General features: G+C 30.6%; 5 protein-coding genes across 15 annotated transcripts; 4 read left to right on the forward strand and 1 right to left on the reverse strand.

Annotated features, from left to right (window-relative positions):
• Positions 1 to 3,006: 3,006 nt before the first annotated feature.
• LOC114405819 (MADS-box protein SOC1-like) lies at positions 3,007 to 27,029 on the forward strand. 9 transcript variants are annotated; one of them, XM_028368316.1, is made up of 11 exons: positions 3,082 to 3,171; positions 3,334 to 3,495; positions 3,810 to 3,917; positions 4,204 to 4,412; positions 13,913 to 13,997; positions 18,139 to 18,200; positions 18,316 to 18,415; positions 18,735 to 18,776; positions 19,409 to 19,468; positions 19,991 to 20,131; positions 26,294 to 27,029. In XM_028368316.1, the coding sequence occupies exons 4-11, from the start codon at positions 4,231 to 4,233 to the stop codon at positions 26,393 to 26,395; spliced, it is 774 nt and encodes a 257-aa protein (XP_028224117.1). In that variant the 5' UTR covers positions 3,082 to 3,171; positions 3,334 to 3,495; positions 3,810 to 3,917; positions 4,204 to 4,230; the 3' UTR covers positions 26,396 to 27,029. The 9 variants fall into 9 exon arrangements, with proteins under 9 accessions (XP_028224120.1, XP_028224117.1, XP_028224119.1 ...); XM_028368318.1 differs by having other exon boundaries at positions 3,129 to 3,247; XM_028368317.1 differs by having other exon boundaries at positions 3,136 to 3,251.
• Positions 27,030 to 29,462: 2,433 nt separating this feature from the next.
• LOC114405821 (MADS-box transcription factor 6-like) lies at positions 29,463 to 36,808 on the reverse strand. Its single transcript, XM_028368323.1, has 8 exons — positions 36,377 to 36,808; positions 33,081 to 33,156; positions 32,545 to 32,606; positions 32,238 to 32,337; positions 30,678 to 30,719; positions 30,461 to 30,502; positions 30,179 to 30,324; positions 29,463 to 29,766 (listed from the first exon to the last, which is right to left on the reverse strand). The coding sequence occupies exons 1-8, from the start codon at positions 36,556 to 36,558 to the stop codon at positions 29,679 to 29,681; spliced, it is 738 nt and encodes a 245-aa protein (XP_028224124.1). The 5' UTR covers positions 36,559 to 36,808; the 3' UTR covers positions 29,463 to 29,678.
• A 15,321-nt stretch (positions 36,809 to 52,129) lies between these two features.
• On the forward strand, positions 52,130 to 58,382 carry LOC114405822. 2 transcript variants are annotated; one of them, XM_028368326.1, is made up of 7 exons: positions 52,130 to 53,178; positions 56,182 to 56,237; positions 56,328 to 56,558; positions 56,819 to 57,110; positions 57,429 to 57,625; positions 57,720 to 57,857; positions 58,099 to 58,382. In XM_028368326.1, coding segments are annotated over exons 1-7 (1,875 nt in total). In that variant the 5' UTR covers positions 52,130 to 52,218; the 3' UTR covers positions 58,100 to 58,382. The 2 variants fall into 2 exon arrangements, with proteins under 2 accessions (XP_028224127.1, XP_028224126.1); XM_028368325.1 differs by having other exon boundaries at positions 57,720 to 58,366.
• A 1,381-nt stretch (positions 58,383 to 59,763) lies between these two features.
• Positions 59,764 to 61,785, forward strand: LOC114405823 (histone deacetylase complex subunit SAP18). The gene is made up of 5 exons (XM_028368327.1): positions 59,764 to 59,938; positions 60,082 to 60,225; positions 60,330 to 60,425; positions 61,394 to 61,465; positions 61,551 to 61,785. The coding sequence occupies exons 1-5, from the start codon at positions 59,828 to 59,830 to the stop codon at positions 61,581 to 61,583; spliced, it is 456 nt and encodes a 151-aa protein (XP_028224128.1). The 5' UTR covers positions 59,764 to 59,827; the 3' UTR covers positions 61,584 to 61,785.
• A 1,171-nt stretch (positions 61,786 to 62,956) lies between these two features.
• Positions 62,957 to 70,514, forward strand: LOC114405824 (polygalacturonate 4-alpha-galacturonosyltransferase-like). Of its 2 annotated transcripts, none has more exons than XM_028368328.1 (11): positions 62,957 to 63,224; positions 63,321 to 63,467; positions 67,135 to 67,169; positions 67,273 to 67,332; positions 67,429 to 67,548; positions 67,676 to 67,739; positions 67,818 to 67,864; positions 68,184 to 68,518; positions 68,619 to 68,976; positions 69,166 to 69,753; positions 69,861 to 70,514. In XM_028368328.1, the coding sequence occupies exons 2-11, from the start codon at positions 63,350 to 63,352 to the stop codon at positions 70,134 to 70,136; spliced, it is 2,001 nt and encodes a 666-aa protein (XP_028224129.1). In that variant the 5' UTR covers positions 62,957 to 63,224; positions 63,321 to 63,349; the 3' UTR covers positions 70,137 to 70,514. The 2 variants fall into 2 exon arrangements, with proteins under 2 accessions (XP_028224129.1, XP_028224130.1); XM_028368329.1 differs by having other exon boundaries at positions 63,325 to 63,467.
• The last annotated feature ends 1,575 nt before the right edge of the window (positions 70,515 to 72,089 follow it).

The following is a 72,089-nucleotide window of genomic DNA, read 5'->3' on the forward strand; positions in this document are numbered from 1 at the left end:
ACAGTCAGTGTGCCCTCCAAGAAAAACAAATTACAGTTCTGTTATTCTTATACACATCAATATATATATAAACAAGGTTGCAATGAAGTGGTTTCTTTGGCCTTTCTTTTCTTTTTTCATTAAATTTATATACATAAATTTATTAAACATGAATTTATCAACCATCATATAGTCTAACTTATTGCATCTCATACAATTAAGATCACATATATTTAACTATGCTCTCCACTAACAAATAGCACATCAATTCAAAACATCTATATATTTTTTAAATTATTAACACAAATATCATATGAAAATTAAATTTAGGGGGAAAACCATGCCAAAAAAGCTATTGACTTGAAATCGACAAAGTTAGAGTAACCTATCAAACAACAACTAGAACCCTTAGGGTACCAAAGCACTACTACATTCAATGTCTCCGACTAAATATTTCATTATATGTTTCACAGTAGTAAAATGAAATTTCGTAAGACATGATTAGTATCCAACGCACATACAAAAATACTGAACATAATGTCAAACATACTAGATGCAATTGGAATATGGTAATCTCTATAGTATGTTACCTTAATAGGTTTCCTTGTATCTCATGCATGCAATCCTGGTATTAAATGTGCTTATATAGATGTAGGTGTTTCCTTAGCTCTGTCCATGCCAAATATTTTCCGAAGCTTTTCATAATATTTAGATTGATTGATGAAGATGTCATTTTTGATCTTGTTTAATTTGCAATCCAAAAAAAAAAACGCACTTAATCCCCCTCTAAATACCTTCCCCATCCTTTCTTCACTATGAGACTTACAAATGTTCAGTTCTAGTTATGTTGTAGGTTTATGAAATTGTGGCTTGAAATTATATCTATGAAAAACTTGAAAATTTATACTTTTTTATCATTGAAGCGGGAATCTTTATAAAAAAATTTTATATACACTTAGGAAGTAAATCTTGATCCACAAGTTAAAAGACTTAATTATGTCATAATAATTTGCTGATATCTGAAAAAAAATTAGGGACCACAAGCATAATTAATCCTTTAAAATAATTAATCTATGATAGATTTTAAATTTATTTGAAAATTCATTGTTGTGAAAATAAATATATTTTTAAAAATATTTATAATAATAATCCATTTATTTATTTTTTGTTTTAAATGTATTTAAACATTTTTTTATAAGGTGTGAATGCAACATAATGGTTATAATGACATTTGATGAGAAGTTGCTTAGTTTTCGAGGCCTTATTGGTGAGTCTATGTACGATGTTGTACGGACGAAGTTGACGTGTTTCTAACATTGTACCGTTCCCTCTATTTTTACTGTGCTGCTGTGCCCCACAGTTTCTGCTCCAGCTCCCCACTATCTTTTTATCGCTTTTTCATTCTCATTTCCTATAAATCTATATAAATATCACAAAAGAGATATCCTATTTTATGTTGGTAGCATGAAAATAGGGTGGGAAGAGTTTTTATTATTCTTTTCTTTTATTTTTTTAATTTCTTTTTAACCAAATATTTTTTAATTTTTACTTTATTTTTCTTATTTTCATAATAATACATAATTATGTTAAATACTTAAAAGAAAAATTTTATAATCCATAATAATCTTTAAATATGACTATTTTTAATAAAAAATACATGATTGAAGAAATCTTTTTTATTTTCATCTATTATATTTTTGTCCCCTCTATCGAACATACTCTCAGGGTCTGCTTTTTGTTGAGCACTTTTATCTCTTGCTTTTATCAAGCAATTTTTTTTTGTTTCACATTTAGTTTTCTATTTAACTTCTCTTTTCTTATAAAATTAACTGGACTATTAATTTTTATTTACTTTCCATCCCTTCTTTCTCTTTTATTTTATTTATATATAAATTTGAAAAGAGATCGACTTCGTGTTTCCGTTTCTCCCAACAACAACCATAAATTAGAGTTTAATTCACTTATTAGTATGAAAAATGTGAAAAATATACTTCTTTTAATACATTTTTTTATTATTAACTAAAAATTATTGAAAATCATAAAATTAAGATAGCTCTCACTCCTATTTAATGATCTTTCACTTATGATTTTATATTTTTTTAATAAATTTTATCTTATCATAGATAATATTAAAAATTAATAATGTATTAGAGAGTGTATTTCTAATATTTATTGTGAAAAATTTACACTATCAACTAATTAGAAATTATTTAAGTATAATTTTTAAGTTAATTATTATAAAATTTATCAAATTTACCATGTATGTTATATTAATATGTGATTAGATCAAAATGTAAAGAATTTTTATACTCTTTGTGTTAATTAAATTGTAATTATTGTTCTTTAACATTTATAGTGACAGTTTATGCTTAGGTGTAATATCAGCATGTTTACGTAAAAAATAGTTTAATTTTCATGCATTTTTAATGTAAAATTTGTAGATGTGTTTACATAATTAAATAAGAGTTTAAACCGTCTAAAGTATAACCTAAAATTATAAAAGTCACCAACTTATCATCATAATTAACAATTTATAATTTAATATCAGTGTAAAGTATATTCTATTTTTTATGCGATAGGAATGTAAATGCATTCCAATACTATTACCAAAACCATTTGTTCAATAACTTTTATTAAATGAAAAATTCTTCTTAAACTTAATCATAATAATTTTTGAAAAACTTGTGAAAAAGCATAAATCACTCTTTTAAAGATCGAATAATTTTTTTCGAACGCTTTTTTCATTTTTATTATGCATATACAGTACGTACAAATCAGATGACCAACCAAACAATTTGAACCCTCCACTTGCGAGAGGTGATTTGGCGAAGATAATATATTGTTAATTATTATTTTTTTATGAAAGGTTCCATATGGACTTCACTGTCGTCCTTTATATGCATGCATATTTTTTTCGCAGTGCTTTTATAGAAAAATCGCAGCATCATTTTCATATATATATATATATTCCATTACGTGCTTTAATGTGGAAAAATTTCTTTTTTTGGGGCCAGTTGGCGTCTACTTTTACCAAAACAAGCAAGGGATGAGGTTTCAATTTTTCCATAACCATATATAAAAATATATTTTTGTTTCTTAAAATGGTGTTGGAAACACAAAGGTGGATGAATAAGGAAAGCTGGTGTGTCTTCTGTGCTTTGCTTTCTTTTCTCTCTTAGCTAAAACAGATAGGTCATATCTCAATTATGTAACATTAGCATACCCTTTTTTCTTTCTTTCTTTCTTCAATTTCTCTGCAGTGTGCAGTGTGTGTATGCTCTTTCTCTTTTGAGGTTCTTCTTGCTTTCTTTGGATTCTTGGTTCTTATTTTTTCTGTTTCCTTTTCTTTTATAGGCTCGAGCCTTTATTATTCCTAGCTCCCTTCCTTGGCTCTAAAGATAAATTTTCCCTTGATTTTGCCAATTTGGTGGATATCTGCTTCGTTTTGTCAACTAAACTTTTTTCCTTTGCTTACTGAGAGAACACTGCTTGTAATTGAAGTTGCTTTTCTGGCTGGTAAGTATCTACCAATCTAGGAATAAAACAAAAAACTTTTCCTTTTTGGGTCATTTGTTGGGAAGAAACTTGAATTTACCACACTTTAATTGAACAATTGGTTGTCTTTCTTTTGATTGAAATCTGTACTTAGGTAAGGATTCAGGATTTTGTTTTAGTTTTAGTTTTTGTTTTCTTCTGCTTTTTCATTGACTTCCCATTTCTTTGTAACCTTCTTCCCTCATATATATTTCACATTTTTTTGGGGGGTTTTTAAAGAGTCTTGTGATTAATAATAGTGATTCTAATCTGTTGCATTTTCCTATCTGTTATAGCTTTCTGTGTCTTCAAGTCTTACTTGGAAGACTCAGATTTGCTGCAAATCTCTCAATTTCCTCATCATCACAAGGTTTAATTTCTTGGTTTTGCTCTATAGCTACTTGGTGAGTACTCTCTTCTTGACCCTATACATGTGTGTGTATATAAGTAATTTTTCTCTTCTTTACCCTACTTATATTTATGTGTGTGGTTTTTTATCGACAAATGTTAATTGTTAATTTGTTAGTTTTTGTTGATAGGAGAGATCAAATCTGCGACCTTTGCGACCTTTCCTTCCTTCTCTTTTTTAACCACCCAAACCGTGTTTATGTATGTGTGTGAAATATAGAAGTAATTTTGTAGTTTGATATCTATTTTGGGGTACTGATGGTTTTTGATTTGAGTCAGCAGTAGAAAGAACTCAAAGAAGAGATCATCATGGTGAGGGGAAAGACTCAGATAAAGCGTATAGAGAACGCCACAAGCAGGCAAGTAACTTTCTCAAAGCGGCGAAATGGGTTGCTGAAGAAGGCCTTTGAGCTATCAGTTCTGTGTGATGCTGAGGTTGCTCTTATCATCTTCTCTTCAAGTGGGAAGCTCTATGAATTTGCTAGCTCCAGGTACTCGCTCATCACCATTCTCTCTTCCTTATATTATTAATTCAACTTTCCCTTTTCTTGTTCATAAATTTAATTGTGTTGTGTGATTGCTTCTGGTGATTTTAGCATCCGCTCTTCATACCTGGTGTTCCTATAACCTGTGTGCTAGTAAATTTCATGCACACCTATATACATGTGCATGTATGTACTTTTACATTGTACATATATATATATATATATATATATATATATATACTGTCATGTAGTTGTCATAAACATGAAAACACAGTGGGGGATACTGGGTAGGATCTAGTCTTATTTGTTGTTCGTACTTTTTTTTTTTTTAATTATTATTTTGTGGTGCACTATTGGAGCTAGCTAGCTAAGCAAAGGGATTTTGTGGTACTTGAAATGATGCATGAACTCACATGTTAATAGAAACCCAGAGAAAGAAGATGGAGAACTATATATAAATATGATATGTGCCAAAGAGAAAGAGATAGAGAAAAAATGATGAGTGTTAATGTGGTGTTTGTATAATTGGGATATCCAAATATAACTATTATGATATTAAATAGCATAGTTGATTGTAATGAACAATGTTTTACATCTACAATTAATGAACCAAATCAATCCTATACAATTGTTTAGAGTTTAACAAATTCTTAAGAAGTACCCCACACCTCCCCAACAAATTTAAAACATTACGGTGAAAGGTTGGAATAAATAAAGGAACCTTGTTCCCTCAGTAACGGGCAAAGAAGGAGGTTGTACATGTAGGTTAGTGATGTATCATATGTACTAAACACTGACATATAAAATGTTCATGGGATGGAGAGAGAGAGATAAAGAGAGCAAGTATTTCTTATAGCTGCATCACATAACGATGATTTGATTCCTCCAGTCATATCTCCTGATCATTAAATATTTTTATTTAGGACTAAGTAGGGTCGGACTCTCTATACTTCTTTCTATAATCGAATAAATTGAGGGAAACCTTAAAAAGAGTAATTAATATGTGCTCCAAATATTAAAAAAAAAGGAAAATGTAACTCTATCTGCGAGGAGCTTGTGATGCTCCATGAAATAATGTGCAGGGAGTGTGATCACCACAGTTTTTAGTATAGCAAGGATTCACACACTAACCTCATTCCAAGGTTTATTATTATTATTATTATCAGGGTTATGCCGTTGTCTTGACATTATTGGTTGAGGAATTCATATATAGAAAGCTCTTTTTTTAAAAAAAGAAACCATGATGGAGGTGCATTTATAACATTAAATTTAAATACTACACTTTCCTTTTATGTATGAATTACTTAATGTTATAGTAGTAACATATATATTTCCATTAATCCTACTTACTGGATGAAGAAGTTATTAAATGTTCTCAAAATACTATATGTGTTAGTACTTTTTCATTTTTTTTACATGAAGTCTTGGTGACTTGTTGGTCATGGGTTCGAATCCGGAAACAGCCTCTTTGCATATGCAAGGGTAAGGCTGCGTACAACATCCCTCCCCCATACCTTCGCATAGCGAAGAGCCTCTGGACAATAGGGTACGAAGTTTATTAAGAAGATTAGTAGAAGAAAAATTATAATAAGAAGAAATAATATTTATATATATGTAGTTGAAATAGGAAAATGTTCAACTTAAGATCTAATCAATTTAGCAATCAAGTCCTAGACAGCAACTGAGAGTCATATGTGAGCTTGGTGTAGCTTTCATTATGTATAAAAACTTTGAAGTGACAGTGTTTTTAGCATATCAACTTAAGTGATATGGAATTTTTAGTTTTTTCCCTTAGCATTGATATACAAGTGGATTTTCTAGCTGGAGTTTGAACTTGGAGTTTCTTCTTGTAGGAGCACTTGAAATTTGTGCCGTCTGTTGTCTTGAAATTTGTAGCATTGATATACTTTTGTGTACGGTTTGAACATTTCTTAAAAAACTAAGTTAAGTGAATGTTTAAACAGCATAATGAAATGCTGCATAAAGTAATTGAACTGTTAGCAAACTGACCTTTGAGAAAGAGTTAACAAAGAAAAGGGAAATAACTTAAATATAAATGTAACACTTTGTTATGCTCGATCATATATATTCATGTGTTTTTGTGAAATTTACATATTTTTTTAATACTCTTTAGTTTTTTGTTTTTGTTTTTTGTGTGTGTGTGTGTGGGGGTCGTCTCTCTTAACCATTCAAACTAAGGAAAAAAAAATAAAAAACTGACTGAAATACAAAATGATATGAGAAGACATGTGCATGCATATGTTTTAGCATAAGTGAATTTATATCAATAGTTCTTATGGTCCTTCATACAAGAATAATGAATCAACAGAAAATGGCACTTCTTATGCCTTGGAAATATATATATATATATATATATATATATATATATATATATATATATATATATATTTATTAGTGTTATTTGATCACTATTTTTTTTCTCTTGTAATTGTAAGTTGAATCCTAGTGGGATAAGTTATTATTATTATTATTATAGTTGCAAGTCATCAATCACGAGCTTTTTAAAATTATCATGGTGTTAGTATCTACTCTAAACAAAAGCTTCTAAATAATATCACCTGCAGTGCATTTTTTTTGTTTAAATGAAAGCAAAGAATTTATAGGATGAGTCTCCTGATCATGTAACAACTTGATGAGATTTTATCTTCACAAATTTGGCGAACTTTAGTTTTTGTTAGAAAATTGTTAATCTTGGCCCCCTTTTTCATAATCCTAAATCGTAATCTTTTTACAGTTACAATTATCACTAATTCTCTTTCAATATTGATGAGCATAACTTGAACATTTTAGGTGACATGCAGCTAAACTTATTTTGTTCTAGTTGATGGAATTTATCGCCGAGGTAAAACTTCTTACCACATTCATTTGGGACTAATAAAGAATATCTTATCATGGGTTGATATCATGAAAATAATTTTGGAGATGAGCTAGTCAAATACTAATTAAGACAGTCAAGAATCGTGTGTTTGTAGGGAGATCTCAGCCATTTGATTGGACGCATCATGTATGATGTTATTTTGCTTTTAATTGTGTTTTCACATTTCAGTAACCATTTGCTAACTTAAAGCTTACATTCTCTTTTATGTTGCTATGTTCCTTTAAAATTTTGACAAAAAGAAAACGTTTTACATGTATATTACTCTTAAGACTCCAAACCCTCTTTTTTTTCTTCTTGGTTTTAAAATGTTAACGTTTTGAATGTGAGTTTTATTATCTGCTTCTGTCTTCTTTTTGCAGCATTTACAAAACAAGTTAAAAGGTTTCAAATTTTGGGTACTAAAATGTGGCAAAAAATATATATAGGCATAGATGTTGTTGTTGTTTTTCTTTTTCTTTTTCCTGCAGTTTGCCCTTGTTTACTCAGTACTGGTAAATCAACTTCCTTTTGTACTCGATCAACAAGTTGATAGGAGAAAAAAATATTAATATGAAGAAAATTAAAAAGATATAAGGTCCTCTCTCTAACAAAGACTAGTGTTTCTTTAACTTGTATAACAAAATAGTGGGTTCAATAGATTTTCTTTTTCATTTTATTTTTGATGGATGGGTTTAATAAATATTTAACTAATAGAATAATATTATTTGTCTCTCAAGAAAATGATAGTGTTTTTAATGTGCACTAAGAGTCTAACACTATACAGTCACATTCAAAATGTTTTTCATTTTTATTCCTTGATAAAAGTAATTATAAAAAATTTATTTTTACTTTGTTCCTTATTAATAAAAATTTGTAAAGGAAATTATAAAATAAAAATTTGTTCAAATTTCTTGTATAAATGTAAACAGAATATAAAGTGAAAAAAATTCTAAATGAAAATAAAAACCTGCTCTCAAATCGACCCTTATTTTCTTTCCTTTTCATGACGTCTCCTCTCCAAAGAAGTGTTTAATTAAATGAAAAAGTTCAGCTTTAGCACCTAATCCTTCCAACACAACACTGTCCTTAACTTCATTACTCTTAATTAGTCCCTCTTTTAGGCAACATAGTTTCAGTAGGAATATTGTCCTTCACCCTCACCAAAGTGAAGATCTTATCCTTTTCCTAGTTTAGAGGAAAGATAGTAGAAAACCAAAAGCTTCCATCACGTGATGAAAAGTGAAAACCAACACCTTATCCAGTTATCCTGGTATATAAGGTAGAAAGGAAGGTTTACTCTTAAATGCTTGTGGTTGAAAGCAAAAAAGTCGGGTTCAGATACCCTTTCTTCAATAGGTTTTATATATAGTCTTATAGCATTTTTGGGGCTCATTAATTTGACTAAGGTAGGAGGAGTACTAAACCTGAAACTTTTATTTATGTATCTAATGAAGGTTGATTTTAGTAGTTATAGTTTATAGTTTATTTTTATAGGGAAGCTAAGTTGGGTCTATTACATCTATATGTTGGTGGGTTTGAGTGCCCTTTGTGCTCAATTTAGTGAATGCATTTTCTTGTTTTGCTAACAGAAAAAGGTAGACAATGCTTTTCTAGAGAGAGAGAGAGGTGACGGGGGAATTAGGGCTATGATACATATTGTTTGCTCTTAGTCACTTTTGGCTTGACGAATGGTCCTTCTACTTTAATTTCAACTACCACCCTCGAATCTTGACCAAACTATGGTTGATTTCTTTCAAAATTATCTGTCTATATAGCACTACCGTGTATATATGTTGTTCTCACGTGTCATGCATGTGGTGCATGTATTGCTGAAAAATCATACTAATTCTATGTTTTGTACACACATACACAAACGCTGTATAATGTCTGAAATAATTAATATGAGGTTTGGACTTGTATACACATACACAAACACTGCAGTTCACTCCGCCCATAGTTGATTTAGTTCATTAAGTCTAATTTAAACCTAAAAAACATAGCCTAATTAATATATTTCATCACCATATATATATGGCTATATATGCTAGTGAATTACATTGGAACAAACAATAAAGAACAAAGTTAGTAATTCTAATGCTGAAATAACTTATAGAAGCATATTTCTTGGCTGTTTGTGTTAGAAATTGTTGTACATTCCAAGAAACTATAAGAATAATAAAGGCAAGGATGCGAGAAGCTTCAACTAAATAAACTACAGCATAACAATATATAGCCTTATCCCACAAACTAAATGGAGTACAAAACTTTAGAGATATTCTTTTTAAAGTTTCGTAATTTGATCAGAAACCTTCAAGTAGATATGTGCTGTAACATATGCTTGTAAGTAGACAAATTCTGTAACTTGTTTTATCAGCAAAATTAATTTTATAGAAGATGCCTATAAGTAGACATGTCTTGTAACTCATTCTTAGCAGTAAAATTAATTTATTTTACAGGACATGCCTCTATGATTAGGCATGCTTGTAACTCAAAATATACCTTCAACTTACCAACCTATGTTTCATAATAAATAAAATTAGAACATTGTTTTAATTATGTCATTTTTTTAAATAAAATTCTATCCCTCTACTTACCTCTTCTCCTAAAAATCCTACTGCAGCTTGCAATAAGTGTCTTGTGCTGTAATCCACATGACATGCATAGATGATCGAACTATGATTTAAGGGGATTTAGATTTAAATATTCAGTCTTGGCTTGGTTTTTGGTTTTGATGATGCTAGAATAACTTCTATGAAGTGCTTCAACCATCCTTGACCAGTCTAGGGTTTTTGCCTATCATGAAGAAAGGTAACATAGCTGTCACAAAACACTCAAGAAAGAATTCCTTTAGTAGAATGCATAGAGATTATTATGTGTTTTCAAGCATCTTCTATGTCAGTCCCTTGGGGATTTAATCGAGCAAAGTCAAGCATGACATGCATAGATGAATTTAGAATAATCAAGTTTTCAACTATCAAGTCTGAGAAAGTTGTTAAACTCTAATAGAAAAAATAATACTAAAAAACCTTTTAATGACATATCACTTACAAAATACTCTTATCATAACAATAATTTAATATTTGATTTGTATAATAAATCAGAATAGTAAAGTGTAACAATACATTAGTACTAAATGCTAAATAATATCAAAATAAGTAAATGACCAAATTATATATAAGTTGATAAATACACAAGTTATTAAAGTAAAAATATTTTAAAAAGAAATTAATTTCTTCAAATTATTTGAGTCATGGTAAAACATTGTCATTGTGGGATTTATTGGATTAGAATTATAGTTGATTTCAAATTTGTTGACTTATTATTTGACTTGAGAGTTTATCGAGTTTATTTAAAAAAAAATTACTAAAGAGTTAACTCGTTTTATATAACTCGTAAAATTACAAGAATTTAAGAGTTAACTTGAGAGATTAATAAGTTTTTATTTATGTTTCATAACAAAAATAGGGGTGGTCATGCTTTATTCTGGCATACTAAAATATGCATTGGTTGCTCTAGATTTGTCATTGCTAACATGCACAGAATAGGGAGTTTCCTTTTGCTTTAGAGGTGTGTGCGTGCTCCCCACTGATTTTGGTGTGCTAATGACAATATGCAACTTAGAATGCGTCCTTCCTCCACTATGCTCACATTTGAATTGGTGTGTTAAAGTTCACATAAACTCTTCCAGATTCACACCAACAACCTCCTCATTACCCCTGCAATGACTATTATTAGAGAAATAAATGACAAACAGAAAAGAAGAAAAATCATCACAATTCAATCTAGAATTTACACAATCACACCAAATCACAAAATCACAATGGAACATAAAAATCTCTTAAATTCCTATAAATTATACTTGTATACAGCAATGGACACACTAACTTTTTCTTCTCAAAGTGAGACACGTTTATAGATGTGTATGACGCTTTGTTGGGATAACACACATAATAAGGATCGAAATATGAAGATATTTATAGAGAAATAACAAAAATACAAATTTAACATTGCTGAACACCTATTATTTATGTTTACGAAAATGTCTCAATATCTTCACTATCTCAAGTAATTAAGGATCACTAAATACTAACCAAACAAGTTTATGAGAATAATATACCTAAGTATAATATTTTTTAAAATGTGATTCTTCAAAATACAGAATTATACCGTGAAACAAAGACCATTACGTCTAAGAAAGTGGAAGGATAAAGGAAAGAGGGTGAGTTAGAGTCAGGGATTAAAATAAAACGTATATTTAGAGAGACTGAAACAAAAATTGAGTAAAGTTACATGTCTTGACATGTTGAGGTGATTTTCTTAGTCATTGCATTTAATAAGTACTAACACAACAAAAATTGAATTACAAAAGACTATGTCAAAGAAATAATTTTAAAAGACTAAAAAAAAAAAAACTAGGTATGTTATAAACACTAAAAATATATTTAACCCTAATAATATTATTAGTTTGAAATTAAATAATGTATAATCGAGTATTTAAAACAATGTATTTGTATTTGGTTTTAAAACTACTTTAGTCCTAATTAATACAGTAACTCTCAAATTTAGCTGAACTGAACTTTATTGACTCAAGGCCTTCCATATCGACAACTTGATTATAATGCCACACCACTTCTACCGGTAGCAGACTAGCTCCACCTGCCCTAATCTGTTTATTAGGCATTATAATCAACAGTAACCAAATTGCATTTGTTTTCAGTAAAAATAATAATAATAATAACATTTGTTAATTTTTTATCCGCAAAAGTAAATTCTCAATCAATAGTACTTTACCTTTTAAAGTACACTCTACACTCAAATTCTAATTTACGAACATTTTTTTATATAATCAAATGATGAATATTAAAATAGTACATGGGTACTCTAACTCTTATACATAGATGTCAGCTAGAGAGAAGAAATAGTCCAATTGGATTGATACACCAATCCAGATCTAATTTATAAACATTGATAAATGATAGAATAAAATTAGTAAAAGTTTATAAAAAAAAAAAAACAAAACAAAACTCTGTGTGTAGTATATGGTACACACAGGAGTTGTATGATAGGAACATCCAATATATCAAAGTGCTGATGCAAAAAAGTTTGGTTTACTAAATAGTGGCAAAAGAACAATGAAAAGAAAAACTCAGAATAGATTATTAAATGTTTCAAGGACAATTATGCATAGAAGCAACTGTACGGAGGGTATTTGAAAGTGAATTTTAATTATTATTTTTAGGAAGTGTAACTGGTAAGTGGTAAAGGAGATAAGCAACTGTACGGAGGATATTTGAAAGTGATTTTTAATTACTGTTTTTTAGGAAGTGTACCTGGTAAGGGAGATGGAAAGACAAGCTAGGTAGATCAGTGCTAATTGAGCTACAAGCTCCTCGGTAAGAAGTGCATATATAGGTTTAGTTTTGGTAAATTTTTAAAAAATACTTAAAAAAAATAGAAAGGCAAAATGAATAACTTCTATATAAATTGGAATCATCACTTATTCACCTCATAGTTTTAGAAGTTATTTTATATAACTTCTTCAAAAGTAGTGGTGTTAATCTAATTTCTTCAAAAGTAGAAGTACTTATCTAAAATCTTTGAAAGTAAAGGTGAATAAGTTGATTGTTTCTTATTAAAAAAATTCGGTTTTCATTTTATTTTCCCTTTTGAGTACTTTTTGACAAGTATCTAAATTGGTCTTTTAGTGTGTGTTTTTCTCTCAAAACATTAATTGTTTGTCCCATACTTTAAGCTTTCTATAACTTTAATGTTTGAACACCTTGTAGCATGTAATAACATCAAACCAAACACTTAGTTGAAACAAACATATGAGAACAAGACAAGGCTCATTCAATTCAACCAAGCTATTAATATATTTCCTTTGAGAATCTGAAACTAATTGAGTCAAATTAAGGTAAATTAATTCTGAGTTTAGATTGAACACTGAAAGGAATATTGATTAAATTTCTCACAACAAAGTTATATCACTTTTAACATGTAACATACATTTTCATTATAATAAATCAGTTTGTCACTTCTGAATTTGCCAAAGAGATGCTTGACAATTCTTGAATGAATTACTAAATTAACTTCTAACAGTATTTTTGCATTCCTTGTGGAATTGCATTGCTAATTAGTAATTGTATGGTAGATAATATCATTTATATGCTAATTGCGAGTGCTTCCCCTCATAGAGCTTGCTGGGAAGGGTTATAGGAAAAAAGCTGTTGAGGGAGACATGAAGATTAGAGGTATTGTTTGGGAAGGACATGAAAGGAATGAAAAAGAGATCTTTACTTTGAACTCACCATTATAATCCCTCCAGAAATAAATAAATAAAATTTGGGCATTCATTTCAACTATTTCTAAATAACACTATTCTTTCAAGTAGCATGTCAATGAAAGTCAATTGATTTGTGACTTTTCTGTTTGCTCTACATTTATTTTCTCTTATTTCTATTAATATTACATTAAATTAAAACAAAGAGAATATTTGATTTCCCCTTTTCATTTTTTCATTTTCTTAGCTTGTTGTCAAACATAACCCTTGGAAGACATTGATCATGTTCTTGTCTATATTCTCATTTTCTAGGTGCTTATTTACTTAATATTGGCTTTAATGATACAGCATACAGTGTTCAATTGAACGATACCGCAGGCATACCAAGCATGATAATCCAACTACATTCAGATCAGTTGAACAAAATATGCAGGTTAGTTTTAGTTATATCTCTTGTGGTTTTCATTTGTCAACTTTCTAAATCCCCTATTCATTATGACTATTTACATATTTTATGATATAATTACAAGAATTATAAGATTAGTTAAGTGGTAAAAGTAGAAGGGAGAGAGAGAAAAGTTACGGATTCGATTCTTCCGCTAACAAAAAATTAATCATTAATAACTAACATTTGCTTATAAAAAAAAAACTTTATGATATGATTACACTCACTCATGCTGGTGAAAAGTGAAAATGCGTATGCTTTTAGTTTTAGCTTTTCTCAATGTTTTTTCTTTCGGGTTGCTTGTTTTGGTGTAGGACTATAGTGTATAAGCCTCTATTGTTCAAGACCAAAGTAAATAATTATTCTTCCTTTACATAGGCTTCAGCAATAACTTAACCTAACAAGCCTAACATTAAGTTCTACTAAAAATACAATATTAATCTAAACACGAGACCAAATTTTTTGGCAAAATCTCTCCTAATTAAAATTTGAGTAAAACAAACTTCTAAATATAACCCATTCAAAAACATGTATCTAAATAAGAGCAATACTAGTGAGATTCTCTTTGACATTCTTTTTCTAACACTTTCTCTACGATTGTTTAAAATTTATTAAAAATCATTAATTTTGGTTGGTCCCTTCTAAATTAGAAAAAAAATCATCAAATGAGAAATGAGATCCACTAAAATTGATGACTTCCAACAAATTTCAATCAACCGCAAATAGTATTGTTAGAAAACAAGTGTCAAAGAGAGCATCACTAGCATTCTGCTCTAAATTATCAGAATCATCATGCAAAATTCACTTCTTGATTACATAGATCAATGATAAACACCAAAAAGATGATAGCTATACTAAAAAAAGAAAAAAAAATAGTATATCCAGGTTCTAATACTGAATACGTATCAACAAAGGAAAACATGGTTTATCTTGGAATCCTCTCTTAGTTGATGAAGCACCATAATTTCAATGCATGGGAAAAATGAAGAAAAAATATATCCATCTTAAAATTTATTCTTTGAACTTGAGACTTTTAAATTGAACTTAAAAAAAATGAAGTATGAAGTTTTTAATGGTTCTTGGAAAAACTTATTTCATTAGTTGTTAGTTTTAAAAATAAATGAAGTATAGAAAAAAAACAATAAACAGAAAAAATGAAAAAAAAAACTTTCATAAACTAAAAATAACTTATGCAAAAGTCAAAATCTTTTTGAATAAGCTAAATAAATTTAGTTTATTCAAAAAAAATTTAACTTATACATAAGTTATTTTTAGTTTATAGAAGAAGCTTATTTTGTGTTTCTTTCTAATTACTTTTTTCTTTTATAAGTGTTTAGGAAGAAACTTATTCAAATAAGTCTTAATCCAAATTTTAATAGTGAAGACATATATTTTGGATTAAGTCCATTAATTTTTCCCTTTTACTTTGAGTGGGGGGTTTTCACATTTAAAATACTCAGTTTCATTCTTCTACTTTTACTTCCTTTATTCCTCTTACTGTCCATTTTAATTACAGGAAAAATTGTTTTGGTATTTCCTAACAATTTATATCCCCTATACTCTTCTTCTCATTGACAATGAAACCCTCCCTACCAAAAAGAAATACAACTCGAAAGTTTGCAAATCTCAAGAACCTGCTACTTAGCAACCTATGAATTTGGAGGAAAGAATAATATGACTTATCATAGACATTCAATGAGGACATAATAAATAAAATAAACAGGAGGGAGAAACAATTGACTGCACGAAGAACATTTTCAGAAACTAGCATAACATAAGGATAAGTTAATTGAAAAAACTAAACTCACAGTCACAACAATTCATATCATAAAATGAAAATCTTCCATTTTTCAAATCTTGTTCATAATTCGCAAAAATGATCTGCAACTGTGATTTAATTAATGGGCTATACGTGAAAAACTATGCAAGTCCAAGCATGAAAGTATTCTCAACTCATCAAAACATATTAGGTTTATTCACCCTAAAGGAAATCTTAAACCAGGGGCAATGCCTCCCGCAGTGTCCATTCATGTACTTATAGCATGTTTTGAAAACCAATTAAGAAGTATGGAATCATGTTTGGAATGAAGAAGCTATAACTATTAGCTTCTTAAAATCACATTCGAAATGTGTAGCCAAACACACTAATAGAATCTTTTACTCAGTACTTGGCAAGAAAGCCAAAAGATCTGTTCATCCAATAGTGTAAATAGATAAGCTCTATTTACATAAGCTGTTAAATCAATCGCTAATGGCAAACATTATTCTAACATATAGAACCATCATGAACCTTAAAACATAACCTTTAGATGGAAAAAACAACCATCAAGTTGAATCCATCGATCTCAAAATATTTCTTAAGTCTTAATCATGTTGTTCAAAAACACAATCCAACTATCAACAGTTCTAATAGAAATCAACCGAGAAATTGTATAACTCATACCAATACGTGGTAAAATTATTCAGCACATTGAAAATAGATAAAAGCTATAAAACTCCAAATTCGATAGAAAATATAAACAAGTGATAGTAGCATAATTATCCATATTAATATTAAGTTATCCTTTCTAAATTAATATCTTTTGGAGTAATAGAGATTCATATTTTTTTAAAAAGTTCGTTCTTCCTGTAAAAGAAATAATTAAATAAAAAGTTCACTAATTAAATTATTCACTACTATGGAGAACCAATTTCACTGCTTTTTGTAGGAGAAGCAACTGCGATGCCTACAAGTGACTGTAAACAGTAAAAAGAAGAAATGATTGAATTAAATAAAATCTCCAAATTATAAAGGTTAGAATCTGTAAGGAACCAGTGAGAAAAACAAAGAAATTCACTCTTCTCATTATCATTTACTAACACCCACTACTAAAAATCTCATTTTTTTTGCACCCAAAACACTTACCAACCAATCATTTTGGAGGTAGAAAAGCTTGAGAGATTATGGGATTTGAATAAAGGAAGCATGAATCAAAGAATAAGAACTTACCTTAAACTTGATTACCAATAGTTGCCACGAGGAAGTTGAAGAAAAATAAGGAACAAGAAGAAAGTACAAAAAACAAGGAAGGGGGAATTTGCAACAGAGGGAGGAGAGAATGAGAGGGGGTGGCAGAGTTTCCTTAAAAAAACAAACTTAGTATTTTTTCTCTCTAATTTTTTAACATTTTGTTTTAATATAATTACAAAACCACCCCACTCTTTCTCTCTTTCTGTACAGTCAGAGAGAGAAAGTAAAAAAATCTCTAGCCTTAATTTTTTTGTACATTAAAAATTTAATAATAAAATATAAGCTCAAAAATATCAGAACCATTAGATGTTGAATGCAGGACCCTACACAGTCATATAGCCACTGATAATAATAAAAAAACCAGTCGTATAGCCACCTGCAGGGAATTCTGTTTTGGTTAGATACAGAATAATGTTTTTTTTTACATAAATATAATTTCTAGTTACAAATGTCAAATGTTTTAGCAAGTATAAAAATGCAAAAGAATAGTGTCAGTTGAAGCCGAGTAACCTCATTTTCAAGGGTGTTTCTTACTTTTTTTGCCCTTACAAATGATACAGAAGTCTGTGTTGTGTTTATTGTTTGTATTTGATGGATTCTTTTGCCAGATGCACAGGTAGGTGAGTCACTATGAAGCACATATCATGATAACCATTAGCAGATTAATTAGCTAGTTAATAAAAAGGTTTTTGCCAACATATTTATCCTTAGAAATCATAATATTGATAATATAATACCTGAAATCCCCTTTCTCTCACACACATGAAACATCACCATTGCTTCTTTGTTAGAATACGGTAAACAGTGAATTTTGGGAAAACTTTTTGACCTATGTTGTAAATTACATAAATTCTAGCCCTTCATGCCTGCATTTCTAAATTAATTTTGCATAGATTCATGATGCAAGTAGTAACAGACTTTAAGCTGATCTTTAAATGTCATATTGTGGCCATGCAGTTTTCATCTTTATCAATCCCTGTAAATATGCACATTTTAAAAGTTAGTGTTAGGGGAATTGGCTAATTGGAGTTTGTTAATCTCTACTTTTGCTTACTGTATTTGGATATCATAGACACTTTTGAGTCCTGAAGTTTGAATAAATTGTTTATTATGTTACAGCATTTGAAGCAAGAGGCAGCAAACATGATGAAGAAGATTGGCCTTCTTGAAGCTGCAAAACGGTTAAATTTTTTTAATTTCTATTCATGTTGACTAATTAATTTTGTACATTCAATGTTTAATTCCACTCACTCACAATGGAAGAACATGGTTGCATTTGTAATTTCATTCCCTCAGGAAGTTCTTGGGGGAAGGGTTGGGGGCTTGCTCCATTGAGGAACTGCAACGGATAGAACAACAGTTGGAGAGGAGTTTAAGTAATGTTAGAACAAGAAAGGTTAGAATGACTAATTAACATGCATTTATCATTTTAGGATTTGACTCTTCAAAGTGAAGGGAGTGTACTTCAGAGGATAAAATACAATAATAATGTTAATTCGAAATTCAAAAATCAATGGTTGATATTATAATTAATTTTAGATTTTATTATATGTATATTTTATTGTATCACAAATCTCACATTTTTTAATTAATGGTTATTATTGTTTTTTTTTTTCTGAAGTGTACCTTCACACTTTAGAGGAGCCAAATCCATCATTTTATTATTAAAATTTTGAAGTTAATATATATTTGTATCTCAACTTTCATTTCTTCAGATCCAGGTTTTCAAGGAACAAATCGAGCAACTAAAAGAAAAGGTAAGTTGTTTACATTTCATCAAAATGGTTATAACCTGTTTTGAGTCAGTGAGGAGGGTAGAGATCACTATATTTGTCATTGCAGCTTAGTGAAAGGAAAAACCGATTAAGTTATGGATGTTAGTTATGGTTTGCGAAGTTATGGCCTATTCTACTGGAAATGAGTGGAGTCATATTCAAGTTGGAGAAGTTTGATGTGCTTAGAATGTTAAACATGATTCAAATTTGACATTGGTCTTAGGTTTCTTCAAAAACAACTTTTTCCTAGTGCTTAAGGCACTAACAGATTTAAGACCTTTAGTCTCTATATATAGTTACATCTGAAAAAAAGTTTCTTTAGTTACAAAATCTTTTACTTAAAGACATTTCCTTTTACTTCTTAAACTTGATTAAAATTTGACACTTGACAACAGAATGAGAAATTATGGACAGTAAAGTTCAAATATCTAAAAATAAGAGGGAGAAAATATAAAAATTCTAAATATATACTTCTGTATAATTCTGAGTTTATGATGCCATGAAAAAAATGCTTCAAGGTTCAATTCCTTTTCTATCAGTTCTGAAAGTTGAAAAGTTTCCTATAAGGATTATATATAAAAGATTCTGACTATTGTGTTTGTAATTTAATTCAGGAAAAAGTCCTACTTGATGAAAATGTCAAGCTCACTGAAAATGGCAGGCTCTCTGAGAAGGTGAAGTTACTGCTATTTGGAATTAATTCTGTGTGGCCTATAGTTCATTTGGATAATATTTTAAAGCTACATTAATTTGAGAAAATGTTTTTATTTTTTCTATTTTTAAATTAATTACAAAATACTACATTGTTTTTTACTAAAAAATTATATAAGAAAATGTTAGAAACAAATCTTTGAAAACTAAAATTAAAATAGAATAAGATGACATTTTTTGTTATTATCAATGAAAAGAAAATATTTTATCAAATCAAATATTCTCACTCACTTCGGTGGGGCGATTGAGGGTAAAATGTACTAATATGCAAAAGGTCATTTGTATGTTCAAATTTCAGTGTGATTGTTGTATACCAAAATATATATATATATATATATGCTCTCCTTCCTGATGGAAATACTAAACTTAAACTTTTGGTATCAAAAACATGAAACGTGCCCCCCTTAGTTGGCATATCTTTCTTGGTTAATTGCTTTACAAATCTTTACGTTAGAATGAAAACTTAAAAAGGAAATTCTCTGCAGCATGGAATCAATCTACAAACAGAAACAAAGAATCAGAATGTGAATCAACCCCAATACAATGCAGGTAGTCCAAGTTCAGATGTGGAGACCGAATTGATCATTGGACTTCCGGATACAAGAACAAGGCGCATCGTTCATCAGGTCTAGTAGAAGATTATTTATTCCCTGGCTATGGAAAATAAAATAAGGGTAAAAATAATGATAGAATAATTCCAAATCCTCTTACAATATCTTCCTGATAATCCTTCTAATTATTAATAAAATGAAGAAGGTATTAATTTTTTTCTCTGTTTCCAAAGTGTTAAAATGTTTTTACAATTTTCCTTTAATACTTTCTTTATGAAGTATTAAGAAGAGTATTGGGAGGATGCATGTTATAGGAGGATATATTATTATAAATGGCAGTGGTAATTATGGGAATGATTTGTTTTGCTTGATAATATCCTCAAAACCTATGGTCTAATGACCCGTTGTATTGATACTTATACTTTAGACTCAGCAGTTGTATAGTTGCCCTCCTGGGGTTTGATAAATGGATGACTTTCCTTGAGTCTTGAACTTTCTTAGTTATGGTATGTGACTAGTAAAATTAATAAGAGTAGACATATTAGGACAAATATAATTTAATATTAAGTTTCTTTTTCTTTTGATAATTATTACAATTAGGATTTTTGACTTTTTTATGAAACCTAAAATATCATCACAAGCTTTGATCATCTGGATCAATTACAAGATTAATTCTTGGTTTAGGATTTACTCACTTAAAATTTCTTGATCCTCCTCTCAAAAATTATGTTTTGTGAAAATGGAGCATGAGTTTCCTTTCACAAGGTCAATAGGTGTTGCCAACTAAGCTATATTTATTGAGAAATTGAATATTAAGTTGATTGTTGATTAATTTCACTTTTTTTCCCCAAATTCTAAATACAACAGTGTATAACCTCTTGGACAATGAGTTATATGAACCTCAATACTACACTCATGAATTACCAATACAATTTCAATGTACTCACATTAAACTTTCATGTCTTACATTTTTTTGTTACTATGTTATTGGTATATAATATTTATCAATTTTACTGATTATTATTTTTTGTTACAGAATTTGACTGATTATCTTTAATAGGAATTCAAACCTAAAATCTTGTTTAAGGGAATCGAGTCTAGTATCCTCATACCATGATTTATTGATACTAATAACTTTATATTCTTATTATTTCTAAAACATTAATTTTGAATTTCTTCTTGAGTTCAAACTCAAGGTTTCACTCATATTAAGAAATCTTCAAATTTTAAAAACTTGGTAAATATGTGCAACTTGTCTGAGTCTGAAAATAAAAAATCAAAGGAATCCTCTACTAGTACTCCCCACATTTGGTTGGTAAATATGTGCAACACTATATCCAACCCTAACTGAAAATGAAAGTAATAACTTCTAGTTTATAATTATCACAGTGTGCAGCCTCCCAAGATTCCACCCACAAAGGAATCCTCTACTAGTACTCCAGTTGTACTATCTGCTTCCACCTCCATTGGAACCCTAGTTTAATTTTAAATTTCTTAGGAAGTTCTACTATGTAAAGGATTTGCCAAAACCAACACATTTTGGATAGGCAAGGAGGGAAATTAAAGAAAACAACCTGTTAGCCCCCCATAGTCCATTCTATATATATATATATCAAAGAAAATATTATACTACCATATTCGCTTACCAATATTTTATCAGTGGGACACCATGAAGTTAGAAGAGAAAAGTAACACTGTAGGTTTTTATTCATGCAGGAAACCTTTCACTAGTATTTACAGCCCTCATTCACAAAAAAAATAAAAAAATTATTCACACCCCTCTGCCCCCATTTTTTTCCAATTTATTGGGATTTCAGTTGTGAAGTTTCTTTATCACCAGATTTTTCCATGTAAGGATCATCAGGGTTTAGCAGCTTAATTTGTCATTTGAGACTGTAGGACTTAAATCCTAAGCATTTTTTTGTCTCTAACTGGAATTCTAGGTAGTTAAGTAATGCCCTTTTAAAATGATCACACTGGTAAAGTTATGAGATTAACGTTGAGGTTGGGGGTAGTTAAGTAAAGCCCTTTTTATTATCCAAAATTTTTTTGCTGGATTGGATCTCAAAGGCTCACTGAACCATAAAATATTTCATGACTAAGAGCATTTAGAATAGTAGTGACAAATTACCTATTAATAAACTCAGCAATATAATTCAACTAATATTCTTATGGAATACGTGTCTATTCTTAACAATTGACCAACATTCATATGCAATTAGTAAAGCACTTTTCAGGATGAAATATGTGAGATTCGAATTCATAACATTACAGGTTCTTCTATTGGCTGTGAAGAAATTGTGATAGAATACATTGTCTGTGAAAAAATTGAATCCCAAACAAAAATATTTCGATGGAGATAACTCTCATATTCTAAATTAGCTTTTGGATTGAGTTAGATCAAAACCAAAATCTTATAATAATTCAAAATTTATCCTAGAGATTATTATTAAGCTGCAATAATCACCTATTATAGTACCACTTGCATATGTCAGTCCTGCAAATATCAACTAGGAAAATGATCAAAATGGAATAAGTATTAAGTGGGGGATACTCCTCGCCTCCTTAAGTTAGTGTTCTATCATTTTGGTCTGACTAGCCAAATTAAAAAGAGGGAATCCTATGACCAGTGAAGAGTAACATTAAATATCAAAAAACACAAAATACAACAGAATTCGCTATCCTAGAGTCATATACTCCAATATAGAAGAGTTCTTTGTACAAATCACCAGATAACAATACACATGTATCCCTTATTTCACAAATTTAATATGTAAATGTCCTAACTTTCTGACCTAAATTGTCAACATGATAGTTAGTTTTCAACGTATCCTAGTAATACATAATTACTAATGTCCGTTATCATACACCTATTTTAATTCTATGTACTATTATGTAACTGCTTATACTTACTGCCAATAACTGTCATAATTGCTCCGGACTCTCAGTTATAGAACACCAATTGATATGATAAAAAAAAAACACCAATTGATATTTCAAAGAAGAGTTTTTTTTCTTCTTAGCCGCCAAAAAATATATGTATTAAAGAAGGTACCTCTTGTAACCAAACCCTTTTTCAAGTCACTTTTTATCTAATGATCAAAAAGTCACTTTTTATCTATAAAGAAACAAACCTAATCTGCAGAACAGGAACATATTTCAGAGAAGAGTGATATCAGATCACACAAAATACAATAGAATTTGCGACCCCAGAGTCATAAACTCCTACATAGAAGAGTTCCCTGTCCAAATTACTCCCCTATTACACACATATCCAATAATAGGTTACTGTTGTTAACTTTTTATCTTAAATTATCACCTATTTTAATTTATAATTATAAGTTCCTACTTTCTCAATTCCCATTAAAATTTTGTGCAAGCTCCAATGTATTAATTGTCGTGAAATTTGGATTGGACTGGTCCGAAAATCAGCAGGTAAGATAATAGGGTGGCCATATAACCAAATCAGCCTGACCCAATTCGCACCAATTCTTCTAAACCAAGTTAAATTGTGTTAATGTAATTGGTATTGGTTTCATAACATGAATCGATTTAGAAAAGTTATTTAATATTAATTCCATCAGTGAGATTCGACCTTGTGTCCTAATGTCAACAACTAGTTTACACACGCTTAGTTCAACTAGCCAATTCAACCAGTACTGATACTCTATTTAAATTAATAATCTGATAAATTGAATAACATCTTCGAATCTAATTGCAAGGTTGTGGGACTTGAATTCCACATTGGAAGTATAAGATTCTAGTGTGGGTTGGGGATTATAAACCCTTGGACTCTCCAATTACACCAACTGAATTTTGCAGTGTGGTCCTCTCAAAATGCTCATTGTAGCATTGCTCTAATAGGTACAACTTGCAAGGATATGATGAAATGAATTAAGGTCACCACTTTAGACATATTCATTAAATTTTTGTTCCTTCATTTTTTTAATGGCTTAAATATGTTTATTTTTTCTATAAGTTAGCTTTTTTTTGTTATTTTTGTTCTCTATAAATTCATTGTTTTAGTTTTAGTTTTTGTAAGTTGGTATTTTTTTTCAATTTTAATTCCTATAAGTTGTGCTTTTCAATTTTAGTTCCTTTAAAATTTCAATTATTTTATTTATAGTCTCTATAAGTTTATTTTTACAAAAATCAAAATTAAAAAAAATAAACTTATAAGGACTAAAAGTGAAAAAATATTTTACCAGAACCAAAATTAAAAAATACAAATTTATAAAAACCAAAAACATATTTTAAATACTTTTTATCCTCTTTAAAAGGTGCAACACAATGTCTTTCCGTAAAACCTCTCATCCTAATATTACTCTCACTCAAACATATAATTCTAATAAATGATATAAAAATGAACCTCTTATTTTTTATGCACTACATTAAAATCCTTTCAAAAAAAATTCACTACATTAAAATGAAGCCAAAATAATGAAATCCAAAGTGGGAAAAATAACAAAAAAAAAGTAAGAACCGCTATTCATGTCATCATTCTGTTTGTAATTCAATTGATATCGCGTTCTAAGAGCTTGTTTTGGAAAAACAATGGACGACTTCAAAATCACGTTGTGAAAAGAAAATGTGATTGTTGGAAAGATATTTGATTGTTTCAAAGCAAAACAGTAAACGGGAGAAAAGTGATGAAGTATTTATATTTTTTTATTTATTATAAACTTTAAGATAATTTTTTTAAATATAAATCACTTCATTTCAAAATTACTTTTAATAAAAAATGAAAAGTTATCAATCGTGTTTGGAAACACTCATCCAAATTCACAAACTATTTTGAGGTATAGGTATGATGATGATAATTTCATAGTTGGATTTTCCACCATGTTTCGTGTCTTACCCTACTTTGGACCTGCATTTGCAATGCAAAAAGAAAATTCTCAACTTCTTTACTGATTAATTGAAAGAAAAAAAAATTAAAAAGGGTGTGCAAAGGTGAAAGATAGGGGCAGACATCCCAACAACAATGCCACCCCTATCCCTACCTAAACTCTGACGCACCACAAGATTATATAAATCAGCAAAAAGGAAAAGAGATAATATGCACGAGGGATAACAACCAAAACCCATGAAAAATTAAAACGGTAATAAAAATATAAAACTTACTAAATTAAATTAGTCATTCATATAGATTTTTAGCAATTTAGTCTGGAATGGAATTCCTATAGATTGTTGCATTTTCTTTAGTTTAGAAACTAATATGGTTATGTATAATTCATATACATTTTTTGCAGTGTTAAAAATTAAAATGAGAAGTTGCATGCAAAACATGAGAAATGGACTAAGACATTAGAGATGTAGGAATGACAATTGAACTTAGGCCTAATGAAGTGCCCATAAAAATTACACATATCGGGTTAGACGAGTTTGGATCCACATAAAGGTATTACCTTTATAAGTTGTCAGAAATCCATGATTCTTCTCACTGAAAATTGACTTATACCTTCCCAATTCCAAGAATATTGTCAAAAGTCTCAGGACAACCAAGAGGAAGAATAAAGTTAATTAACAAAGAAAAGAGATGTTTTACCAAAAACAACATGGGATCTTGAAGGGAGAAACCCCCCTCGGTTCAGATTGTTTGCTAGAAAGTAAAAATTGACAGACACAGGAAACAGTTCATGAAGAGCTATACCAGACTGAGAATTGTAACTGTGGAACTCAACAAGCAAATACTTGAACACATTTTTTGAAAAATGACAGCTTGATTTTGGAAAAAAAAAGATTAAAATATATTTCAAGTCTTTGATAAATATCTGATTTTTGTTTTAGATCCTTAATAAAAAAAATTATTGTATTAAATTTCTGATAAATCAAAATTTTTATTTTGAATCACATGACATGTCTTATGAATAGATCTTTTCAATATACTTAACACTTCAGATAATGTTATATCATTTCTTAATTGATGACAGAGATTAAAAAAAAATTATATCATGATCTAATATAATGAAAAAAATTATTAAGAACGTAAAGAAAAATTGATCATTTATAGGGACCTAAAATATATTTGAGTTTGTGTAAAAAAAAAAAAACTTGAAGTGAAGAATAGTGGTGACCTTAGAAACAGAGGAGAACCAGTCATAACTAAAGATCCATACCAAATACAGAACAAAACCTCATTGGTTTCATTTTCCTTTTGTAAGTTACCTCATTCTGTTCAATGTAAGTTTGCTTAGGAATCAAAACTCAAGATATTCATGGTTGACACTGACACAGCTACCACAGCACCAAAATGGGCTTGAACCAAATCAAAGAAAAGAGCAACAAGGCGTTCCAAAAGAGGAACTTTGCAACCAGCAGCATGAAGAGTCACACTAAAATGAGCAGCACCATGTAGATTTTGCAGAAGGCCACAATGTCGGAAACTCAAATCCTTGAAACTTTAGCTTAATTTCTCAGTCTGTAGGAGCTACAGTATACAATACATTGCTACCATCATATATCAGTGACAAATATGAGTAACTTCACAAAACACACTTTTTGGAAGTTCATTTTTTGCCTCAACATTATTATGCTGGAAAATGGCAAGTTAATGTACAAGCTGTGGCACAGTAACAAGAGGGAGAAATGTTAGGTGGGTTTGTTAGATGGAATAATGAAGGGTTGTGATATGATGTTTTATTGGAGTGAATTGTTGGTGATGAGATGAATTTCAAAGGGAAGAAAATGAAACCAATTGTACAAACCGACTATTAAATGGAGCACCGTATCTGAGTTGAAGCAGAGTTCTGCTTCTGCCTTGTGAGTTGTGACAGAGAGGTTTGAGAAGCAAAGAAGAAAACCAAGTACGCTAAAGTTTTCATGTGTCAGAAGTGCATGGATATTTGGGGTTTGTTTTTTTTCCTTCTTTTAAGATACTTTGAGTTGTGTTTGTTTTTTTCGGAGGGAAATAAATTTGTGCAGACAGAAGATGCGTTTGTTTAGATTAAGGAGAGAGTTAATTTTGAAATTAGTTAAATCCACTATACTATTTTTACTTATTTTGACCCTTCTCTTATTTTCTTATCTCTTTTTATTTTTCTTTAATAAAACAATTTTTTTTCACTTCATTTTATACTTATTTTTTACTCTCTCTTTTGATTTTTATCTATCATATTTTTTCTCTTAGTAACAATGAATGCTATATTTGTTCTTGATATTTTATGAATTTACTTATGTTATCTATCAAATAGTAACATATTAGGAATGAATTCTATATCTTGATATTTTATCAATTTACTCATGTTGTGTTTGGTAACGAATTAAAGTATAATACACGAAGTGTGAAACTCATATGAGACTCACATTATTTTTTATTCCCTCCTTTTTATTTTTCTTACCAAACAAAACATTAATGAGAAATGTTGATCTCACTTTTTTTGAGAGTATTTTTCTAATATTTTCTTTATAATGGGTTGAAATAAATTGAAAATTATCATTTTTTGAGTTTTATTTCTCACCAAAATTAATAATTTTCAATAAATTTCAACAATCAGAAAGTTAAAAAAAATATTAAAAAAAGTGTCACTAGCATATAATTGAAAATTTGTTTAAAATTAAAAAAATTGAATTTTTATTTTTTTAAGAAATGAATAAGATTTGATCATTAAGAAAAACATAAAATTATTTATTTTAAATAAAAATAATTTAAACAAATATATTTAAAAACTATAAAATTACTAATTTTATTTAGAAAAACACTTATTTTAAAAAATAAACTTAAACAAATCAGACCGATACTTTTAGATTTTATACTTAGTAATTTATTTAAAGGTGTAAACTTATTATTCTCTATATAAATTTAAAGTCAGTTTTTTTGGGGGGAAATTTAAAGTCAGTTAACTTATTTAGATGTATGTTTGGTGGCGTATAATTTTATTTAATGGGTCTTACTCGAAATAAGAGTACTTTTAAATAAGCTTTCAAATAAGCTTTAAAAAAATTATTATAAATGCTTTTTGCGTATAACTTTATTTAATGTGTATAACTTTCAGTTGCGTATAAATGATTTTTGCAAATCCAAAAAAAAGCTTTCAAATTATCTCGAACATTTAAAAATGTTAAGCTGGACTTTAAGTTTTTTAAAATCACAATCAATTGTACTATAAAAAAAAATCAGAATCGATTTTTAGTTTTAGTTTTTCTTGTTTTTATAGTTTTAAAAAGTTATTTTCAGTGTCAAAAATTTTCTTTTAAAAGTTGTTGACACCAACAATTATTTCACAAATCATATACTTTTTTTTATTTTTATCAACCAAAAAATTATGCCATCAATAATAATATATTTTGGTATAATAATGATTTGATTTTTGGTGGTCGTCATGATAGATAATTTTTGTACCTAAAATGTTGTATAATGGTCTATATGATGAAGATATGTAGCTAGGAGTGATTGTTTATAAGATTTTTTTCTCTGTAGGATTGTTTTAAAAGATATATATAGATATATAGAGAGAGGCGTTGGGGTAATTAATTAGTGTGGATGGAGGAACTATTGCTGGAGATGTATCATCAGCTAGCGGAGGAATCACAAAAGAGTGAAGAGTTGCGTTGCATGTAGTAACGGATTCAAGACTCTAAGTCAATAAATATAAATTATAAAAAAATAAAATCAATGGATTTAATTATATAAATATAAACAAAATAAAATATAAAAATATAAGATTTTATTTATAAATTTGATGAATTTTAAGAAATAAGGGGATGCAAGTGTACACCCTCACTCACATGTAGGTCCGTCACTCATTGTATGTGGTGACAAAAATAAAAGGGAAAAACAAGGGAAGGAATATTTGATTTTGGCAAGAGGGGTGCAAGCTAAGTGAGAGAGAGTGTTGAGAAACATAAAACATTTTTTTTTAAAACGAGTTAAAATAATTTGAAAATTGACTTAAGTACCAATTTAATCATGTTTATTATGTTTTCAAAATGAAGTTAAGAAAAATTGAAAACTTAAAATCACCCAGAAATCATTAATTAGTTAGATTATATATAACAGTCTCCCGCTTCTGTTATATAGCGAAACATTTGGATATAGAGTAGCTAAAACTAAAAGACATGAAAATAAAAAAGGGAAAGAAAGGTTTTAAGTAAAATTTTCTTGTTCTTAAAGTTACTAGTAATTTAATAAAACAGGGTGCATGAAGAAAAGGAGTCATCGTCATACATAATCCTCAAAATCCTACTTTTTTATTTATTAAATATATGTTTTTTTCTTCAAATTTTGAGAATGCTAAAAGATATCAAACATCCTATTAACAAAGAATTTATGAAACTCTATTAGCAAGCAACTCATTCTCTTGCTTTGCCTCTCCTTTTTTCTTTTTTTATTTTCCACTTTTTTTTCCCATATATAGAGAATGCTTTTCATGGCGAGGTAAGGAAGAGATACACACATATGCGGATATAGGTTCAAAGCATCAAAGTTAAAAACAATAGCATTGCTTTAACATATAGTAAAACCATTGTCTGTACTTGTATCCAATTACAGAAAGAGCTAAACAAGTTTGCAACTTTTCTGGTGACAAAGGTACATTTAACAACAGCCAAAACACAAAAAATCTAAAAAGGATATAGACAATAAGGTAAATCATCATATACTTAATTCAATTAATAAGATTGATCAAAGGATCCATCCCTGCATGAAGTTAGTCTCACAAGCCATGCTCTTTGGAACATTAGATGCCTCAGATTGAACATATTGATGGTACCTATTCAAAGTAAGAGGTTAATTAAATTAAAATTTCTGACCATTGAAAGTCTATCATTTGTATTTCTGTTTTCGGATACCAACATATCACATACAACAAATTGAAATTTGACATATGGCATAAAGTTGACCCAAAACTTATCATGAAATAAAGGTATCTTATACATTTCTAAACTTGTTTACATCTTCATATTTCATTTAATCAAGGTTTTAATTGCAAGAGTTTGTTTAAGGGTTTGAAGTGTGATCAAGTTAGTTGTTGGACAAATAACCACGCCTGTTCTTGAAATTTTAATTTTATTTCACATTACCTTTGCTAAAAATTTATTAACACTAGCTAGTATGTTTGTCTATTTAACTTTTGGTGTAATTAACTATCGATCATATGCTTAAAAGAAATTTTCATTAATTACCCTATTTGCAAAAAGGGTTCTGGCTGCTGGTAATCAATAGGATTGGTTTGAGGAGGCTGCTGAAAGTGAAAGCCACTGTTTCCAGCAGCTGAAGTAAAGCTCAACAAGCTTTCCGTAGCTTTAAGATTAAATCCCTCTGCTTCAAGCTGAAAATTAAGATTCAATTTATAAAGAAATTAGAATATACGTGTTAATTAATTGAGAAAAAATATGGCAAGACATTATCCTGCACTAAAATGGTGCACATCTACACCTAAATTGTTAGGTGCTACATTGTAAAACCTTGAGTCTAAGTTGCTTATTCATGTCTCCAAGATGGCGCTCCTGCAAGATGGTTGAAAAATATCAAAATTGAGTAAATTAATGAATACTGATCCATAATGTATATTAAGATTTCAATTGTAAAGCATACTTGGACAGTAATTGACTTTAAAAATTAATTTGACTATAGATAGGAAAATTATAAGGCCAAAATAGGTGTGCAAGTAGCATGGCTCACCCTTCTGCGAAGCTCTTCCATTTGTTCAATCATGATTTGTGTCTGCAATTGAAATAAAATTTAAGTAATGTCATCCAAAATTCTTTCTTTCTAGCGTCTCAACTGGCAATACAACTTATGGTGTGTAAAACAGATTGAAACTAGCTCTTCGTATGAAATACACAAAAAACCTGTTGAGATTTTTCATTTAAAGCTTCAAACAAATTAAAGCTTGTTTAGAAACTTGGTCATTACCAAGATTGCTTCCCATTTAGTTAATGCTATCTGTCTCTAGAGTCTCAATTGGCTGTTTAATTTGGACATCTAAATCAAAGTATATTTTACTGAATATTTTTAGGCATTAATTTATTTATTTTATTCTGGGAAGTGCCTAAAGGCCATATTAGGCATTAATTAATAGCAAGATTTCCTCTTCTTTTTTTTTTTTAAGGCAAAATGATATATATTATGTAAAAAAGAGAGGATTTACACATGTTTATAACTTGTATCAAGATTTCCTCTATATATCTTGAAGTTGGGATTTTAGTAAAAAGTGAGACGACTGAAATTTATAATGAAATGAATCTATAAGAATCCTTAATTAGGAGAAAAATACTTTGAAGGATATACATGCTTTGTTTTATTTTCATAAATTTAATTTTCTTCCCTTGAATGTTTTGACATTAACTCTTTATAGAAGTACAAATTAGGGCTTTGATAAGAAAATAAAAAAAAAACTAGTTAACTTTACATATGTATTGGAAAGTAAACTCCTCCATCTCTCTCTTTTTTTTCCTTACCTCCCTCTTATATATATCATATGGTAATGTTTATTATATGTACACACATGGTTATCAAATTATCGAGTTAACTCGTTAACTCTTACGAGTTTACGAGTCTACTTATCTTTTGTGAGTTGACCTCTATGCAAATTCTTTTTTTAGTAGACTCTATAAACTCTAAGTAAACTCGATAATCTCTCGAATTTATCACCGAGTCGACGAGTCAATAAGTTAAAAAAATTAAACCGAAATATAAGTCATTTTGAGTTATTTTCTGTCTATTTAGTGATCAACATATATTCATTTAGTGTGTTGTTCTCAAATAAAAAAAATTCTACCTTTAATAAAATAAAACTCTTGTTCTCTAATAACATCAAATCATCAATGGGAATGATTTACCACTAACATATGCAAGTTATTATTTAGTAGTGATACATTACTAGATTTGATTATTTAAGTATTATGAAATTTATGATTTACTATTTTACTTTATTATATTGTTGAAATATTTAATTGATATATCATTTATAAATATTTTATTATTAATTTTATATGAAGTAGACTCTTATGAGTCTATAAGTTGAGTTCACGAGTCGAATCTATGAAATTCTCACAAGTTTACGTAGACTCTCAAACTTGATAATCTTGTGTACATATATACATCACAAAGAGTATGATGTATAGTACTTCTAGTGAAACTACTGGAAAGATTGTTGCATGCTTTACAACCTAATTAAGGTAAAGTACCAACAAGAAATCCATAGAGCAATAAAGAGAAACTCTAGATATGTGTTCGCACCTTCCTTTGTCTTGCTTGTGCTAAAGCCCCTTCAAGCTGTTTCTCAATATTCTGCAGCTCCTTTATGTTCAATGGTCCAAGATCTTCCCCAAGCAAATGCCTAAAACAACAATAGATTGGAAAGTTAATTTTTATATGGGTGGTTATGATTTTCTAACCTTTGTTACTATATTAATTAACTCCTTTTGTTTGTGATTAACATACATTTAATTTGCATGTGACTGTTGAAAACATGACAATATATTAATCAGAAGGTATATGTTAAAATAAATTAAACTCTATACTTTAGAAGGGGCATAGTGATTACCTCTGGGTCCTTTGAAGAGACTCATACTTTGCCTTTAGCTTTGAAACTTCTTGGTACCAGCTCTAATTGCCAAAACAAAAAATTCATAATTGATTCACTAACAAGATATAATTATGTGCTGTTATATATAGAGATGTATCATATCATTAAGACTTTAGATTAATATATACTATAGACGGGGCTATCTTTTTGCATTCTTTCAAAAGGAAAATATTTCACAACTAATGGATGGAAGGAAGTGTGCTTAATTTCACAATTAACATGCAACATTGCAACACCAACAACAAAGCCTTATCTTATATACTAGGTTAATTATTTTCCCAAGCATGCTGAAAAAAAAAGTTTTGTACCAATTAATATAGACTATTGTCCTTTGTCACCCTTGTTATTTTTGTTTAAAAAAGGACAAGAGATCAAATTAACACGTAGCAGTAAAAAGAATCTCATGTAGAAAATTTAAAATTTAGAAACCATAGAAGACAAATAATTTAAAAAATAATGTTTAATTGAGCTTGGGTTAATGAACACATGCATACCTGAGTTTCACATTCAACGTGTTCGTCTTGAGGAGTAAAAGAGCTACGTTGGTATCGCTCAATAGTATTGGTAGTCCTGCGAATCAAAGGTAACTGATTGGTCAATATTAGTACAAAGCAAATTAAATTACGTATAGTTGTGTAAACGTTGGCAGTTGATGTTTTATATAGGAGATTAAAATGAGGAAAAATTTTAAAAATTCTGCATCATTGAAAATTATACTATTTAAACAAAACTACACGTGTTTTGAAACTCCAATTAATATTTTGATCTTAATACCTATGTATGCAATTCCAAGTAGTTTCGCCTCAGTTTTGTGATATATATATATATATATATATATATATATATATATATATATATATCATATCTCGAAGTTAAGGACTTCAATTATTTTTTATATGTTTAGATTTAAATTTGAAGGATTCCAATAGGTGAACTAGTTAGTAATTAAAGATATACGTGGATTATAAAGTTCAAATTCTAAATATAAAGTTTAACAGGGACAACATATTATGACTCAAAAAATAATTTTGAGGCTAATTAAATTGATGTTTCGAAAAAAAATTAAAGTTTTTTGAAAGTTATTATGTAAATTAGTTTTTAATATAATTTACCAACTAGTTATTTTTCCTCATTAAAAAATGTATATGTACACAAAACACAACTATATTGTTTTTTGGTTATTTCACACAACTAATTAAACAACTTATTATTATATATTCGATCACTTTTATGTAAGATATAAACAAAAACGAAAATAAAAAGTGATTAAACGACCTTACTATTAATTCACAGAAGTGTTTAATTATGCATGGTACTCAAAACTGATAGCAGACAAATTACCCAAATATGCTCATAGCCTGCAGACATGTTCTATATCAAACCAAATATCCATACAAAGACAGTGTCCAAGAATAAAATAATTTTTCTGAATTATTTTACGAAATTTAGCTAAGTTGCTTTTTCAAAATCCTTTTTCATCCATTTGGTTATTAACAACGTATAATGTATAGGTTTATAAATGCAACGAATATAGAAGACAAAATTCTTGTATTTTGAAAAGAAAAAAATGGAGAAATTATAGCAATTAGTGTTTCAAATGAAGTATGAGTATGCCTTCCCACAATGCATGAACAATTCGATATATACCCGGAAGGAATAAATCTATTTCCATGACAAATCAAAGTTAACATTACGAAATGGTCTACAAAATTTGAAATTAATGACTCCCCTAGTAGATTCAAAAAGAGTTTCTCTTTGCAAACAAAAATTAAATAAAATAATAATAAATATATATATCATTACGTTATTTTCTACTCGATCAAGACAAAGGTAGAGAGGTAAATAACCAAATTAAGCTGACCGAAAAAGAAAAATCTGAACGTGAGCATCATTTCTGAGGGATTTTCTTACACGGACATATGTAAGAACACCTAAATAATTGTTGAGAAAATTAAATGCTGGAATAAGAGAGAAGGTAACTCACGATCCAAAAAACAGTAAAAAAGAAAAAAGGACATTTCTCTTTTTGAATCCCTAACTATCACCATATAAACTTAAACATTTCACCCGCACATGCGAAATTTTTGCCACAGATGTCCTCGTATTCACAAAATTATGTTAAAATGTCAGAAATTTTAATTTTAGGTTAAATCTAAAAACAAGACATACAGAAACATATTTAGTCTTTTTCTTATATTTTTTCCTTTTTCATATTTTCAGCCATTCATACCTTGACCAGACTCAAATAATACCTATTAGGGCTAGCAAGCAAAGGAAGAAAAAGAAACTATTCAAGTTTTATTTAAAAAAATTTGACCAATTGATAAAACATAACCATTTATTATCATCATACAAGATCAAAATACAAAACTTAATTAAACTAGCTGCAGTGCAGGATAAGCCATTACTCCTCCATAAACACGAAAAAAAATGCACACAACATTGCAGGTTAACTAATTAAGGAGATTCCCTGGAAGAGAGAGAAAGAAAAAGAGAGAGAATCAATTGATCATCTAAAAAGACCTAAGAGTAAAAGACAAAAAAGAGAAGCAGAACCTATCTGTGATTGCAAAGTCCAAACTCAGCAAAAGCACCCCATATGATGGTCAATCCCCTCAAGAAATAGAGACACAGCAATTGTTTTCGGGACACACATAAGATAGAACAATCTCTGAGAAGATACAATGATAGAACCGAAAGATCAAAGAACAAAGGTTAAGAACCAGATTCTTGATGGTTAAAAAGTTCAAGGCTTTCAAGCTATAACAAAAAAATATTATATTATATTGTTCCCATATACAGAAATATGTTGTGAAAGCCCTAGATCTTGCACAACGGTACAAGAGAGTTATCAACACGTCCATTTTAATTACACTATGTTACAAAACTGGGTATATATAATTGCTTTGTTCCTTTTCAGTTTTTTCTTGTTTCTTCTTTTTCCTTCTGAGAAAGAAGGAAAATAGATATGTACTGTTCCATCAGTAGCTAGATCAGTGCGCAAAGCTGAAACCTTTAACTGACAATAGGGAGGTATCAGGTGGAAGGACGATGAAACGGGTCGACCTGTGATTGGAATGATGCAAAACTCATGATTTTTTTTTCCTCTCTAATAACCCTTGCCATAAGAAGAAGAAGAAGAAGAAGAAGAAGAAGAAGAAGAAGAAGAAGAAGAAGAAGAAGAAGAAGAAGAAGGAAAAAAAAACGAAAAATATATATCATCGAGGGCACAAGATCCAGTGATCCAGAAAAGGAGAACCTATGAGAGAGAGAGAGAGAGAGAGAGGCTAGGAAGGTATCAGGTGCATGTGTTGATTAGAGAAAGAAGCAAAAACAAAGAACGGTGACTGATAGAAAGAAGAAGAACACAAGGGAAAAAAGAAAATTGATTAAAAAATATATAAATAAAAAAAATAAAGGGTGGAAAGTGAGTGATGAAAGAGGGTGTGTTGGTTGAATCTTAAAAACATCAAATTCAGTCGTGGCAAAATAAAGGAAGCCTGAAGCAGAAACCAGTGACCATTTTGGTGAAAGAAGCTGATGTGCAAGAAGAAAGTGTGTTTGCTCAGAGAAGAGAAGAAGGTATCTATCTATCTATCTATCTCAGCACCACCACACACACACAGAGAAAAAAAAAACTCAAAATCTAAAATTTTAATACCTATTGGGATTTGCACCTCACAAAAATGGACTCAAAACTTTCAAAAAAAAAAATAAGTGCACAAATTAAATAACTGCAAATAAGGGTAGGGTTAGATTTTTGCAGTTCAGAGAGAGAGAGAAATAATACCCAACACTTCCAAATTCATAGAGCTTTCCACGGCTTGAGAAAATGATGAGGGCAACCTCAGCATCACAGAGAACTGAGAGTTCATAAGCTTTCTTGAGCAAACCGTTCCTTCTTTTTGAGAAAGTTACTTGGCGGTTGATTTTGTTCTCTATCCTCTTCAACTCAACTCTCCCTCTACCCATTCTCTCTCTCTCTCTTTTTCTGTGTGTCTCGAAACAATAACTCAAACTATATCAATTATTATTAGAAATATATTGAGGTTATGTGATCAACCCTTGATATAGAAGAGAGAGTGAAGTTCAGTGCAAAAGGGAAGAGAGAGAAAGAGGAGCTAGGCAAAGTAGTAAGTACCTATAGTAGTAGTAGTTGTGATGAGATAATGGTGTGTGTGTGTGAGTGTTTCAGAGAAGTGGAAGTTAGTGTGCTATATAGAAATAGACAATGAACACAGAAAAGGGACACACTTGATCTTCTTTTACAAAAAAATGGAAACCCCAATTATTCTTATTTTTATCTCATTCTCTTTTCCCAATTTAATTTTGGTAAATGTTATGGTCCCTTCTCTCTTTGCTGCATTGTTTTTAATTAATTTTTTGTGCTGCAGTTTAGGGCAAGTGAAAGGAAAGTTCCACTCTCACGCACCCCCCCCATGTGAAGGGCTTCTCACGTACACTTTACAACTGATACCAGTATTTGTGGAAATGCACTAACCACTGGCTGCTAACTCTGTTTACCCCAAAACTGGTTACCATTATTGTGATATCATCATGAAACCCTTTGCAGGTTGACCAATAACTTATGCAATTATATCAGTGAGATATTATAATAGTCCTCGTCATCGACTTTTACACCATCATCATATAATAAAGACTTAAATATTCTTTTTTCAGTAATTTAATAATTTTTCATTGTAAAATTTTTATTTTAATTCTTATAAAATATGTTGATTTTATTTTTTATCTTTAAAGTAATTTAAATAATAATTAAATTCTTAAAATAATTTAAATAATAATTAAATTATTAAACATAAGTGATTAATATATTAAAATAAAGATTGAATCATTGGGTTATTTTCTGAATTTAATCCTTGACGAAAATAATATAAATCATTGATTAGATTTTACTTATTTATTGAATTCTGAATTAATTAAATTTTTTTTTAATGAACCAGAGAGTTAAGATAGAAAGAGATACTTCAAATGTCATCTTTTTTAGTGTTTAAAGTACTATTTAAAATGTTAAAAAAATGATGACAAAAATTGAAAGGATGAAAAAGGATGGAATTATGTGTAATTGTATGAAACATTAGGGACTATTTATGTAATTTATTCTAAATTAAAATTCACCAAAGAAAACAAATATGATTGTGTAAATTAGTTTTGTATTTTGAACAGAGGTAAAAAAAAAAAAAAAAAAGAGAGCACAGGGTATAACTTTGAAGCCACGTTACTGTCATCATTAAATATTATTTTGCTTAGGATGATTGTAGCTGCTATGAGTCAATTGTCATTAAATGATAATTAGGCATATATTCCTGTTGATGTATTTAATTATAGCTTGATTACTACTATATTGTTTCTCAAATATCAGAAATTACTAATTAATCTGAGCCATCAAGTTTTTCAACTTAAGAAGGTCTTCTATTGAAAGAGATTAACATTTTTTTTCTTATGACAGTGTGATTTTGAGTTTGATGTTGTTGGTGCATATTTAATTAATCAGATAAAAACTGTTCTTGGAACAAATATTTAAAAGCTTTTGAAAAAGTTGAGGAAGACAAAAACTTTGTACTTTATCCATATGATAAAGAGCCATGATGTTGATCGATGCCATTGTACATATATGTTCTAGCTAGAACACAGATTCTATTACCAATAATTTTTTTCACGTTTTCCTCAGAGTAAAATAATTAAGCTAAAATTGAACCCAAAATTCATGTTCCAAAAACTTGTCTTCTACACTTTAGGATACTCGGACATGACCATCTACCTTAGACCAATATATAATAGTGGTCACTAGAGAATCAATAGATTACAACACTATTTGAAATGCATGTGGTCACCTCACAATACTCAAATTACTCGTAGTCTAATGTTACTTTTTTAATATCCAGAGACTTAGACCAAACCTAGTTATAATTGAATATGATACACTAATACTAGCTACTTAATATTTTTGTCTTAGATTTCTTTCTCTTATAAGAATTTTCGATACATTGAAATAAAATACTATTTAATATTTTTGTCTTAGAATTCTTTCTCTTTTTTTTTAAAGAGATAACCCTTCCCTTAGATGAAATTCGAGAGAATTTGAAATGTTCGACAATACATTAACAAAAAAAATAAAAAAGGCATATTGATAAACAAAAAAGCTAAAAACACATCCTAAACTTCAACAACAAAAATAGAAAAACGCGTAGATATTTGTGTACAAATGAAACTGTTTCTAGCATAATAGCCAGCAAAATCAAATTCTAGTGTTAAGCATATGACCCTCCCGGAAATTACATTAAGTAACATTTATATTTCGGCTAAGATTGCAACTGAAATAATGTTACTCAACGTCAACACATACAGATCAAACAAATAAAAACGTGTCATACGAGAGTAGCCATGAGGTCTCTTTCAGACATTGACAAGGGAATTTGTTGGCATCGTTGATGGTAATCACTTCAACCCCACCAAACCCTTACATCAAGGGCATTGAAAGCAATTTGAAAGATGTTAAATTGGCTTCGAAAGCATCACACGCTACTCATACGTACATAGCCCTATATTCGTGAACTGACAACACCTTTGCATTCATAATATGTATCATATGTGTGTGAGTGGCTTTTCAGGAATCTCATGTACAATGAACCCTATATATTTAAGATCACTTCCTTCTGCCCCTATCCTTTAGAATAACCTTGTTGTCGTGCACATCTGACCCCTTAATAATATTCACCTAATGGGTACACTACTAGAGCAATTAATGGAATATTAATTAATTATTTTTATAATGAAATAAACATAAAAACTTCTAAACTGTCATTTACTTCTATAAATTCAATTAATTTCTTTTTACCTAATAGATACAGTTTAGTTGACAATACATTCATGTTGAGTTTGTAGAAAAAATACTTTTGAGTACCAATTAGGAACCTAAAACCCTAATTACAATGATAAAAAAAAATCTCTTTCTCACTCCAACACGAGGGCCTGGCAATGGTCGTACTAGGGCGCGCAGATCTTGATCATGACAAAACGGTTGTTCTCAATGACAATGGTGAAGTTGTGCACCTTCAAAATGATGACGTCCTTATTGTCCACCTCGGGCTCCTTGAATGCCTCCTCTGACGAGTGGTCGAAGCCGACAAAGTCTCTAAAGTCATCCTCATCATCCTCGACGTCCTCGTCGAATTGGTCGAGATCTAGAAAATGGTCGTTGTGAGAAGTGGTGGCATCATCGGGTTCCTCGAGGAAGCTGAGATTTCCATCATCGTTGTTGTTATTTTTTTATTGTCATTTTGAGGGGAGCTTTATCGCAAAGACTGATGAAGAGGGATGAGAAGAAAAGGAGAGTGGTGAGAGAGAGAGAGAGAGAGAAATGAATAGGTTGACTAGGAAAGAGGTGACGAAGGTGATGAAGTTCTCTAGGGGGGAGAACCTTAATTCAAAGACGGTTTTTGAAATGTTGATAATAATTATAAAATTATCACTACTACTCAAATGTTGATAATTTTTTTACGACCATAATTAATCTTGCATCGTAAAAACGTGTATTTTTAGTGGTACGTTTAATTAAATGTACATATGAATCAGAACCATTTTAAAAAAAAAATTGACTACAAAGAAACAATAATTAAAAGGAACATTGAAAACTTGCTAAGTATATTTTTAATTCTATTTTTTTAATAAAGTTACATAATTATGATTTTTTAATATTTGTGTATGTGTGTTTTGTAAGACGACCTACCGAAAATATATATTGTAATTGAGAAAAGCATTCAAAATAACACACAAAAATAAATGTATTTCTTAGTTGAAAATACTTTTTTTGTTATTGGGTAATTTAGTGAGGCGGATATGATGTGCTTTTTGGCAGAGGTATTGGATTTTCTGTATATAATAACGTTTGGGTTTTCTGTCATCAGAAGGTTGATCAAGTTTCTGTTGGAATGATCAAACTATATATTTTGTACCTGGGAAAGGCATTGTACCTTTCTAATGAAACTAATGTGCTGATAAAAAAAAGTCTTGATTTTGGGAGCATGATATTCAACTTCAATCAATTAAAAGCAAATTAATAATTGAAAATTTCCTCCCCGTTAGCCTAAGTTTTTATAGGACATCTTCTATTATCATATAAAGTGAACCAGTAATTTTCAGATTTGCTAGAGATTGCGTTCCTGCTGGAGTTTTCCATAAAAGGTTAAGGACCCTCAAATTTTCAACAGTGTATTAGGAACTTAACTAACAAGTGTCCCATATTCCATAACAACGTCTTGAAAAACTTACAAAGGGCTACATTTAAAACCAAACCATAATTCAAGAATCAATATTTTAGCTTTGCTTTAAACTATCACAATGTACTCCACCCATTTTGTAGCAATCTCGCAGCCTTTTGTAAGATTCTTGACCACCAATTTCCCGTGATGTTAGTAATAACTTTTGACCCATTATATATATATATATATATATATATATATATATATATATATATATATATATATATATATATATATATATATATATATATATATATAATTTTAAATTTATTTTTTGTGTTTTTTTGAAATTTAATTGAAAATTCTGTGCATGGCTATGTTTGAAAAGATCTTTGATAAACTTGTAAAAAATTTGACTAACTTATAACTCCTTTGATTAAGTTTGTTTGGTATAGGAGTTTATTGTTGTAACTTATTTTGATAAGTACTTAAAATAACTTATGAAAAATAAACTTTTATAAGTACTTAAAATAATATATATATATATATATATATATATATATATATATATATATATTATTTTAAATTTATTTTTTGTGTTTTTTTGAAATTTAATTGAAAATTCTGTGCATGGCTATGTTTGAAAAGATCTTTGATAAACTTGTAAAAAATTTGACTAACTTATAACTCCTTTGATTAAGTTTGTTTGGTATAGGAGTTTATTGTTGTAACTTATTTTGATAAGTACTTAAAATAACTTATGAAAAATAAACTTTTATAAGTTATTAATTTTTCTTCTTCTCAATTTTATCCTTTATTTTATATAAAATTTTATTTTATCCTCTTATTCAATTTAAAAATCATCTTATCTTTTTTATTTACGTCTAAAACAAATTCTCATATCTAATTTTACATTCTTACACACATATGATAATCGATTCATCAATTATCATTATTACATCATTCCTTGCATAATTTTTATTTTATCGATTCAATTCTTAAATACAAAAATTCTCCTTTTGTTAATTAAATCATTGGTACAATTAAATATGTCTTTTTTATGTCATTTGATATTTATCAATGAACTTATAAGTTAGTCTTATAAAACATTTTTAATTAAATCAATTAACTTTTAATTTTTCAATCTTAACTTGTAACTTATAAACTTTCAACTAGCTTATAAACTAATTTTACAAAAAGATATTCGTGGTAATAATATGCATTTGAGGAAGTGCAAATAAATGCTTACATAAATTCTTACGTTATGAGAGTTTATATAATAAATTTTATTATTAAACTTATTAAAATAAGCTTAAAAGAAATTATTTTAATAAATTTCACTAATAAATTTATTGAAAGAAGTTTTAAAAAATTATAAGTCATTTTTTAAGTTGAAATAGTTAGTTTCATGAAAAAATCCCAACATTCCTTGAGTACTTGTAAATTTTAAATTTTTTAGTCTTCAAAATTTTTAAACTTACGCACCCATTATTTACAAGTAGACAAAGTCTATAAGTTGCAAGTATTTTTTTTCTAAACGACTAAGACATCAGAATAATTAATGATGGTTTGATTAAGAAATTTTGATATAAAATAATTCAGTGAATACATGTTGCATAAGATCTCAAAATTATCAGATACATAACCATGGCTTCATTTAGTAGTTTATTGCATTGTAGCCAGTTGGGTGTTTTAAATAGTTTATATCATAGGGACCACTATTGCTATTCTTTTTGCCTTCCAAAAAATTATTGCTATTCTTTTTCTGTTTCCTTTTTTTCTTTTTTAACATATATGTAAAATTTGAGGGCCAAATTTTACAGACTACATATAAATGTTAACATAAAAGGACGAAACAAAACTCTTTCTCTCTTCGGGTCATTCTTTTACGTTTCAATTATTATGGATTTGTAGCCACCCAAAGGTTAGTCACTTAGTCCTAGTTCAACACACACTACTTCTTTATAGGGCGTCACATGGTTGGACACATTTTCTGTGCCTTTCAAAATTGGCATGACGACTATAATTCATAAACATTATCATTTACAATCCACGAGAACACCATAAACTAACAAGCTCCAAGAAGAAGGATTTACCACAAAGGGTGTGAGAATAGGAAGAAAGAGTTGAAAAAAGATAAAAGGGGGTGAATTGAAAGAAGTGAATGAAACAAAGTGATGATAATTGAAGTCACATGACATTAATAATTTTCCTCCACATGTGGGGTCCAATGATTCCACACACAACACCACCAATATAAGCTTATTAGTTATTATCCCCTTAGGCTTTTAGGGTGGGGTAGTTTAGGGTTTCTAGTAGGAGAAAGCTTTCATGGGTGTGGAAAGGGACATTAATGCCAGTTTCCATTTTTGGGGGTGTAGACCCCTCTCACTTTTGCCATCAGCCAGTTGAGCTTTCATCTGATCACCACTACTGAGCGTGCTTGCTGGCATTGCATTGCTTGCCCTTGCAGTGAATAGGGAACAAAGAGTGCGCAGATTTTTTGGAATTGTAGTTTGTCTCTTACTTGGAAAATTTAATTCACTTCATTTGATTTTTCCCTAACTTTGAAACCTGAGTGGTTGTGGATATATTAGGTGGGAAAAAATATGCATGAAGATGATAATAGTTGAGAGACATGACACTACACCTTGTTGCCAGCATCGAGCGTTGAACTTTAAAAGAGGCCACTTCCATAGCACTGCACCTCATGTGCACCGTGGGGCTAGCTACCCTTTCCATGTTTTTCTATCCCCTTCCCTCTTGCATTTGGAATTTGTGGTAACTTGATTGTGTCCTACTCATATTTGTAAATGAAATAATCTTCAAATTTTAATTAATTTTTGCCTTTTTAAGTACGTACCAATTTATGTCTTTTTTCTTTTTTAATTAAATTAACTTTTATTTACTTACTATACTATGTCATTGGTTTGAAGTATATATATATATATATCCATCAACAAAGTCAATGATTAAAAAGTCCTATAATTAATAATTTTTTAGTGTATTCTCTTAATTATTTTTTTTTCATCTACAAAATTTAAATTTAAGATTTTATTTAAGAAATTCGAATTTAATTTTACTCAAACCAACAATATCTTATGTTTGTTAATGAAAATTAACTTAAAACTATATAAAAGAAATTTCAAAATAAAAATATATTTTTGTGTGCATATATATAAGTAATAAAAGTGATATTGAAATATCCTTTAATCATATATGATAGGATTAAATAGGTATCATAAAAAATAATTTAATTAAAATATAAGAAATAAAAGAATAAAATATAAAAAAAATGAAAATTGAACCAAAATTACACATTTAACAAATAAAGTGATTATCAAAGTTATATTTTATCCGAAATAACATGCAAAACTATTTTAGAGAAAATTAAACTAACTTTATATACCTAAATCTTCTTTTATTTGAAAATTATACACAACTTCTCGGAATCATTATGATATGCTATTTTTACACCCACATTAAGGAAATGATAATCATTTAACAAACACATGTCAAACACATGACTTTTTATTTTTAAGAATAATTTAGAAACTAAAATGTGTTTTAATTTACTAAAAAACCCTTAATAATTAGCATGTTTTTAACATTTTTCTCACCCATCCACTACAACAACATGATCAAGCTTCACAACCAACTCCATTCATTCTAGCAACCTTACTTTAGCCATCATTGAATCGCCTCCAACCCCTTTCGATCTTCCATTGATCACATCTAACCCAAGCCTCACTAAATTAGTCCACCCTTAACAACCCACCATGCCACCACCCTCATCCCCGCAAAACCACCAATTCATTGTTTATATATATACCCACCTTAGTGAAACCTAAATCAAATCCACCCCAGTAGGGTTATGTTAAAAGTTGTGAATAAAAAATGGGATTGTATTTTGGAGCTAGCTAGAGGAAGACTTTTACACATTCACGGCACATATGAAGAAATGAGAATTTGAAAAGAGAGGGTTCGAGCTAGGATTCCAGAGAAGAGGAAGATGGTGGGAAAAGGGTTTATGGGGTTATTTTACAACTCATAGTAACGCAAAATGACATCATTTGTATTTTGTTGTCAGCAAAAGGTGTATATAGGTGCATGTAATATCTCAATAATGCAGAGGAGACGTGTGTAATTGCTAGAATGACTTTTGTGTATTTTACCACTAACCTTAGGAAAGGTTAGTGTAAGTTTGGTCAAAAGCAAAGAGCAAAGAATAATTTACAAGTACCAATTTTAAATCTCCCTTAAACCATCAAAAATCTCACTTTGTAGGCATTCCTCTCAAGGGATCGAGTTCTTTGGCCACCCAATAACTACTTGAGTTTAGGAGTTATAATTAGATAAAATTACTTGCAATTTAAACTTACAATAATCCTTTGAATTTGACCACTTTTGGCTTTGCAAACATGCAAGTGAATTTGAGGGTGTCTTCCCTTTCTTGTCAATTATTGTACCCAAAAATCTATAGTCACTTATACAAACTAAACCCCAATCATGATGCTTGTTGTGAATTTCCCAATGCTCTACACAAATCACAAATGTCAAAGCTAGCTGAAAGCCTGAAACCAGCCTGATCAATCATACACCATGACGCCGATTTCTTTAAAATCGACGGTCATAGAGACTTGGGGTTTTTTTCCTCCTATTTTTGGACCATGAACTGGCAAATAACTGAATAGTATTACTAGCAAAATATCTCTTTTGATTTGAATTTTTATTTTTAATAAACAAATGTTACATTATATTTATTTAAGTTTTGTTTTTCAAGATTTGTATAAGAAAACAAAAACATAAAACAAAGTAAACAAAAAAACAAAAAAAAAGTATAAATAAATAAATTGAAAATATTTTTTCAAATAAAATGACCCTTGCCCAAGGGCTTTTCACTCCGTATATAGATGCATTAATTTTACTTACATGACAGATTCACTAGCAAATTAATTTTGCGCATGTTTTTACTTTAGATTTTTTTCTTGTTTATTTTATAAATATATATAAATTTATTTCATTCAAAACAATTTTATTGAACCTATAAAATAACTTATAGTGCGTTTAAATTTGCATTGTTTATGTGCGTACCATCATTTTTTTCACGACAAATTCACTATATATGCAGAAGCTATTGAGAGTTGTTTCTCATTTGACATGGATTTTTACATCCGATAATTTAAATCAAACACGCATTTATAATTGCTTTTATGTTAAATATGATGTGATTCTTGATAAACATGGATTGATGATGCTCAACTAAACATGCATGAAATGTTGTATGGTTGATTGTTTAACTTGTTAGAAGATAAAAATGATTCTATTGTTAGAATGGGGGAAGGAATATTTGACAAAAAGGATTGATTTAACATGTTACTAATTGTTTGTTAATAAATTCGTTAGAAATCATGTAGGCTCACATAATATGTAATTTACAGATTATGTGAGCCGACTAATAATGTATGTTTTTTTTTTTTCTGCTGATTTGCTGATTTCACTTAACGTGATAAGATTATTCTTGTTGTTGTATGAGATAATCTTGTAAGGGTTAGTTTTTAAAACATATTGATTGAAATATTCCCTTAACTCTTTAATCTAATTTCTTTGTCTGGTAAAAAAACATACAAAAAATCTGTTAAGACCTATACCAAATTTGTTAAACTACATTAATTATTAGGCATCTATATTGCAAACGGACTACTAAATTGGTTTAGAATATTTTTTTTAATGAATTATTAGTTTTTTTTCATAGAAAAAATCATAATTAATTGTATCTCAGATAAATTATTAAAAAATTCTAACACGTGTTTTGTACCAGACATCACTTAGCATATAGCATACAGCGTGCACATACGATAAAAAGAACATATACTTGTATTTTTAAATCAATCTCACCACCAGCTGAAAATTTTCACGAGTTTGGTCTTATTATATCCTTAAAGCCCACTTTATCTTTGAGAAGGGCTAGGGGCACCCAGCAATTTTACTAGTACACCCAACATAACATACGAAATATCAATTTTGTTCTTTCATAAGCTTAATACAAATAGACAATCTGTATCTCATACGGATTAATTAATGGTCCAAGCAGTGACTTTCGTATTATTAGTCCAACGCTCTAACAAACTGAATTAATAGGCCAATTATGTTATAAAATAATTAATATTATTATATATAATACTAAAATTTCTAATGTATATTTAATGCAAATGGAAATTTACATAATAAATTTTGTGATAATTAATTTTTATCTAATAATTAATTTTTTTACATATATAAGTTATAAATAAAAATAATAGGTTGAAAAGTTCAGACAATTGCTTTCTGCACTTTCAATGTTGCCTCCTTTGCCTTTTTAAGCTTCCTGAATGTCAATTCCGAAATCTAAAGTTACATTTTAGAATAGTCTGATTATTCCCATTTTGAAATGAAAGCTTCTTTTTGAAAAGGAATAGAACAGGTTCTAACCATTTTAAATTAATTAAAAAAAAATTAAAGGCTCTATGTTGTCTTCACAGGTTTCATGACCCTGATTGCAAATAGCCTTAAGATGTGGTTACTGTAACAAAACAGATGGAAATGGTAGACCATGGCAGTATGGCACTATTCAGCTACTTCAAGGTGAACAAAAGCAGAAGAGTAGGGAGACATTTATTTAAGAGGTTTATCACACAATAGGCATTGTAAATTAAATTTTTAGGCAGCTTATAAAATAAGGGATCTTCTCTGCTGACTGCTAGACAAGCCTAATTACTGTGATTTAAAATTTCATTCCAAATTACTCTCTTGTCCCTAAATATAAGACATAATTCATTAATTTAGGCTTATTAAAAATTTAGTTAATTTAATTATGTATTAAATTTATCTATAACTATAATGTTTTTTTCAAATTTTTCCTTACTTTATTAATTTCATTACAAATTACTCCCTCCATCTCTAAATATATAACATGATTGATTAGTTTAGGTTTATTAAGAAAATTAATTTATTGAGTTATTAGCATTAAATTTGTTTAATTATAATTCTTTTTTAAAATTTTCCTTAACTTTATCGGAAACCTACTAATCATTTATAATCTCCAATAGGAGAGAGAGAGAGAGAAAAAGATAATTCAGTATGTTTTAGTAAAAAAAAAATAATCAATATACAAGATAGATAAAATGAAATCAATAAAAAAATCTGTTGATTATATATATTATAAATAAGAGCAGATTTGGCTATAGAGAGAAGTGCATTTGACATTTTGACCCACAAAAGAAAGCCTCTCTTTTTTCTCATTTGAAAACATTAAGTAATACCTCAGAAGAACCATGTATATTGTATACAGAAATCACAATATTCTTGATCAGCATTGACTTTGTAACCACCTGTAAGCTCATCAGGAACTTGAGCTCTTCTTATCAATACCTTAATGATGCATAAGGTTATATAAGAACAACAGTAATTGTAACATTAGTGAAAGGTATTTGACAATGTCAGTTCCAATAAAGCATAATTAAGAGACAGCTGTGAACTCAAACATTTCAGAGATATAATAATGATCATTTAAAGAACTGTTTACTTAATTAGAATTAAGTTTTCTGTTTGATACTATTGAGAGATGAGAGTTAAAAACTAGGAATTAAGCTTATATGCTACCATGCTAACTAATTTTCGTAACAAGCATAAACTATCACAGGTGTAGACCTGTCATACACCAGATAATACAAATATTTTAAAATTTTGGGGATTTTCCGAAAGTGAGAGACCAAGTTATAATACAGAAGGGTAATTTGGGAATGTTAAAATGTTGTGGGTGTAATTAGCAAAAATGGTGCAGGACGCAAAAGCCTAACTGAAATGGGGTAATGAAATGAAGAACAAACAGCGCACGGCCTATGTTATGTTCTTAAAAACATAGGTTTTAAGGGCGCCCACATTATGGACTTAAAAATATCACATTCTTTGTTATAAGTTTTGATAAAAATATTCTCAGAAATATTTGATTTCCAATAATATGAAATATTTATGGTTTTATTACTTCTCATTCTCATGCTAAATTGTGTGTATCTTGTATTTCCTTGAGAATAAAAATTATTCTCTACAATAACTATTCATTCCCTTTTTTTTCTTCACGTTTATTATTTTACTTTTAATTTTTAATTAAATAAGTTTTATTTTTTTCTAAAATTCCTAATTATAATGACAACCAAACATGTTCTTGAAAATAATGTTTCCAGCATAACATTTCTAGAAATATAATTTCCAAAAAAATAATTTTATAACTTTAAACAAACATCCTAAAAGTTTAGCAACATGCGCTCACAAGGACGGCTCAAAAACAAAACTAAGCACTCACAGTGAGAATGGATAAATCTCTTTAAACAGTGAGAAATGTAAAGAAGATACATTTATTTGGAAAAAAAATTATTGGTTGAAATTTATTAAATATTACAAAATTTATTAAGTTCGTATCATATTTAATGAACCTTAAAACTAAATTAAAGAGGCAACTTTTTATTGTTTCAAATTTGTGTTAAAAAAACAATTTTTTCAACAATTTTTTTGGTTGGTTTAGGCAAATAAAAAACTATATTCTATTTTTTTTCATATAATTTCTACATGGGATATTATTATGTGGAGTACAACTCGTGGAAAGCGTGGACTTGGTGAAATGCATGGCTCAAATTAATCTTTGCACCAAAAGATGACAACATCACTTTTCAATCACACAAAGGGATAAATAAATAAAACCAAATGAATCCCATTGGCGAATATGCCAAATGTGGCGAAGTTAACACCAAAAGTCGTGAATCTTGAGGTTCAGCTCAAGTCTCATAAAATTAATGTTCTTTATATACATGCATAATTTTTAGTGTAGTTTATTAGTTAGTTGGGGGAGGTTAAGACGGTTTGGTTCTGCAATTGCCAAACCTTGTATTGTGTTGTTCATCTTTGATTGTGTCCGAGTCAAACAGTGGATAAAGATAGAAACACAATGCTGATTCCACTTGTTGGAGAGACAATTTGACTCTTGATCTTGTCAACGCTACACAATTTTACAAACCTAGTCAACCAATATATAATTTAGGAGGCAACTTTCCTTTTTACAAGAAGCACAAGCATACCCTAATTTTTTTTTTTCTAATGCACCCTTTTGGCATGTTATATTTTACAAGAGTAATTATATATAAACAATATATATGCCAGCAACACATTTTTTTAACACACTCGTGTATATTTCGTTGAAATTTATTAAAATTTATGAGTTTTATTCCTTACATAAACAATCTTATATATATCAAATATTTTATTTGAATATCATAGAAATTAAATGATATTTTCAGATTTCAAACTAAGTCAAAACTATTACTGTATGAAAAAAATTACTTATTAAACCGAAATAATAATTATATAAATTGATCCAAATACTTGATAATATTATTTATTATTTCTTCTTATTTTTCAATCATATTATATTAATCTATGTATCAATTAGAGCTTAAGTATTGAAATTTCTTTTTATCATATACCGATCAAATTATGGTCTTCTTTTAGCCTCTATGCATTATCGCGCTTAAGACTAAGAGATTGTGTATCCAATTATATGTTGATTGAGTTATGATGTTCTTTTAGCCTTTACACTCTATCACACTTGAGGCCAAGGGGTTGTGTATCCCTCAAAGTCATATATTGACTAACATGATTTTTTTGTCTTCTTTTAGCCTCTATACACTATCATACTTGAAATTGAGGGGTTGTGTAACTTTTCAATCATATGCTGGCAAAGTTGTGGCTTAATCATGAATGTTAGGTCGTTGACCGAGTCATTATCCACATGTCAACCAACCTCATCAAGGTAGCAAGAATAAAAAACACTTTGGTCTTATCCCAAAGTCACGTCAATGTTATTGGTATAATTGCCTAAGATACACACTACAATCTCAAATTGAATAACGGTTATATCGATTACAGAAAATCATTCCTAAAATATCACAATCTAATTGAATGCGATTGTAGGTGTATAATCTAACACTTGACCTAGATACCAGACATATTATACTTTCCCACTTAAATGCTTTTAGATTAGATGTTCAATCTCTTACTCCCAATCTAGTTAGATACCAAACATATTATACTTTCCCACTTGACCTAGATATCAGACATATTATACTTTCCCACTTGATCAAGTCATTGTCCACATGTCGACCAATCTCATCAAGGTAGCAAGAATCAAAAACACTTTGACCTTATCTCAAAGTCAGGTCAATGTTATTGGTGTAATTGTCTAAGATACACACTACGATCTCAAATTGAATAATGGTAATCATTTCTAAAATATCACAATCTAATTGAATGTGATTGTAGGTATATAATCTAACACTAAATACTAGAGATATTATACTTTCCCACTTAAATGCTTTTACATTAGATGTTGAATCTCTTAGTCCCAATCTAGCTAGAGGAACAAGTATCTACAAATGATTTCCCATTTTATAATACAATGTGGCATGAAACATACAAAAGGGCATCTTGGTCAATAAAATATCTTCTCCATTGGTCGCTGCCGGCACCAATAGCTGCTTCCGTTGTGCTTCATCGGTCTCTCTCCTGAGGAGACTCTTTCTCTGCACATCTCATCTACACTTGCGTGTTGGAATTTTGGAATGAAGGGACTCCATACACTTGCTGAGACTGACGTCAAATACATACTTAATTTTCCTTCTTTTTATTTCACACGGTTTTGTTTGAAAATGAGTAACCATTTATTTCGATTAACAGTGACATTCATCAAATTAACTTTTTAAAATTATTTTGTGTGCTTAAATAACATTACAAAAGTAAATTTATTAAAAAATCTTTGTTTTTTCATATAACAAAATATAACAGGTGATTTTGCAGCCGTCCAACTTACCATTACAATAATATCTATATTTTTTGTGTGTGCGCATGTTAGAATAATATCTTTACGAATTACGACCCTCTTCGTACATTCAATAAAAACATATATTGAGTTAAGTATTTTTTATAAAATATTTTCGGTTAAATATATTTTTTTTATAGTTCGGCAGAATAATATCTATAGTTCTTTAATTACGACCCTTTACATAATTAAATAATATTTAATTTCTAAAATTTCAGTTTTAATATCACCATTTAATTCATCCAATAAAAACATATGTTGGGTTAAATATTATTTATACATGTAAAATGAGTAAATTTGACTTTAGTCTTTGTAAAAGGTTGTTTTTTTTTATGGCTCTAAAATCTAAAATTAATATTTTTTTTTATTTCTATTGTTATATACTAATTCCTTAATTTATATTCTTAAGGCACTCATTGAATTTTGAATCCATTATCATTTCCAAATCCTCCACTCCATAAAAACCCCTTCTCTTTTCTTTTTTCCTCCTAAGATTCTTTCTCCATAATGGGTTCCGAAGAGAACGGCACGGAAATTCAAATTCAGAATCCAACACACACACAAACACAACAACATAGTAATCCTAATAATATTGCTTCACCCGAAATCCACGCTAACACCTCCAACAACCAAATTGAAATCACTTCCCATTATGGCGGTGACGACGCCGAGAGTGACAGGCATGTAACTCTAGTAGTCCACCCTCATTCCCTTCTCCCCATGCCCGTGCCACCGCAGAGTTTCAAATCCAACGAAAACGATGCCGTTTCGTCGAACGACTCGAACTTCTCCGTCGGAAGCTTCCTCCGCCAGCGCAGCAGCCACCTCTCCGCCGCGATCGTGAAGCGCGTCTCCTCTCTCCGCCAATCCATGGAAGAAAAAACCAACGACGACGAGGAAGAGAATCTCGAAGTCACGGAGTTCAGCCTTTCCGGCGTCAAGGTCACGGTGACGCCGAAGCCGGAAGAGGAAAAGGAAACCTCGTTTAAAGGACGCATCAGCTTCTTCTCGAAATCTAATTGCAGAGACTGCACCGCGGTGAGAAGATTCTTCAAAGAGAAAGGAATAAGATACGTCGAGATAAACGTCGACGTTTTCGGCGAGAGAGAACGCGAGCTTCGTGAGCGAACCGGGAGCGGTTCCGTGCCGCAAATTTTCTTCAACGAGAAGCTGATCGGAGGTTTGGTGGCGCTGAACTCGCTGCGGAACAGCGGAGAGTTCGACCGGAGAGTGGCGGAGATCGTCGCCGGGAAGGTCGCCGGCGGCGATTCGCCGGCGCCGCCGGTGTATGGGTTTGATTATGTGGAGGAAGAGCGCGCTGACGAGATGGTTGGGGTGGTTAGGGTTTTGAGGCTGAGATTGCCGATTCAGGATCGGTTGAGGAGGATGAAGATGGTGAAGAACTGCTTCCAAGGGAACGAGTTGGTGGAGGCGCTGCTTCAGAACTTCCACTGCGCGCGTAACGAGGTACGTACGCTTCCTTCGTATACCCACCGTATGCCTACGTATTTTTATTGTTATTTTCATTTTTTTATTGATAGTATTGTCATCGTATGAGTATCTGATTAATTTTAATTTTAACGGCCACGATAATATCACTGTTAAAGAAAAATGCCAGTGTTATACTTAATTGCACTGTTAAATTATAGTAATATCACCGTTTATTTAGGAGAGAATAGTGAATTTTATTCCAATAAATTGATTCGAATTTATCATAAAAATTAGTAGAGTCCATTTTTTATACAATTCTTTTGAATGCAATTTTTTTATAATTGATTCGAATTTATTATAAAAATTAGTAGAGTCCATTTCTTATTTATAAGTTTATATTTGTAATTTTCAATAAATTTTAAATAATAATAAAACGTGTCTTAAAAAAGAAGGTTTCTAGTGTCCCGCCATTGTTAAAAGGTTCGTTAGTTTTAGATAATGACTTAATTGCTCTATTATGTTATTTTCTCAATTTTAAAAAATTTAACTCTTAATATTTTAATTCATACGTTAAGTTAGTATATAATATTTGATAGAAATATTGACATAAAATTCTATGCACACTATACAATGATGTCAATTTTTTCCTGTTAACGTAATATTTTATTATATCATCATATTAGTTTTTTTGATATTAGATGTTAAATTAATGTCAATTAAAATTATATAATTAAAATAATGAGATTAAATTTGTAAAAAAACTGAAAAAAGTGGGACATTGAGAAAGTAGACTATCAAAAAGAGCGTATAATAGTTGAAATTTGTAATGAGTGGGCTATGGGGAGATAAGGAAGTGAGATATGGCAAAGAATGAGGCTTTTGATTGTTTTATGGGCAGAAGCTTTTGGATATGGCAAAGAAACATAAGCTGTAATAATGACACACATGGGGCATACGATCATAACAATGCTCGTGTCTTGGAGGGTTATGATTTGGTTTCCAAAATGATGAGGCCTAAGTATAAATGTATAATATTTTATCGAGATAAGTAGGTTCAAAACGGCTCTACAACAATTTTTTGTTTTTTATGCTAAAGGGGAGAGGGGAGGAAAAGGGAAGCTGGGAAGGGGTTTGTTTAAAAGTAGCCTAATAAGATGGTATAAATAGAATGTTTGAAAATATATTTCATTGGTTTTGATTTAAAAAAGTTATACTGTTAATTAGTAAAAAAAATGTATCTTTAATATTATTCATTTTATAATGACATCCTTTTTTTTTTCCTCTTAAATTTGAAGGTGGTTACATTTAAATATTTCCATTAAATTTGGTAATATGATAGTATATAATATTATTCATTAAGTTTCCCATTCCATGAGCTTCTACAATTTGTAAAGTCAACCTAGTTACACAACAGGGGTCCCAGGCTCAAATGGGAAATTTTGTTGGCTGCCATGTGCCACTCACATCCAATGGAACAGTCAAACTCACATTTTCATATTTTGACTTTTTTTTTTCTTTAGTGGATTGGGTATTCCTTGCTCAGGGACTCTTCACTTGAAGTAATGAAATTCATTTAAAGGACTCATATTTTTTTAACATGTACATGAGTCAAGAATCGAAGCTATGAGCATGAGCCAAAAATTTTCAATCCTATCTTCAAATTTTTTTCTTAAAAAAATTATTTTTTCCGCAGCTACTTTGCGGTATGCCACGGGATGTTTTATCATAAAATAAAATATTAACCCGCTTCATTTGTAAATAAAACAAAAAATTAATTATGAGTTTCTTACAAAGTCATGCTTGGCTCGTTCGGCACGGCATTTTGGTAACCAGCCACTTGGGTTTCGTCAATAGCTAAAATCTCATGGACTTTTTCCACTATAAATTAAAAAAATTCAACGGCTTTTAATTCAATGGCTTTTAATTCAATTTGGGAGTGGTGCATTTAAACTAATGATAACACAAGGTGGTAGTGGGGAAAATAGAGTATCATATCGTGATTTATCCTAGTCGAAAGGCAAACTACGTGCGCAACATTTAGCAAAATTCAACCACAAATGAGAGACATTATGGCTGCCGTTAATATTTGGTGGTTGAGGATTGGCACGCCATAATTGTTAATTAGTGTATGAATTTTACTCTCTGAATATGATATTTTATGTCCCACTTTCAAATAGTAGAACTTATGTTTCAGTGATGATCTGCCGTCTTAGGAAGGTTAATTGTAAATTTTAAATAAAATATATTAAAAATATTAGAAAATCTAATATTTTGAGTTTTTTTTATAATAAATTAAATGGGAAGAGTGGTGATTGTTGGTATGTGTGTGGTGATAATTTTTAAATTAAGTGACTTTTAGAAATGGAAAAAGTAGTTGATTTTTATTTATAAAAGTAATTTAGAACTAATTCACCACCACGATAAATAAAGGTACTTGCAAAGAAAAGAGGCACCTAAAATAAAAGAGGCCATGTACCTAAGCAGAGATATATGAGTCTTAGAGACATGAGACATTCTCTTATGAACAAAAAATGTTATTATTCCTAGTAGCTCAAGAACTAATTAGGATTGTAGAGTGATAATCTCTTATGATACCCTGTTGAAAAAAGTTTTTCAAATTTGTCTATACTATAAAGCATGTAAACTTTAACTATGATAACATAAAAAAATATTAATAACACATTCTCTTGAACACTCTTTTATATTTGTTCAAATTTAATGGAAATCATGAAATTTGTGGTTCCCACTTCTCATTCAATCAGTTTTAGTGTTTTACTTGTGATTTTATAGTTTTGTTTTTTTTTTTTTATAAAATTTGACCAATAGTAGAGAATAGAGAGTAAGCTGGAAGGAGTGCATTAGAAAGTGTATTGTTAAGGCTAACACTCTTAAGAAGTATATATGAAACCACCTAAAATCCTTGTATTTTCATTGTATTCTCTATTACACTACAAAGTCTTCCCATTTTTATCCCTGCTGTTTGTGGTTTTTCTTCAACACCCTGAAACTAAAGTGTTTGTATTCCAAACTAACATATAGGCCGTTGAGATCGGGAAACAATTATCCAAGAAGCACTTCATCCATCATGTTTTCGGGTAAGAAAAGAGCTTTTAAGCCTAATATTTCAATGTGAATCGCAGTCTTTTGGTTATTGTCTTACCGGCATTGGTAACTTTCTTCTGCAGGGAAAATGACTTCGAGGAGGGAAATCACTTATACCGTTTCCTCGAGCATGAACCCTTTATCCCCAGATGCTTTAATTTTCATGATACCACAAATGATAGTGAACCAAAGCCTGCAGATTCAATATTCGTGAGGCTTACCAAGATTATGTCTGCCATTCTTGAGTCTTATGCCTCTGATGATAGGCAACATGTTGATTATGAGGCCATTAGCAGAAGCGAAGAATTTCGTAGGTATGGTAGCACTAATGTAATGTTCTTAGTTTTTTATTGTTTCTTTTGTTGCATAATGTGAATGCAAATGCTTTTCAAATATGTTCACCTATTAATCGATTATAATTTTGTGATTGAGTCAACTGTGAAATCTGCAATGCCTACTGTTCACAGTTTTACGGTGGCTCCATCTCTAGTTTTCCAGTTTTTTTCTCCATTTATAATTAACATCTGATTATTGTCTAGAGTTATTATCTTACTAATTTTTCTTCTAACTGCAGGTACGTAAATTTGACTCAGGATCTGCAGCGAGTGAATCTCTTGGAATTATCAGAAAACGAGAAGCTTGCATTCTTCTTAAATTTATATAATGCTATGGTCATCCATGCTGTTATTAGCGTAGGGTGTCCAGAAGGTGCAATTGATAGGAGATCCTTCTTCAGTGATTTCCAGTATCTGGTTGGAGGGCACCCTTATTCTCTTAATATGATTAAAAATGGTATCCTCAGATGCAATCGGAGGTCACCATATTCCTTAGTAAAGCCCTTTAGCACAGGAGACAAGCGGTTAGAGGTAAATAACTTTCTGTTTTCAGTTTTTGAGACATATATAACATACATGGTGTTAGCCCTCAGACCCTATATAAGATTAAAACCGGTTCAGTGTTATGTATTATGCTTATCATGGAATTTTAAAAACATGTTTTATTTTTCAATTTTTTTTCTTCTTCACAGAATTGAAGTCTTAACTTTTCTGTCCTAGTTTTTCATTAATTGTTTTATCCTAACCTTAAATTGTTATCTCCCATGTTAACAATTACTGCTTACCATTTATATACTAAGATTCACTATGATTACCAAGATAGATTAACTTGATCCTGACAAATTGCAGGTTGCTCTTATCAAGTTGAATCCGCTATTACACTTTGGACTTTGTAATGGTACAAAGTCTAGCCCAAACGTTAGGTTCTTCACACCACATAGAGTTGTAGATGAATTAAGAGGTGCTGCAAGAGAGTTCTTTGAGAACCATGGAATTGAAGTGGACCTGGAGAAGAGAACGGTTTATCTAACTCGGATTTTCAAGTGGTAATTAAGCAGTTCGAACATTTCTGGAGTATTGATTCAGACTTGAATTAAGTTTTTAGCTCTCTTCATATGATTCTTTTTTTCACCTTGGCAGGTTCAGTGGGGATTTTGGACAAGAGAAAGAAATATTGTTGTGGATAATTAATTACTTGGATCCAAATAAAGCCGGTCTTGTGACACATCTCATGGGAGATAGTGGACCAGTTCACATCTCTTACCAGAATTATGATTGGTCAATAAATTCTTGATTAGTTTTGATTCAGCTACTGATTATTACACTTTTACCAGATTGTGGCATCTTATCTTATTCCATCCAAAAGGAGAGAGAATTTAAGTGATTTGATACCGAAACAGATTATTGTAGATGTGATATCATTTTTGCACACCACATGTGCAGACCATTTAAGTTATATGTAGAAACTCTAGATCATACATAGTTTGAATTGAGGTTTTTCTTTTCTTTTTTTTTTCAGAAAAAAAAAGATCGTGGGCATTGATAAATACAAATTCTTAGGTAGGAACTGATTTTATAGAGAGTTGGCTATATGATGACGCTGTAAAAGCGCTTTGGAGTTGTAGAATGAAGTCCTGGACTTGTTTCTTCGTCTGGTGTTTAAATTCATAAAGTCTGGAGCTTTTCCCCTGTAAATATCACTGAACTTGTATGGTGTCGTGAAGGTTGTTGATGTTAATTATGTCATGAGAAAGTTTATTAGGAGAACTTGTTTGTATTAAGTTGCATATCATTCTCTTCTTACTTTCTTTTTTTCCAAGTAATTGCATATCATTCTCATAGAGAGTAAGAATACAACATAAGACATTGACGTGATGGGAGTTATAAGATTGATTTCATGTTTGAAAAAGAGAAGAGTAGGAGGGGCCGGGGTTAAAATCTCTTTCATTAACAAAAATTAATATGATAACAACTCATATTTGTTGATAAAAAATAATATTGAAACGATTTTTTAATTGATCATGATATTAGTACAAATAGAATAAAGTATTCAACGTTGGAAATAGTAACTAATATTTGTTGGAGATTGTTAGGGTATACAAAATGAGTATTTCTCTTCCAGCATTATTGATTCCGTATTAGGATTCAAATTTTGGATCATTTGACTAAGAAACGTAAGTCATTACTAGTGATGTCAATCAATGTTGATATATTGATGTGATATGATACCATTGACATTCATAGAAAAATGACAAATTCTAAAATTATAGAATATAACATGATTATTTTTTTGTTATTAGGACATTGTTGCAAAAGTGTGAAATATCTACTAATTATGTTGATGATTAATCTTCCTTAAAAAATCCTAATTAGTAATCTTAGGTGAGATTTTCTCTCCCCAGCTGCATTAGTTTTACCCATGAATTTAAAATTTTGCTTAAGGAGATCAAACTAAGATTCACTTAGACTAAGATTTGTTGGTAGAATATAACCTGATTATAATACGATATGTAAAATTAATTTAAAATTAAAATATATACAATATTTAAAACACAATATAGAATTGAAATTGTAAAAGAAGATGAGTAATAATACTCACAAAAGTGTTACAATTTATCTAATTAGTGGATATAATTTTGGGTGGTAAAATGGGTTGGATCCGTTGAGTTACTAAATTTAATTTTCTTTTGTGGGGACAAATTAAGGAAATGCTTACTTTTCTTTTTTATTTTTTTATTTCAATTTTTAATTACAAACTTGTTTACAAAGATTTGTACAAATTAAGGATACACAAAATTAAGAACTAGATCAAAATTATGAATTTTTCAAAATTTAGAAAATAAAATGGAAGCCTAAGAGTTGAAGGGAATTAAAATTTCAATTTAGCCTAAAACAAAGTAAATACAAAATTTCACAATTCAAATTTTGTCCAATTATACAGTGAAAATAAGTTTTCATAATGTAAAAAAGAGGTGTGAAATCATAATACATAACCGAAACATGTTTTCATAGTATATGTACACCCTACTACACAACGAAAATAAGTAAATTTCCGGTGATAGACATTTGTGTCAAACAAAATAACACGAATGCCATGGGGGGTGCCAATAGCAACCCACAATAGGGGCTAGAGAGAGAGAGGAGGCCCAAAAGGGAAGAAAGAAAGATAGTAATATGATTTCATTTGAGAGTATTTGAGTTGCGGCACAAACCATTCACTGTGTCGGAAAAAGAAGAAGAGAAAAAAGATGAGCGACGGAGGAAAACGACAAGGTGGAAGAGCGTTGCCGCCGCCGCCAAGAGGCCCTCCGCCTCCTCCCCCCTCTCGCCCTCGCCTCGAACCCGTCGATCGCGAAAAGGTACTCACTCTTCCTTCTTCTTCTTCTTCAGGAGAGAGATGCGAAGAGGAAAAAGGTTCGATTTTTCTGCTAAGAAAACCTAACAAACTAATATTTTTGGATAAAAATAAATAAAAAGTCTTCCTTCCTTTTGTTTCTTTCAGACATGTCCGTTACTGCTGCGAGTGTTCACTAAGATTGGGAGTCACCATTCCATGGAAGACTTTGCCGTCAGAGGCAAAGAGCCCAAAGACGAGGTTCAGATTTACACCTGGAAGGACGCTACTCTCCGAGAACTCACCGATCTTGTAATTTCTCAATTTGACCTAATGTTTCGTTCTTCACTCCATTTTTTTCCTTCCTTTATTGCCCTTTATGCTTATGGTTCACTCACTCACTGTGTTTTGCGAAGGTCAAAGAAGTTGCTCCGGCTGCAAGGAGAAGAAACGCCAAACTCTCCTTCGCCTTTGTATTCCCCGACAAAAACGGCCGTTTCAAAGTTCAAGAGGTAATCGATCTTCTCTCTCTGCTTAGGGTTTGTTGCCATCACTTTTTTTGTTTTTTTTTCCCTGGCTTTGTATGCATAATAATAATAATAATAATAACAATAATAATATACTATGATTATGTATCCAAGTTTGAGGATGATGCCTATTGCTTTGATTGTGAAGTAACTACTACAGTTGCTACCCATGAGTGTGGACACATAAAGCTCAAGTTTTTTAAATTGCATTCACGGTCGCTGTTGCAGTTTTGTTGCAATCTTTGATATTGCAGTGTAGTTGTGGAGAGACCAAAAAACCCTGATAATCGTGGCTGCAATTGCAGTTGTGGACTGTTTTTTAAAACCTTGATGAAACCTGAATTCCTGATATGTTATGAAGTGGAATTCTGAACTTGACTAGTCTTTTTTTTATCCTCCCAGTGGAATAGGGCACAGGTCAAATGTGGTGTCTAGGTTAATATATTAGTATTTCAATGCAAGCAAATTGTAATATATGTGTAGACTCAATTGTCTTAGGACTTGTTGCTTGTTTGTGTGTTTTCAAAGGTGCTGTAGGAATGCCATTGTGGTTCAGGCAACCCATGGCTTTTGCACATGTGATGTGAAAAATTCTCTAAATGTCCAGCAGCTATCCAACTTGCTAACTATGAATGTTGAAGGGATAAAATAGTTAGAATGTTAAAAGAATAACTATGCAAAATTTAAAATGTTTTACTGTTTTCTTTTCCAAATCTTAAGGCATTCTCTTTTTAGGGTGGTGTTAATTGGAAATTACTTTAGCTACCTTATAATTCTTTGAGCTTGTTGTGGATGTATGAATATAATTGGGTCAATTCCTTGCTCAATCCCCGTTGCCAAACAAGCACTAATAGTTTTAAGTTTTAACTGACTGTTGTTATTATGAGTAATGGCCTTCATATTGAATCAATTATCAATCTCATATTTTGTATTTTCTACTTTTGTTCATGAAGGTGGGCAAGACATTATCTTATGGAAATGGAAGATTAGATGATGGCAAGGCTTTAGCCGAACTTGGTTTTGAAGTAAAAGATTTTTTTTCTTCTTTTCTCGAATTTATGCTTGATCTTTTCACAAATTCTGTTGCTGACCCAGTTCGTAAATGTGCAGATCGGTGACTACTTGGATGTGGCTATTCTGTAGTTTATTATGGATACTTGCATGTGGCTGGTTATGTTTGAAGGCCTTGAAACACTTATTTTAGAGTTAAGAAGACTGTAATCGTGGAAATGTTTAGCTGTTAATGTTTACATGAACTAAAAAGAGGTCCAGTTTCTCTGGTTGCAAAAATGATAGATTGAAGATTTCTAATGCCTATATTTTTTATCACGGTCCCTTCCTGGTTCTTTTGTTCACCTCAAGATAAAAGGAAAGGATGATGTTTATGGGTGAGAATCATTGGTTTCGTGATTCAATGGTAATAAATCTAATAAGCAAAGTGGTATCGAGTTTTTAGTATATTTAGCATAATTACCTAAACTAGATGAAATGTAGGTTTTTCCATCTACCCCCTAATTTGACTAATTAGCGAGGGTTAGATGCACACTATTGAGCATAGTTTTCTTTCGTTTACGGTGACTGTGAAAAGGACTTGGAATCTCTTTCATTATCTTTTTTCTCCTTATTATCTTTCACTTTTAAAATCTTAACTTGATAAGGTTATATCATCTAAATTTTTTATAGATATTAAACAAACATTACTTTCAAAAACTGAAAAATAAGCCTTACTTGTTTCAACTTTAACTAAATTTATCACAATTCACACGTATCAATCTCATCATTAGACATTTCTCTTCAACTAAAGTAATTTTAGAATCTTTTTCTCAACCACTTATCTTTTTCAATCCACCGTTTTCAATATCTTTAGTTTTAAATTAAATTTTAATATCTTTTAAAATAAATGATTAATTGTTATTTTTTATTTGGTTTGGATGATAATTAAAAAAAACAATAATATAAGTTATGTAACATAAATATAATTTATATGTTAAAATTAGTATTTTACCTTGTGAATTGCACAAAATAAATATTCGTTTTACGCAACTAAAATTCATAAGTAATGAATTATATTATAATTAAAATTTGTCAACTAAGTATTTTGAATATATAAATAATGTCTTAAATTTATAATAAATGATTTATATTTTGATATAATGTTATTTTTTATTATTAATAATTTTCTTTAAAAAAATATCAAAATATTAAAAATGATAAATTGAGAGGGAAAATGTTAACTTTTTTTTTTTAAAGATGTTATTGTTGAATGTTAGATGATAGCTTATCAGAATTTTTAAATATCTGTTTTGAACATCAACAACCCTTCCACCTCGTCAAATAAACTAAATTGAAGTGATTTGATCTGAATTTTATAATCTGTTTTGTTACCTGGCACCGACAACGACGTCGTTTCCACCATCGGCGCCGTTATCTGAACGCTAACCCCCAACAACAGAGAAAAAAGAAAAATAAATTCAAAAAATTATATATTATAAATAATGGTCCCATAGCCAAGAAAACACGAAAGAAAGCGATAGAAAAAACAGAAAGAAGAAAAAGAAAATAAAGAGAAAGAGAAAGAGAAAGAGAAGAAAGTTACCATCACCAATTCACCAGCATTCACTCTCCTCGATATCACACGTTGATTTTCTCTCTCTCACTCTCACACACACATTGCTTTTTGTGTCGGTTCAGTAGCGTCCGAACGAACTTCACCACTCAGTCTGTTGCTTGTGCTGATGCATTGCGCCGTGAACCCTCGCTAGCTCACTCTCCGATCAGATCCAAGTTCGATTTCACTCTCTCTCTCTCTCTCTCTCCGAATGTTTATTTTTCACTCTTTCTTACTTCGGTTTTTTTTTTTTTTATTATTTATTTTTGCAGGTTTGTTTGTGTTGATTCTCCGATCCGCAATGACGCAGAGGAAGAACAGAGGCAAGGCTTCGTGTTTTCCTCTTCTCGGTTTCGTCCTCCTCTGCGTTCTCGCGCCGTTTTTTTTCTTCCTCTCCCGGAGGCTCTACGCCGCCCCGGGTTAGTTTTCTCTCGCACTGTTTCTGCTTTTTTTTTTGTTGTTGTTGTTGATTTTCGCTTCGTGCATTTTGAATTTGAAGATCTCGCTGGTGATAGAGTATCGGTGGTTAGTTTAGTGTTCGTGAACGGTTTTTGGTTGTTAAGAGTCTGTTTATTCATTTATTATTATGTTTTTGGTTTAATTCGGGTTTTAGTTGGGATGTGAAGTGTTTGTTTTCCGTAGTTGTAGTGGAGGTGAAGTGTTAACTTAAATTGGAAGGGGCAAGGTGAAAGGGAGAGGGAGAGGGATTTGTGAGAATGTGAGTGTGAGTGTGTTTGGACACGCATATCTGTAACAACGCAGAAAATTACGTTGAATTTGTGAAATGTGTAGATGCTACAACTGATATAGCTTTTTGTCTAGATTCAGAAAACCTTGCCGAACGTGCTATTAATTGCTTAACCAGACGTGCTGTGAATGGAATTGGTTGGACACACGTTTGAATTTGATATCTGAAAGTGTAGCCGGTGAGGGATTTGTGAGAGTGTGAAGTGTTTCCCATAGTTGTAACCTTGTAGGGTAGAGTGTTAGCATGTGTTTTGACTCGCATCTGAAACACAGAAAATTTAGTTAAATTTGTTAAATGTGTAGATGCTACAGCTGATAGCTTTTGTCTAGATGTAGAAAGCTGCGTCAAACATGCAGTCAAATGCTTAACAAGATATGTTGTGAATCAAATTTGATGGACACACGTCAGTAATGCAGAAAATTTAGTTAAATTTTAAAATGTATGGATGCTACAACTGATAGCTTTTGTCTAGACGCAGAAAGCCACGTCAAACATGCAATTAAATGCTTAACCAGACATGCTGAGAATGGAATTTGTTGGATACACGTCTGTAACGCAGAAAACTGCGCTAAATTTGTTAAAATATGGAAGCTACAACTGAAAGCTTTTGTCTGGATGCGGGAAATCATGCCGAACATGCAATTAAATACAGATATGTTGTGAATGTTATTGGTTGGACATGCGTTTGAATGGGATTTCTGAAAGTGTAGTGTGTGATTGGACACCCATCTGTAATGCAGGAAACCATGCTAAGTTTGTTAAAAATTTGTCTAGATGCAGAAAACCACACCAAACATGCAATTAAATGTATTACCAAACATGTTTTGAATGGGTTTCCGTTTTTGTTGCTTTTGGGTTTCTAGATTTTTGTTTCATATGGCAGTGGAAGGCACCTAGTTTTCTCGGAGTAGTGAACTTTACTAGTGCGTACGGTGTCAATGTCAGTGTTTAGACTCTGGTTGGAAGGTTCTTTGAAGTTGTGTCTTGTTTTTGTCCTTCTTGCAACTTTTTCTTGTTTCTTCTCCAAATCCCAGTTGAGTATATCAATTGGCATCAATGCACGTTCTGATCCAAGGCAAGATTTCATGGTTAAGAGAATGGAGTCATGAATTGAGGTAGTTGAGTATATCAATTGGCATTAAAGCACATTCTGATCCAAGGCAAGATTTCATGGTTTAAGAGAACGGAGTCATGAATTGAGGTGGCGGAAAATGGCTTGCAGCACACCAATGAATCACTGCAAGTAGTTTACTAATGGTTGAGTTATTGGGCTGTTATGAAGACAACCCCAATGGCAAAAGTAGTGGAACCTTCATGTAAAGGCCTAGTCTTGGTTGACGATGAGAGACAATAAAGGGTGAAGCTACTGATTTTATTTGGGGAGGACACACCTTGTTTGGGTGGGAACAATGAAACACTATTTTAAGGTGAAAGGCATGGATGAAGACAAGAAGTTGGAAGCAATGTTAAGGGTAGTGGAGAGAAAAGCTCTATCCTGGTTGCAGTGGTGGGAGTCTTACATTGAAAATTTGACATGGGGAGAGTTGAAATACCTAGGTGGAATTTTCTTCAGTGTGTTGAGGGTTGAAATTATGGGCAGACGTGAGGGTCATTGATTAAGGACATTGAAATACATAATGGATTTGTCTTTGCTTATGCCTGAATGCCTGATAGATGAAAGAATCAAGATTTCTATCAAGAAGGATGGGGGAAAATAAAAATAGGGCTCTTCCCAATAATCAGGGCATAGGAGGTTTTCAAAGTTGGATGCTTGAAGAAGGGGATTGGGGCACCATGGAAGGAAATGTGGGATCCAATAGAGATGGCAACATCAAGGACCAGGCCAAGCAACAAAATACCTGTTTCAAACAATAGTCACTACTCACTAGACGAGATTCAGAAGAAAAGGATGAAAGGATTGTGTTTTGCATATGATGAAAAGTTGTCTCCTATGTGTTTAAAAACAAGAACCTCAAAGATCTTGATGTTGGAGGAAGTTGAGCCTGTGAAGCCATGGGAAATGGTAGTCGGTAGATGAGGAAGAGGAAATTATTTGGGAAGGACAACTGAAGAAGTTAACTTTGCTTTGTATGGCAGCTTTGACCTCAAAAAGTCCTTCACGGTGAGGGGTGAAATGGCAAAGAGGATGGTTTTGGTACTAATTGACAGTGTAGCTTCCCATAATTTAATTTCTAGGAAACTGTTATGGCTGCAAACAGAGTCTACTATATCCTTTTAGGTTAAGGTAGGAAGAGGGCAGAGGATAAAATCAAGTGGAGTTTGTAGGGAGACTAGACTGGAGTTGCAGTTTCAACAACTGATTGAAGAGGAATTTTGTGTTTCCCTTAGAAGGTGAAGATGTGGTGTTGGGGATGGAGTGGTTGGAAAATTTAGGAAATGCTAAAGAAAACTTTAAGGAGTTGTCCCTGAAAACCAAGAAAGGAGTAATACTTCCTAGGATAACTTACATGTGTAACAAGCTGGATATGTGTGTTGGTTTTTATTAGATATGTTGTTTATTTTTTAGATAATATTAGTTTGTTTTTATCTTTTAGATAAGATTTAGATAGCTTATATAATGGATAGTGGGTAAACATGTTGTAACCCAAAACACTGACCCCTTGTTTGGTTGGAGGGAAATAGGAGGAGAAGATAGAATTAATTTGTGATGTTTGGAGGAGGAGAAATAAGGTGGAAATAACTTTTAAAATGTTGGGACCCACTGTACTATTTCTCACCTATTTCCACTTGTCTCTCTTTCTCTCTCCTCATCTCTTCTCTATTTCTCTCCTCCCTAGCAAACATGGCCTGAATAATACAGGTACTTGTAAATTTATACTGGTTTATCTTCTCTCCTTTCTCTCTGTTGGAAGATAAAGTCCCATATTGAATGGGATGAAGAAAAGAAAAGGGTATATAAGTTGGGTTGTTGTGTCAAAAATGTATGGACCTTTTTTTACTATACTCCCATACTAAGTCTTCACTCCTCACATTGGGTTTGTGTGAAATTCAATACTCAATCTTTTTAACTTTAACAATTCATAAATATATGATTATTATGTAATATCTGATTTTTATTACTTGGTCCTACTCATTTCTTAGACTTTCAAAAATTGTCTTGTCCCATATGGCTGTATCTGATCATATATTATACTTGTATCTATATTGATTGTTTGTGGATAAGAAATGCAAATTTTTTTAGCTTCATTTTGCTGATTCACTTTAATACATAGAATGATAGGAAGAGATTAAGTTCTTAATAACATCTCTACGAATTTCTTTAAATGGCCATCTTCATCAGTTCAAGTTAGTCTTACTACTTTCAATGGGTTGTGCAGATCAAGATTATATTTCAGCTGTTCCAAGTAAACAGGTAGCCTGTTTTTTGCATTATTGTTACTGTTATATGACAAATACTTGATAAAGCTTCTAGCTTTTTCTTGTCTGCCTTAAAATAAATTGTTTGGCTGCTACAGGTTCGCAAATGGAGAGAATGGCAGGCTTTGCAGGACCTTAAATCACTTTTTTCAGAAGAGGCAAGCAAATGCTTATAAAGTTTGGTCTTTTCTTCCATGTTTATCACTTCTATTTCAGTGTCACTTATTGGTTTTCTGATAAATATTATACTCTAGGTTCTTGATGTTATTGTATCCAGCACAAATGATTTGGGGCCTTTCAGTCTTGACAATTTCAGAAAAAATTTGTCTGCTTCATGGAGAGTTGGATTAGGAAATTCAAACGCTGAACATGAGGTTTGGAAGAATTATGTGCTTCTGCAATTCTGCATGGAACTTTTAATTGGTAATTTTAAAAAATTGAAGACATATTTTGTTATGTAGATGCTAAATGTTATCAATGTTTTAATTTTTTTTGTTAAAGCTAAACCAACAAACAACACATGTTAGACAAGAAAAGCCAGAGGTGAAGGAAGGTAGATCTTCAGGTGGTATCATACCCTATCATTTAATATGCCTATGCTGGTACTTAATTTAATCTCTAATTATTTTTTTTCTTTATGCAGATAATCCTTCTCAGTGGACTGATAGTTCCGCACAGCAAACCCGAAGGGTCAGCATCATTCTTTGATATTTTTCTTCTTTGAACTCACGTGCACTTTACTTGGATACACCGTAGGTTAATGTTAGTTTGCACAGTGGATATGTACTCTACCTGATTTTCCCCTTGTTTTTATTTATTTGCAAGGAAAATGTGATTTTTCCAGCTTGAATGGCTTAAAATTTGTTTAGCAAGAAATAACAATTTATTAAGATCACAATAACAAATGTTGGAACTTGGAATTTTATAATTTTGTACTCACATTATAAATATTTTGGGATAAAAGATGACATAAAACTTGTTTCATGTTCTTTATAATTAATTTTTGCAGCATTTAATAGAGAAAAGGCGGGAAAAGCGTGCTGCTGAGTTGGTAAAAAAGGATAATGAAGTAGCTGTAAGAGTCGAAAATACAGCTATTGAACGCTCAAAATCTGTTGAGTCAGCCATTATAGGTAAATACAACATTTGGAGGAAAGAATTTGAGAATGAAAATGGCGATTCTACTGTTCGGTTGATGCGAGACCAGATCATTATGGCTAGGGTATATATAAGCATTGCAAAGTTGAAGAACAAGGTTGAACTGCATGAAGAACTAATTTCCCGGCTCAAAGAGAGTCAACGTGCTTTAGGTGATGCAGTTTCTGATGCGGATCTACATCACAGGTCTGAAGCCATGTGTAATTTTTTTATGGAGTATATTTATCTTCACTTTAATCCCTTTGAATTTGCTGACTTAATTGGTTGAGTGTCTAATTATCTCTAGTACACATGGGAAAATAAAGGCTATGGGTCAAGTTCTATCAAAAGCAAGAGAGCAATTGTATGACTGCAAATTGGTCACTGGAAAACTAAGAGCAATGCTACAGACAGCTGATGATCAAGTTAGGAGTTTGAAGAAACAGAGCACATTCCTCAGTCAGTTGGCTGCCAAGACCATACCAAATGGAATTCATTGTTTATCTATGCGCCTTACCATAGATTACTATCTCCTTCCTCCTGAAAAGAGAAAGTTCCCTGGGAGTGAGAATTTGGAGAATCCCAGTCTTTATCACTACGCACTGTTCTCAGATAATGTCTTGGCTGCATCTGTTGTTGTCAACTCAACTATTATGAATGCTAAGGTGACTTGGGCTGTCTTTTTAACCATACCAGTATTTGTGTGCAAGTTCATTGTTTCCTTTTATAGATTGCAAATAAGGGTGCCTTGACCATGGTCAACATATCGTGCATGTGAAAGTGTATCTATGATTTAGTAAATTATATTATTAAAACCAGGCCTCATAACTTAGTTTCTGTCTTCAATGTTGCAGGATCCATCGAAGAATGTTTTTCACCTTGTTACTGATAAACTAAATTTTGGAGCCATGAGCATGTGGTTTCTTTTAAACCCTCCTGGAAAAGCTACAATCCATGTTGAAAACGTTGATGATTATAAGTGGTTGAACTCATCCTACTGCCCTGTCTTGCGGCAGCTTGAATCTGCTACATTGAAAGAGTTTTATTTCAAGGCAGGCCATCCAAACTCACTTTCTTCCGGGGCTTCCAATCTGAAGTATAGAAATCCGAAATATCTCTCAATGCTCAACCATCTGAGATTCTATCTTCCACAGGTTTATCCAAAATTGGATAAAATCTTATTTCTTGATGATGACATTGTTGTTCAGAAGGATTTGACTGGATTATGGGCTGTGGATCTTAATGGGAAAGTAAATGGTGCTGTTGAAACTTGTGGTCAAAGCTTTCACCGATTTGACAAGTACCTTAACTTTTCAAATCCTCACATCGCAAGAAATTTTGATCCAAATGCTTGTGGTTGGGCATACGGGATGAACATGTTTGATCTGAAGGTGTGGAAAAAGAAGGATATCACCGGCATATATCACAAGTGGCAGAATATGGTAAGCAAAGGAACGAAGCATTGGTTTACATCAATTGTCTATTCTCACACAAATAGAATGCAGGTATGGTGATTTTTCACTGACTTGTTTGTTATGTTTGATTCTAGAATGAAGACAGGGTGCTGTGGAAGCTGGGGACGTTACCTCCGGGGCTAATAACGTTCTATGGGTTGACACATCCACTAGATAAATCATGGCATGTACTTGGTTTGGGTTATAATCCAAGTTTGGATCGATCAGAGATTGAGAATGCAGCAGTTGTACACTACAATGGTAATATGAAGCCATGGTTAGAAATTGCCATGACAAAGTATCGGTCTTACTGGACCAAGTATGTCAAGTACAATCATCCCTATCTTCAAAACTGTAAGCTAAATGAATAGTACCGATAATTTGGTCCCAAGTACAGAGAAGAATTCTCTGATATTTTCTATCACCTTTCTGGCTTTTGGTTATTTCAACCACAGCGTCTTTTGCTAGAATGATGATCATTGTCTTAAAGCTTAGAAGGGATAGGGTAAGGGCGTGTTCTATATTTGTCTCCAACATCATCTCTTTCCCACCTCGATTTTTGCTTTCAATTCATTTAATTTGTTCACTACACCACTCACCCATTTGAAACAAGGTACAAAAGTAGTGTACCTTGTTTAGTACCATAAAATCTCCTCATTGTACAATACTCTGATCTGATACTCGGACAGAACTAGAAATTAAATATCATATTTCTGTATTCTTTGATAAGTTATTTATTCACTTTCTGAGAGCTTATGCGTTATTTGCATGCGTTGATGTTTGGTTAAATTAGTGTTTTTTTCTCTCTAATTTATTAGAGGTTTGATTTGATTCTTTTGTTCAATTTGATTTTCTAATTTTTTAAAAGGATTCAATTTGGTATTTGCCGTTGTTAAGTTTAGAGTTCATGTGACCATTGTATAAGAGAGTCACCTCATTAACCCTTTGTCACGTGAACACAGATTGAATTCTTTTTAAAAATTAAAGGATTAAATTGAATTTAAAAAAATAAAGGATCATATCGAATTAAAATAATAAATTAGAGGGAAAAAATTATATGTTTATCTCTCAAAACAAGAACTTTTTAAGAATATCCAGTTATTTTCTATTTCTTCCTTCTTTTTTTTTTGAAAATTGTATTGTGATTCATGGAAGTTAATGGTGGTTTTTAGTTGAGTAAAATCATCATTGTTTCGTGTATTTATTATTTATTAAAACTTAGTACACATTTAATAGAATTTCGTTGTAATAAAATGGAATGAGTACTGGCTATGGATGTCAAACACTTAATTTTGCCCCATTTATTTTATGCAAATTTCTTTTTTGCCTTAATAATAAATATTATTTACGTTCTTATATGTAAGACCTTTCAATAAATTCACATTCTTTTAAAAAAAATAATTTAACTAATCACGTTAAATTTGTCAATAATTTATATTAATTTTTCAAAATTATTATTCATTCTTTTTCTCAATTGTTTTTCATATTCAATAAGAATGCGCACACAAATATTTATATATAATATCTCCTCTAATAGAAAAACATACAAAATATATATTAATAATAGCTTTTACAATTTGATTCCTTAAATTTTTATTTGTTTTCCCCTTTCTCGTCACATATCTCATTACTCAAGATGGATAGTTTACAACCACCAGTTTCAATAATTTGTAAATCCTCTATCTTTAAATATATAAATTATATTTTAAATTTATAATCAACTATTTAAATTGTGATGTAAGATTTTTTTAAATGCAAATTTTTTTTTATGAAACTATTAAAATTTAGTTTAAAGATTGAAATAAAAAAGGGATAGATTGAAAGAGATAAAAGATCCAGCTTATAAATGAAAATTAGAGGATAGTTTGAGAAATTTAAATAGTTAAGAGAAGTTTTTTTGGGTTAGTTATAGAGGTAGTGTGTAAAATGCACATAAAAGAATACAGAGAGAACATGAAAATGCCAAATTAAAAAATTTTAAAAAATATTCTTATTTTTAATATAAGTAAATTTTATGAGTCATTGAACAGGAGAAAACTATATTACTTTGTGTGTAGTGTTTTGAGTCACTTCATTAAATAATCTATAACTTTTCAAGAGAGAGAAAATGTGCCTTTGGTATTTTTTTAGAGAAGGTATTTTTGGTATTATGACTTGAAACCAAGAATTTCATTTATAGCGGAATTCTCCACCGTTATTCTTTTTGTTTCTCAATTCTCCGCCGTTCGAATGCGAGCTATTATTAGATTCCATTAGTAAATTTGTTTTCCCCCTAAACTTATTTTCCTGATCTTTGATTCTATTAGGGTTCGTTCCGTTGAGTG

This window comes from Glycine soja, chromosome 3 (genome assembly GCF_004193775.1).
Source record: "Glycine soja cultivar W05 chromosome 3, ASM419377v2, whole genome shotgun sequence".
Lineage (NCBI taxonomy): Eukaryota > Viridiplantae > Streptophyta > Magnoliopsida > Fabales > Fabaceae > Glycine > Glycine soja.

What these genes read in the sequence shown, in the direction of transcription:
- LOC114405821 (XM_028368323.1), bottom strand. Translation starts at nt 36,558, where the DNA reads ATGGGTAGAGGGAGAGTTGAGTTGAAGAGGATAGAGAACAAAATCAAC. An exon ending in TATGAATTTGGAAGTGTTGG is followed by an intron (nt 33,157 to 36,376) that starts GTATTATTTCTC and finishes TTTGATTCGCAG; the next exon opens with GACTACCAATACTATTGAGC. An exon ending in ATAAGCAACTTAGACTCAAG is followed by an intron (nt 30,325 to 30,460) that starts GTTTTACAATGT and finishes CTTAATTTTCAG; the next exon opens with CTTGAAGCAGAGGGATTTAA.
- LOC114405824 (XM_028368328.1), top strand. Translation starts at nt 63,350, where the DNA reads ATGACGCAGAGGAAGAACAGAGGCAAGGCTTCGTGTTTTCCTCTTCTC. An exon ending in CCGCACAGCAAACCCGAAGG is followed by an intron (nt 67,865 to 68,183) that starts GTCAGCATCATT and finishes TAATTTTTGCAG; the next exon opens with CATTTAATAGAGAAAAGGCG. An exon ending in GATGCGGATCTACATCACAG is followed by an intron (nt 68,519 to 68,618) that starts GTCTGAAGCCAT and finishes AATTATCTCTAG; the next exon opens with TACACATGGGAAAATAAAGG.
- LOC114405819 (XM_028368319.1), top strand. Translation starts at nt 4,231, where the DNA reads ATGGTGAGGGGAAAGACTCAGATAAAGCGTATAGAGAACGCCACAAGC. An exon ending in CTTCTTGAAGCTGCAAAACG is followed by an intron (nt 18,201 to 18,315) that starts GTTAAATTTTTT and finishes TCATTCCCTCAG; the next exon opens with GAAGTTCTTGGGGGAAGGGT. An exon ending in CAAGGCGCATCGTTCATCAG is followed by an intron (nt 20,132 to 26,293) that starts GTCTAGTAGAAG and finishes ACACTGACACAG; the next exon opens with CTACCACAGCACCAAAATGG.
- LOC114405822 (XM_028368325.1), top strand. Translation starts at nt 52,219, where the DNA reads ATGGGTTCCGAAGAGAACGGCACGGAAATTCAAATTCAGAATCCAACA. An exon ending in AGAAGCGAAGAATTTCGTAG is followed by an intron (nt 56,559 to 56,818) that starts GTATGGTAGCAC and finishes TTCTAACTGCAG; the next exon opens with GTACGTAAATTTGACTCAGG. An exon ending in CAGGAGACAAGCGGTTAGAG is followed by an intron (nt 57,111 to 57,428) that starts GTAAATAACTTT and finishes GACAAATTGCAG; the next exon opens with GTTGCTCTTATCAAGTTGAA.
- LOC114405823 (XM_028368327.1), top strand. Translation starts at nt 59,828, where the DNA reads ATGAGCGACGGAGGAAAACGACAAGGTGGAAGAGCGTTGCCGCCGCCG. An exon ending in TCCGAGAACTCACCGATCTT is followed by an intron (nt 60,226 to 60,329) that starts GTAATTTCTCAA and finishes TGTTTTGCGAAG; the next exon opens with GTCAAAGAAGTTGCTCCGGC. An exon ending in TAGCCGAACTTGGTTTTGAA is followed by an intron (nt 61,466 to 61,550) that starts GTAAAAGATTTT and finishes GTAAATGTGCAG; the next exon opens with ATCGGTGACTACTTGGATGT.